The 72,089-nt window shown below is 26.6% G+C and overlaps 4 protein-coding genes across 4 annotated transcripts; 3 read left to right on the plus strand and 1 right to left on the minus strand.

Moving 5' to 3' along the window:
* The first annotated feature begins 20,019 nt into the window (after positions 1–20,019).
* LOC145843983 (E3 ubiquitin-protein ligase Midline-1-like) lies at positions 20,020–37,178 on the plus strand. The gene is made up of 14 exons (XM_082951286.1): positions 20,020–20,298; positions 21,854–22,538; positions 25,108–25,384; positions 26,933–27,052; positions 28,096–28,191; positions 28,661–28,768; positions 29,219–29,370; positions 29,922–30,046; positions 30,333–30,553; positions 31,820–31,952; positions 34,408–34,577; positions 35,122–35,231; positions 36,089–36,168; positions 36,451–37,178. Exons 1-14 carry the CDS (start codon positions 20,283–20,285, stop codon positions 36,633–36,635), a joined length of 2,478 nt encoding a protein of 825 aa, XP_082807412.1. The 5' UTR covers positions 20,020–20,282; the 3' UTR covers positions 36,636–37,178.
* A 7,459-nt stretch (positions 37,179–44,637) lies between these two features.
* Positions 44,638–53,396, minus strand: LOC145844506 (uncharacterized). Its single transcript, XM_082951905.1, has 6 exons — positions 53,261–53,396; positions 52,455–52,620; positions 51,404–51,571; positions 46,127–46,221; positions 45,691–45,778; positions 44,638–44,728 (listed from the first exon to the last, which is right to left on the minus strand). Exons 1-5 carry the CDS (start codon positions 53,312–53,314, stop codon positions 45,698–45,700), a joined length of 564 nt encoding a protein of 187 aa, XP_082808031.1. The 5' UTR covers positions 53,315–53,396; the 3' UTR covers positions 44,638–44,728; positions 45,691–45,697.
* Positions 53,397–56,895: 3,499 nt separating this feature from the next.
* On the plus strand, positions 56,896–58,415 carry LOC145844172 (uncharacterized). The gene is made up of 4 exons (XM_082951541.1): positions 56,896–57,043; positions 57,180–57,310; positions 57,712–57,831; positions 58,274–58,415. The coding sequence occupies exons 1-4, from the start codon at positions 56,995–56,997 to the stop codon at positions 58,289–58,291; spliced, it is 318 nt and encodes a 105-aa protein (XP_082807667.1). The 5' UTR covers positions 56,896–56,994; the 3' UTR covers positions 58,292–58,415.
* A 1,055-nt stretch (positions 58,416–59,470) lies between these two features.
* LOC145844127 (uncharacterized) lies at positions 59,471–62,421 on the plus strand. Its single transcript, XM_082951487.1, has 4 exons — positions 59,471–60,119; positions 60,257–60,387; positions 61,545–61,667; positions 62,280–62,421. The coding sequence occupies exons 1-4, from the start codon at positions 60,071–60,073 to the stop codon at positions 62,355–62,357; spliced, it is 381 nt and encodes a 126-aa protein (XP_082807613.1). The 5' UTR covers positions 59,471–60,070; the 3' UTR covers positions 62,358–62,421.
* The last annotated feature ends 9,668 nt before the right edge of the window (positions 62,422–72,089 follow it).

Below are 72,089 nucleotides of genomic sequence, written 5' to 3' on the forward strand. Positions count from 1 at the left end.
AACAACTATAATAAAGTTTTTATAAGTTTGAGAACAAATTTTTATGATATTTCCTATTAAACTGAACACAAACAGTTTTGAAAAACTAAGACACACATAATTAAAATAAATTAACAAATAGTTCAACATAAATTAACTTTATTGCATTTAAGAACAAAGCACAAAATAAAAGGAATAAATCACCTTAATAAAAATAATTAAGTACTACAATGTTTGAATACATTTAAACAAAATGATTAAAAAATACTAGTCATGTTTAATACAAATTTATATGATTTTAATTAATAAATTATACAGCTTTGATTTAAAAATAAAGTTAATTTATCAGCGAACAACTAAACTAGTGTAAAAATTGTAAGCTTTCTCCTGACATAATACTTAAACAAAACATTTGTACAAATCATTACAAATAAATGTAAGAAAAGCTTTCACGTTAAGTGTTTTCTCAAAAAAAACTAACAACTATATTTATTAGGCTAAAAGCTTTTCTTTTCAACTAGCCACTCGACCCGAATTAAAAATAACGAAGAAGTTTTTCCGATTGACCAAATAAAACCATTTGCGATTGAATCGCACAGCTAGTTGCCAACGATTCCTGCGAACGCCTTGTAAAAGTGAAACAGTCGGTCGTACATGTCCTTGTAAAGCCCGTACGCCCTTTTCGCATCCGGTTCGTCAAAGTCTTCCTTGCAGCTTGAAAGTTGCAAATCTGCACTCGATGAAATCGTCGAGAAGTATCTCTTGAGCGTCATCAAGTGCCAGTTCACTGACCATTTCAATGACATAGTCCTGCATACAGCACATTGTTCTCACTTTTCCTCTCACGAGATCGTAACACCGATTGAAGGACCTCACATCCGCGCGATTGCTGTCCAGCGCCAGTCTTTCGTCATCTTCAAAACGCTTGCCCAGCTCGAGACTCTTCACGAACTGCGGCAAGTCTGTGAGCTTTTCCAATGCTGACTTTTCAACGCTCGGAACCTGAAAGTTGACGTGCTTCTTTAAGTCGTCGAGCAAAGCTTTGAGAGACTGGCAAGTTGAATGTTGGAAAAACAACATCCTCTTGAAGGAGCATCTCTTCTTCCATGCGAGTTGGGGGAGCTAAAAGGTTAAAGAGCTTCTTGTTTTCTTTTTTAAGAAGAAAATATGAAAGTGAATCGTCAGATTTTTCCCAGATTTTCAGTATTGTCGAATATTCCAAACTAGAATTTCTTTCAACATCTTCCCGAAGAGCATGAAAAGTCTCTTTAAGGTTTACTCTTTCTTTCGACATTATTTTTAGCAGAGAATCAAGCATTTCGAACTGGTTTTCAACAGACAGTGTTGATAAATTATTCACACCTTCATAAGGAAGCAGACAAAACAAATATTCCGCTTTCACCAGGTAGATTTTTGTTGGTACACTAGTCATAATCTTGTAAAATCTGTATATAATTTCACATTAAATAAAAACGCTTTAATACAACACTATGATGTTAGCTTTCTACTACCTATTACAAAAGTGTAAAGCTAGTTTTTCTTTTTTGACAATTCAAATAAAATATATTTTTAAAATGCATTAGTAAGTTAAGAACTAAAAGTATGGCCACTTTTTACACAGAGATCTCACTAAAATGAAAAAATCTTAAGAAAAATTTAAATAGGCATTCTAAACGCTTTAAAAAGCTTAACCTTGTTGTTAGACATTAAAAAGCTTAAATTAAACAATTAAAATGAATGCTTAATGACACTTAAAGTAGTTTAGAATAATTTCTACCCTAATCACTGATCGTCTCTTTAAGTAGGTTAACTAAAATAAGTAAAGGCTGATGATTCTTAAGTTATTTTACTTTAAGACAAAACATTTATATATAAATAAACATATACACCTGCTAGATAATTTTCAGATAAAAAGCTTCAAAATAATGTGATGTTTTTAAATACAAACCTTAAAAAACTGACATAGTTTAGTTTTAAAACTAGTTGAATATCATTCTGTTCTCTTAAGGTTTACAGATTTAAATCTAGTACTGAACTTAAAACTGCTTTGTATATTCAGTCTATAAATCTTGGTTTAGGAATGACTAGTGAACATGATCAAAGAATCACTGATAAAACTAATAGCATTTTTCTATTGAATTTGACTACCTTCAGGAGCTAAATTTATTATTAGATATGACTAATGAAATAGCAGTGTTTCTGAATAAAAGCGTTAATACTTATGTATTGTTTGTTTTTAAAAAATTTAGATCTATCTGCAGTCGCAAAATGCTTTGTAGAAGAAAAAAGTAGATAAGTCAAGTTTAATCTTTCTTTTTTTTTGTAATTGATTGGTGTTTTTTGATTATTTGAGTGCTACTAATTATTAAAACAATCTAATTGCCTGTATTAATGTTATTTTATAAGTTTAACCTTGACTTAAGCCTGTTTATAAACAAAATATTTTTTTATGATTAAGTAAGTTGACTAAAACTTGTTTTTTCTATTAATTTAAGAATTAAAAGTAACTGCTTGCAAACAAGTTTGCTTAACACAGTCATTCGTTAGTAAAATGTGTTTATCTGATTCCAGACGTTGAATAAGGAAAACTGAAATGATTTATACGCAGGTCCAAAACCTTTTTGTTGTTTAAATGTTTTTGACAAGTCGAATCTTAAAGTTTTGTGTAGTAAAACAACCATGAAAATATAACTATTCAAGGTTCAATAAAATTGTTTAGATTGAAAAAATAAATAATAAATGGCATTAAATTCTAGTTAACAACAGGCTTCAAAGTATTTTTTTGTAGAGAAAACAAATGCTAGTTTGTTTAAAGAGAAAGTTATAAAACAAATTGTACAACTTTGATTTTTATAATGCTTAAACTAACTAAAGTATTAACGTTTAACTTTTAAATCAAATTTTATTTTGGTCATTAGTTGTTTTATTTAAAATAACTTTTTAACTTTAACTACTCAATCACAAAATATAACCGGCTTTTTAATAACCCTGTTAGTCAGATAAGAACAATCTCACAAGTTAATATCAGATTAAATGTTTGTAAAATTAAATGAGAATTGTAAACTAGAAACTTTTTTTTACTTAGTTTTTTAAACAGTTTTTTAATTGTGCGTTTTCACACATTCTGTTTGAATAATATTTCATCAACAAGTGATTATCTCGTTAAAACTTCTCTAAAATGCTTGAAACAAAAAAAATGACAATTCTATACAACAGCTATTAAACAATGTATGCAAAATTTTTTTGCTTATAACAGGTTTTTTATAGTGAAGTTTATAAAAAAACACCATTGAGGTCTGTGGATGGCATATAAGTCGAAATTAAGTGTCATAAACAATAAATACTAATACTAGTATCTAAAAAATCAAAGCTTAATTGTTTTGATACTTATATAGGTTGTTTTACCCTAAAAAGCTAACATTCTTATATTAACCATACGTTTAAAGTTTGTTTATCTAATAAATTAGACTATTTTTTAAACTGATAATATAACGTTTTAGTTTTGTTCTAACTCAAAACTTTACAATAATTTTGTGTTAAAAGTCTAAAGTCACTGGATCTACTTATTTTAAAAAACAACCTTAAAGCAATTAGTTCCACATAAACGATAATCAGACTAAATTTTATTTTTTTTTATTTTATGATTTAAATAAACTTAGTTTTAGTTAACAAACTAAAAATTTCTAAAATTTTTTACTTTGTTTTCTTAACATTCTTTTACAACTTTTAAAACTTAAAAAAAATATTTCACAATAGTTCTTTTTGTAAAAAAATATAAACATCAATCAAGAAAATTAATAAACTTTTAATAGTGTACTTTTATTGCAATTGCTTATTAACTGAAAAGTTTATTCTGATTTTTGTAAACATTAAAGTTATATGTACCAAAAATCCTTTTCGTATGTACCAAAAACCAAAAAGTTTGTAGTTAAAATAATTTGAAGTATAATATGTATAGCTAAAGTACCTTTCGTTGGTTAAATAAAATTACTTTTTATTAAATTTTACTAAAATTCTTTTTTTAAAATGTATATTAATAGAACTGTTTTATAAGTCATAAATACTGTGCGTCAGTGTATTTGTAGCAATGATAATACAACTTTATCATATTTTTCTTGTTTTTAATAAACCCAAGTACTGTGCTTGCATCTACTTTTAGACATAAAAACTACTAGATTGAATTTGAAAACAGACTAATTTTTAACAGAGCATGAGTTTATTTTTTTATTATTTTAGTTATATTTATTTATAAAAAGTAGTTATTGTTAATACTTTTTTAAGATAGCAAAATTGATAATATTTTATATCTAAAGTTTAGTTTAAAATAAATACAAATGGTCGTATTATTTTTATTTATGTCACAATAAATCTTTGAAATGTCAATCGAAGTTGGAATGTCACCAGAAATTACAACATTTTGTTTTGCTTTGGAAACTTTGATTCCTTTCCGTGATCTGTAAATATTCATAGTTATAAACATCTAATAAAGTTTCTAAAAACACATTAGCTATCAAAGATAAATTGGGTGCACTGTTTTGTACCTGGTAGTAATTAAAAATTTAGAGCGTACTTTATGTGGTTGCGTACTTCTTATAGGCGTACCTTATCGATGTCTTGACTTTTTAAAAAGTATCTCCTTGAAATTTGGACCTTGTAGCAAATGTAAGTAGAATATCAATGTGAAATTTACTAAAAGTTCCTGTAAATATTGTTGAATAATGTGCGTCGATTATTTTGTAGAAAACCGGATTCTTAAACCTCAAAGTTTTATTATACATCAAATACAAGTGTTGAAAGTAAGTTAATGATCTTTTTACAAACTACAGATTAACTTGGTTTTAAAAATAGTAAACATAACTTGTCTAAAGGAACTGATAAAGTATTTTTCAATTAAAACTAGTTTGCAGCACACACCAAGGATAAATCAACAGAGTTCATACTCTTCAGCCTAAATCAAGCCAAACTAATGCTTTTTTTTGAAAAATTGGAGAAAGTCAGTTTTTTTAAATGCTATAAATTTCCGAATGTCAGTTTTCTATAATAATTTGTGTTAGAAAAAAAAAAAATTAAGATTTGAAAATACTCAGGGAAACTCAGGGAAATTTAAGGTTACTGAGGGAAATTGGTTTTACACACGAATCGGGGCACACGCTTTTTAGCATTATTTGCAGGAACTTTTTCTTATTTTATTTGACGTTCTATATATATTTACTACCAGGTCCAAATTTCTTCAATGTCCTTTTTAAAAGTAAAGACATCGGAAAGGTACGCACTTTGAGAGGTACGCATCCGCTTAAGGTACGCGCTAATTTTTTCAATTTTTTTTAAACTATTTATAATTAGTTTTAGATAATTTATTTAAAACTAACAACTTATAAACTTTTTACAGGTGTTATCAGAAACGAAGACAAGCTCTTTAAAGCAAAGATAGAAAACTGTAACTATTAGTGACATTTCAACTACGTTTGATATTTATACTGTATCAAAAGTTTATCGTCAATAAATAAAATTAATTTTTTGAAATATGTATTTGACTAAAACAAAATGGAAACAAAAAATAATAATTAGGTTGAAAATAAGTTTATTAAACCAAAGTTTAATCAAATTTATCGAGAAAATTAGTTTATTTATCAGTAGATAAGAATGCAACCATTTTAAAGAAATGAAACTCTAAAATTTATTAAACTTTAATAAAATATAATAACTTTTTAAGTTTGAACTACAGAACTTTTTTTTGTAAAATAATAAACAACTTGAATTTAATTTTCAAAACTAATTAAGTATAATAAATATACTATATTTTCATAGTAAATATACTACTCGAAGTTTTCGTTTAACTGTGTTTCTTTTTCGTTTGCTTTGTTTGCCGAAATACAAATAAATAAAACAATTTTTATTAGATCGTTCTTATTCAGTTGAGGTTTTAAAAGTAATGAAATAATTTGAAGTCTAATTAGTTCTAAAATATTTAAACACTTTGTCAATAACTAAACCGGCAAATTTCGAAATTATTTTCTTAAATATGATTATTTAGCTAAAGCTTAACTATATACCCTAAAGGTAGAAAGGTTTTGGGGAGATCTTTAGGACCACATAAATGGTCGCGGCAAATGGTTGAAAATAAGACAAAATGTGTTTAAATATTTGTTTTTGAAAAAGCACAAAATAAACAAGTTTCATTTGTTTGTTAATTAAGTGCGGTAAGTCATTCCCATACGAATCTAAAACTCGATAACCAAAAGGTTTGATCTTACACCAGGTCTTAAGACCAAGTTTTTTGAGCGTTTTATATCGTTTGATAAACGTTATTATATAGTATAAGCTTTAGCCGAAATTTTAATCTAAATTAAAAACTAACAGGCAATCTTAAATATACAACTCTTAATTTATTTCAAAAAGAATTATTATTTGTATCAGAAACTTAGCCTCATAAATACTCAAACTTTAAGCTTTTTTGTTTAAAAACAGCTTCTACGATGACTCATACTTGTTTTGGAAACTAAAGGTTATATTTTAAGCGTAAATACTACATTGTATAACTGACTTGACTGAAGCAAAACATAATATTTATTTTAATTTAGTTGAAAAATGTTATAAATTATTAGTTATTGCATAAACTTTTATACTGAAATCTACTTTTCCATTGTTTAAACATGTATAAATATAAAACTATTTAAGCTGCTTTTGTATCAACGCTTTTTATTACTTACGAAAAACCATTTCAGTAATACTAACAACTTAACTATAAAGAAATATCTTAAAATAAACAAAAACGAAAAGTTTTAATAACTTTAACTAATTATTTAATTAAAATACTAAAAACATTATTCTGTTCGTACAAGAATGGCCTCTCGCACTCAACTAGCAATTTAACAAAAGAACGAATTATAAACGATAACCTTTTTACTACTACAAACATTTCACTTTAAGTTAGCTTAAAAATTAGTCTTTTTTCCCGTACGGGAATGACTTACCGCTCTTAATTAACAAATAATGAAACTTATTTATTTTGTGCTTTTTCAAAAACAAATATTTAAACACATTTTGTCTTATTTTCAACCATTTGCCGCAACCATTTATGTGGTCCTTAATATCTTCCCAAAACCTTTCTACCTTTAGGGTATATAGTTAAGCTTTAGCTAAATAATCATATTTAAGAAAATAATTTCGAAATTTGCCGGTTTAGTTATTGACAAAGTGTTTAAATATTTTAGAACTAATTAGACTTCAAATTATTTCATTACTTTTAAAACCTCAATTGAATAAGAACGATCTAATAAAAATTGTTTTATTTATTTGTATTTCGGCAAACAAAGCAAACGAAAAAGAAACACAGTTAAACGAAAACTTCGAGTAGTATATTTACTATGAAAATATAGTATATTTATTATACTTAATTAGTTTTGAAAATTAAATTCAAGTTGTTTATTATTTTACAAAAAAAAGTTCTGTAGTTCAAACTTAAAAAGTTATTATATTTTATTAAAGTTTAATAAATTTTAGAGTTTCATTTCTTTAAAATGGTTGCATTCTTATCTACTGATAAATAAACTAATTTTCTCGATAAATTTGATTAAACTTTGGTTTAATAAACTTATTTTCAACCTAATTATTATTTTTTGTTTCCATTTTGTTTTAGTCAAATACATATTTCAAAAAATTAATTTTATTTATTGACGATAAACTTTTGATACAGTATAAATATCAAACGTAGTTGAAATGTCACTAATAGTTACAGTTTTCTATCTTTGCTTTAAAGAGCTTGTCTTCGTTTCTGATAACACCTGTAAAAAGTTTATAAGTTGTTAGTTTTAAATAAATTATCTAAAACTAATTATAAATAGTTTAAAAAAAATTGAAAAAATTAGCGCGTACCTTAAGCGGATGCGTACCTCTCAAAGTGCGTACCTTTCCGATGTCTTTACTTTTAAAAAGGACATTGAAGAAATTTGGACCTGGTAGTAAATATATATAGAACGTCAAATAAAATAAGAAAAAGTTCCTGCAAATAATGCTAAAAAGCGTGTGCCCCGATTCGTGTGTAAAACCGGGAAATTTTTGGTCACTCAGGGAAGATTTTTTGGCTCAAAGAGTGGCAACCCTGATTAGTGTAAAGGCATAAGGGGGGAGGAATACTTTTTTCAAATTTAGTCTTATTTTTCACATTATCACTAAGCTACTTGTTATTTTTACAGCTTGTTTAAATTCAAAGTAACTTTTAAGATATAAGCGATCAAAGTTAGTGCCATCAATAGGTTATTTATGGTAGGCGCAAACTATAAGAGCAAAAAGAGACTATTTCACTAAAAATCTAAGTCAATCAGTTTTTGAGAAATTGTTTTGAAAATTTATTTTTAATAAATTTTAAGCAATTTATAGGAAACAGATTTTTTAATTTAGGTAAAAAAATTTTAAAAAAGAAAATCAACAATAAATTTTTTTTTTTTCAAATTTTGGTCATAAATTGTTTTTTGATTTTTTTTCTAAAATTCACCTGCTACAAGTTGTTTCTAATAATGAAAACTACTGTTCCTGAAAATTTGAATTAAATTGCTAATAAAATGAAGGAGATGATAGATTTTTAGTAAATTTTCCAAAGTTCTGAGAAGATTAACCTTGAAATTTTTTGATTTCATAGTTGTATTGGAATTTATTTACAAAACTTGTTTTATCTCAAAAGTTAATTGAAATTTTTCTGTTGCATAATAGTATCTTATAGTATATACTCTAAGCTTTGAAAAAGTGTTAATTTTTGTAAAAAAAATGTTGGACGCCCCCTATGCCTTTAAATGCTTAAAAACAACTATTCTATTTTTTAAATTGTTAAGAACTAGTTCTTTGTTTTATAAAAATTAATATATAAGTTATAGCTTGTTAGTATTATTCAGTACAAATGCTTGAAAATTTATAAGATTAATTTTAGAATTTTGTTTTTTTATAGACATAATTTAAAAAAAATTCAATACTTTTAGGTTTTTTAAAAAGAAAAAAAGAAAATGTGCTTTTTTCATAAGCATTCAGTTTTACCTCAAAATTAGAGGGATTTGAAAACACAATAAATTGTAAAACACAATAATATAAGCTTTTCATGTTTTATCATAAACAGGTGTTTATGTTTTTTAAAATATGTATTACTTAAACAATTTGTTTGGTAAAGAGAAGCTTGTTTTAATATTTATGTTTAATTTAAAAATTTTCAAAAAAGTGATAATATTTTTGGTTACTTATTGATAACATAAAGGTAAGTATATTTGTTGGTTAAAGTTAAGTATCATACAAAAGTGTACCAAAGTTGCTGTAGTTAAAGTTTAAAATTGGGTGAGCTAGTTAAAATAAAATTTTGTATTTTTTAACAAATATTTGAAAATAAAATGTTAAATAAGTCTGTAGCAGCTACAGAAAAATTCAAGCAACAAAAACTTTTTTAGTTTTGAAATTTTCCATGGTCCTATCTAATTAAATAAACTGAACAAATGAAAATAGTACTAAAAAGTTCAACTATTAATTGACTATGCAGTTACAGCTAATTATAGGTTATTTTGTTTCATCTGCTTATAAGCCAACTGGGCGCTGACCCACTAAGTTCAGGGGAAATGTCAGTTGAAATCTATCATAGTTGATAAATATCTGTCTGAATTTTCAAAATTTTACATTTGTTTTTTATATAAATTCAGGATAGTTGTTTTCTAGATCTTGAATGAGATTTAGTTGTTCCAGTTTCAATAAACTGATAATTTACATCAAACTTTATTCAAAAACTTGATTTTTCTTTACTTTGAAAAGATCATTTAAATTAAAGTAAAATATTTGAGATTTAAAAAAGGTTAGTACGACTCAGTACAGTTTAAAGTCACTAAGGACAGTTTTTTGTCTCTCAGGGTAGTTTTTTTGACTCAAAAACTTGCATAAAATTACTAGAGTGTTTTAATTAAAATTAAAATTATATACAGATTTTACAAGATTATGACTAGTGTACTAAATGAAATATACCGGGTGAAAGCTGAATATTTGTTTTGTCTGCTTCCTTATGAAGGTGTGAGTAATTTATCAACATTGTCTGTTGAAAACCAGTTCAAGCTGTTTGAATCTTTACAAAAATCAACAAGGAAGGAAAGAAAAAGCCTCGTAGACTCTATTGGTGCTGTTTGGAAGAGTGTTGATACAGAAGCTAGTTTAGAATATTCAACAATGTTTAAAATCTGGGAAAAAATGAACTATTCACATTTGAATTTTCTCTACGGTAAAGAAAATGAAAAGTATTTTAATTTTTTGAAGCAACCAACCTGGGAGAACATAGAAGAGAAGCTCATTTCATTCAAGAGGGGGTTGTTTTTTGAACATTTTATTTGTAAAGGTTTCAAAGCTCTGCTGGACGATTTGAAAAAAGCCACCGAAGTTCAGCTTCCGATCGAACCAAAAAAGCAAGTCTTGGAAAAGCTTTCAGACTTGCCAGGTTTCGTAAAGAGTCTTGAGCTGGGCGAGCATTTTGAAGAAGGCGAAAGACTTGCGTTGGACAGCAATCACGCGGATGAGAGGCCCTTCAATTGGTGTTACAATATTGTGACTGAAAAGGTAGAAACAATGCTCTTTATGCAGAACGATGTCTTTGAAATGGTCAGTGAATTGAGACTTGATAACGCACAAAAGAAAATTCTTAATGATTTTCTTAAAAGCAAAATAGTTATTTACAAACTTCTGGATAATTTTGATGATTCTGATTTAATGAAGGCGTACAAGCTGTACAAAAGCTTGTACGACAAACTGTTTTACTTCTACAAGACATTTGCAGGATTATTTTGCAATTAGCTGTATTTGAATAGTTCAACTGTACATAGTTCATCGAAAAGTTCTTTTTTTGTCACATTTTGGTGGGAAATTGTTAACCTGTTTAAAAGGACAGTCAATGAGATTATAAAGTATTTCTTAATTTTTCTAAAAATAAAACATTTAAGCATGAACGTTTTATTATACGTTTTAGTGTGATAATTGGTATGAATGTTTTTGCAACTTATTATGAGAAAGCTTACAATTTTCACAGTCATTAAGTTGTTAGCTGACAATTGAAGGTTATTTTAAAATCAAAGCTGTAAGTGTATTAGTGGTTAATTAAAATCATGTAATGTTAGTTTAAGTAGTGGTTTTTAATTTATCTTCCAAATTTATATAAATTTCCTTATACATTGTAGTACTTCATTATTTTTACAAAAGAAATTCGTTATTTTCAGTAAATGCTTCGTTGTGGTTTTCAAATATATATTAAAGTTAAACGTGTTTACACCCAATGGTTAGTAGGTAATGTTACTGAACAAAATTATCTATTTTTATAGTTCTAAGTTTTTCAAATTTGCTGGTTTTCAGTATAAGTTAAAATTTGTAGACTTTTTATAAAAGCTTCATTTTAAGTATGGTATTTTTATGTCAAAGTTTTGAGTATTTTATAATTATATGCAGTGTGTTCTAAACAAATAAAAACTTTAATGTTTTTATGACTAGTTTTGTAGATAATACACTAGCTTAATGATATAGTTTCAGTTCTATTTTAACATGAACTTTTTAAAAGTAAACTAAAAAGTGACAAGAAGTAAATTTCAAGTTTGTTTAAAATAATTGATTTAAAGATGGTTTCCCTTATAAAAAAGTTTTAAGTTATGTTGAGCAATTTTTTCTTAGTTAAGTACTTTCAGTAAGTGTTTTATTATTGTAGAAATAAAGTCAATAAAATCTTATAGATCTTAACTTAGTAATTGTTATTTACCTCTTTATAGCATAGTTCAATAATTAGCTTAAACTTTTTTTCAAAAATAGTTTTTTACTTAAAACTTTTGATAGTAAGTAATTAAACGCATTTGTGTTTGAAAAAAATAAATTTTTAATTTTTAATTTTTGTTTGACTATTACAAGTTTATTTAAGTAGTTCTATTTTCACTACTTTTTATCTTTCTACTACTAAGTATTTAGTAAGTTTTCGAGATATAAGTGATTGAGTTCCAGAGTTTGAAAGTTACTTATATATAAGGTGCAGACAAAAACTAAACATTTATTAGTTGAAACTGATCTTTTTTGATTTAAATCAATTCTTATTTAAATTATTCAATTTATTCTTGGGTAGTTGGTACAATTTTTCATTTTTTTTTTTCTAAAGTTTTTTTGGATTGCTTATTAAAACTAAAATTCATTAAAAACTCTTAACTTAAAAATCTTATTTAGATAATATAATTGAAATTCCTAAAAGGAGATGAGTTTATTAACCTTCGAAAAATGAACTTCTATCTAATAGTATTAAGTATAAAGATTGTTTCAGAAATAAAGGATCTTTTAAATAAAAATGGCTATTAAGCATAAATAGATGATTTTTACAATTTCAACATTATAAATTTTATAATCTATTGTCTAACAAAAATTAAATCATTTCAAAGATCATAGTTTTGTTTTTATTAGAAGAGTTATACATTAGCTGAACCCTCAAAAAGAAATTGCATATTGATTTCTGTCGGAACATAACATAATGGAAAATAATTTTGGAAAGTTTATTTCGCTATGTTTTATTACAGCAGGTCGTGTAAGGTTATTTTAGTTGATTGGTCGGACTTAACCCTATCTTGCTCACCATTAAATCGTTAAAATAGGTTTTAATATTACTTGTGATTTTCATTAAACAATTTAAATGTTGAAAAAACAGCAAAATATTTTTAAAATGAACCAACTTTTGTTATAAATAATAGGTTTTTATAACAAAGTTTATAAAAATAAACTTTAAGGTTTGCCGAGGGCAAAACAAAGTTTTTAAAATATTAAATTCTTAAAAATTTGCAAAAATAGAGTAATTATTAACATATTTATATATAAATATATCGTTTTACTCGACAATAAAAAGCAAATTTGTATTATTTCAAAAAATTTATTCAAACTTGCTTATATCATAAATTAGACCAATGGTCTTTAAAGTGTGGCCCAATGCACACTAGTGCATCCAAGATTTAATGTTTTTGGTACGAAATTATATTGGGGTGCATGAATTGTAACTTGAAAAATTTTCAATCTTGTAGGAGAGGGTCATAACTTTTTTAATATCTTTTACGGGGCCTTCTGAAAAAAAAAAGTTTAGGAAACACTGCACTAGATATTACGGTAAATTTGAAACAAGTACCAGATATTCGTATTCACATTGGGGTACACAGAGTTTTTATTTTGATATTTAGGGTGCACAGATTTTAATCAGCTTGAAGACCACTGAACTATACTTAAGTGAAATTCTGAAGCAAGAATATGTATAATTTTTGTTAATTACATAATATACTCTTTTAGTTTTGTTTTAATACAAAGCTTCTCAATTACTGCAACTTCAATTTGAAAATCACTTTTAATGTTTTTATTATCAAAATTTAAGACACCTAACATTTTTTTCTATGTGGTTTTAAGACTTATTAAAAACTTATCAACTTTTAAAAGCTAACTAGTCGCTTTCCTACTTGATTAACCACAAACTTCTAAAAAAACCTTTTTTTGAGCTATTTTTTGTAAAATTAGCACAAAAATTGCTTTTTTTATAAAATACGTTGAACATTCAAAAGTTTTTTTCTGTTCAGCTTGTAACTTGGTTCAGAAAAAAATAAAACTCAGATACAAGTTTGTTTTGAGTTACTAGAAAGTTAGAGACTATTAAAATCATAATGAGTTGAAAAAAGTGTTTATGTAAAATTTAAAACAGTTTTTAAATATTTTAGAGTATATTTAAGTTATAGTTTAATGTTTGAAAGTTCGTTTTTAGTAAATATACACTGAAGTATCGACTTCGCACCTGTATGCTTCAAATACTAAATTAGAACAGATAAATACTTTGACGTAAGAGAGTTGATAAGTTAGTTTAAACTAAGTTGTAGGTTTTCTATTCATAGCTAAAAACTATTATACAACAAAAATAATTAATTAACCTTTTTGTTTCATAGTCATTTTAAGCATTAATAAAACTCTTTGTTGCAATTATTAAAGGTTACTTGATGATTGATGATGTTTTAACGTCTGGTCTTGTTTTTTTTTAAATTAGAAACATGGTTCCTGTTTTAAAAAGTATAAAATAAAAACTTTTTGCTAAACATAACAAAAGTTAGCTGAGTGGAGAATAAAGAATTTTATACTAAAGTTTTGACTTTTGAACAACTAGTATAATTCAAGTACATTTTTTTACTTTAAAATTCTTACCGGAAAGTGAGTATTGATAACATTTTTAATTTTTGTTTGGTCAGTGTAATCCTCATTGATTTTAAAAAGTGCAAAACAAGCTAAATAATTCATTTCATAAACAAAACAATGAAATTATTTTAAAACAAGATCACACATAACTTTTTTTTCAATGTTTTAATTAAAAAATTAAGATCAGTTTTTGAGTATAAAAAATTAATTAGTTTTTTTTTTAATACATTTTTTAATGTATATATAAGTATATGTTCAATTTAAAATTGTAAAAAAAATCATATTTGTTGTGGGTGATACCTTAAAGGTTTATAAAATTTTAAACAGTTAAAATATGTTTAACTCAAGTAAAGTAGAAATGTTTTATTTTTTGCCTTAAGTATTTATTTAAAGGTTTGATAGAAGAAAGTTTTATTATTCTAGCTCAATAGTTTAAAATTTAAAATGATTTTCTAAGTTAAACGTTTTCCTTAATGCAAAGTATCGTGTTTTTATTGCTGTTTTCAATAAGTTTCAAAAAGTTCAAATAGTTTTCAAAAAAGTTTGTTTTGCATAACTTAAAAAAAAGCTATTCTTAAGTTAGTAAAACTTTTAATAAAATATTGTGCCAAATAATAAAAATTTACTATGCAATTTAAGCTTTCTATATTTCATTTTTTTTTCATGTAAAATATGTAAAATTTTTATAAAATTTCTCAGTCTTTAATAAAAACTTGACTACCTTAAAAACATAAATTAAGCAAATACTACTACAACAGCTTTCATTAATCAATAAACTAAAAACCCTAACTGGTTTCAGACTCATCTCAAATTGGGATAATAGTCGCAGCTACCACGACGGCAATCTTCGCAATTCTAGCTGTTGTGTTAACTTCCTGTATATTTTATTCACGATTCGTGAAACCCCGTCAAGACAATCAGTTCAGATCGAACACACAGGAAAATATTTACTCAATGTTTCGACTACCAACTGACGTTTCCAAGCAAAATGTTTATCAGACTGTTGTGTGAATTGAACCTTAAATATTTTACTGTCGCTTAACTATAAGTTTTTAATTCAATACTATTCTTGTATTTTATTTTTCAAATAAAAGCTTAATAAATAAATAAATGTTGATAATAAACTCACTATATTAATATAAAAATAGATGCTAACTAATCATTAAACATTTGAATTAAACTTTTTAACTGAAATTTTTTAGCAACTGAAATGTTTAAGTTATAAAATAAGTATGCAATTTGAAACTTTTGATACTTTATTTTAAACTTTTTCAATGTACAAACTTAAGCTGTTTTTATTAAACTTCAGTTGTAGTATAAAACAGAATTTAAGTGCAAGCAAGCTTTTTATCTATCAGACTAAATGATCTATTTTGACGCTGTCTTATACAATACTGTTACTTAGTCATTAGAATTAGAATGTAAATCACAACATGTTTTTTTTCTGCTGTTGATGTTCTGATCTTATAATTTAAATTGTAACAGAAAAATCTGAATTAGTATGAGGTTTAAGGGGTCAGCTGCAGTAGTACTGCTTGGGAAACTTTTTCACTATTTTATTAAAGCAAACGAAAGACTGTAATAACAGAGTAGTACAAACATTTAAATCCAAATAAGTAAGTACCCATTTTACCAAATTTTTATCTTTACCCACTTTACTCAAACATTTGACAATTAAGACTTTATATTGATTAGTTACTACTTTAAGGTTAACTTAACTTGTTAAACAGAAAATAAGTTTTATCAGTACTGTTAAAGCTGACAGAAGGCTCACGCATGCAAATATAAGCATATCAGGGTTTAGTTTTAGTTTTAGTTAGCTTTTAGCTGCTGTTTATTAAACTTATACCATTTAAGGTACACATAGTTAGGTTTATTTCGTAAGCAGTTTGTAGCTGATAAGCTTTGACAATATTTAAGTACATTAAAGTTTGTTTTTTTATAACTACTTAGGATTAATAAAGTTAGTTTTTTTTTTTTTCAACTCTAAAAACACGGTAAGCACTATAATCTTAAAACAAGCTATTAAAAAATATAATACAGGAAAAAAAAACGATATAATTATTAAACAAACTGTACAACCTTAGATTTTTATCTTCTAAATACATACATAAAAAATATAAATTTTATAGCACTATATTTTATACCAAAGTTAGTTTTTGTCACTAAACAAATTTATTGACATATTTATATACGATAATTGATCAGTTGGGTAAATCTAACTAGTTTTGTAATAGAAATTATTAATCAATTAAGAATAATCACAATTACTTAATATCAGATTAAACATTCATAGTGCTAAATAAGCCTCGTAAACAGAAAAATATTTTACTCGTAAACTTACGTTTACTTATAGAACTTTTTTACAATTTTTAAATAACAAGTAGGTGCATCTGTTTTGTCAGCAATCAATCTTAACAGACGTAACTACATTTACAATCAAAAACACAGTACTGCGAAAGTTGTTATCTTGAAAACTGGACAAACGAGATCTTTGTTGCCAGATAAGATCCCAGCAAGCGTGTGATACTCTGTTAAGATAGTACAATACCAATGTGTTGTTGTAATTTGTTATCTATAAAGAAAAATTTCAACAAATTTAAAATAAATAAACTTTGCTACTGAGCGTATTTCGTTATTTGTGAATTTGATTGATTGTTTTTTATGACAGTATACCAAAAGTTGACTAAAAAATATGTTTGAACTACAGGACGTTATGCAAAATAAAAATATAACTAATAACAGCTTATTATATTTATTTAGAATTATATTAAAGTATACGAATAGTTAATTTTAAACTTTAATATACACTTAACAAACCTTTATCTTATTTTTTGAGTAAAAGTGATATGTGAGGTTATTTAAGTACCAAATAAAATACGTTTTCTTACAAAAAGTTTGATGGTTTTAATAAAAATTTACTCTAGTTCACTAAAAGCTTTATAGCAGGTCCGTCACTTTAAGTTTCAAATGCATTAAAGTAATTAAGACATCTGCTTTATTGTTTTTGTATAAACAATTGTGATAGTACTAGCTAGAAAATCAGATAACAAGCTCTCTGTAGACTGAAACTAGAGTTTTGCTTTAATTACAGTTTATTGAATGACAAAAAAAGCGCTCAAAATATTTGGTTCTAGGACCTGTGCACGAAAAAAACCTTTCGATTATCGCACACCAAATACCTTTTAACGTCTTGTTAAGTTAATTGTAACTAATCAGTGAGTCGTGACAAAAGAAAACTAAACTAATCTACTTATACAGCTAATCACTGTGCAGGGTCATGGCACTAAACTGTTGCGAGCTAAATTTACACTTTATGTTTAATCCATGAACGATTACAACTTTGGTTAAACTAATTTTTATGAAACAAAAGGTGAGTTTGTTAATCGACTTCTCCTTTTAATTTAGAATCACCTACTTTTTGGCGTATACTAAGTGTATTTAAAGTAGTACTTTAATTTAAATTTTTACTTTACCAGTGTCGAACCAATTTAGACACATTTGAGTTTTTATTAATGATTTATGTAAAACCTAAGATAAACTCTCTTATAAAATGTTTTAAATGAAGAAGATTCTACAGTTAATTTTGAAAATTTCAGTTTGTAAAACAATGAAAAGTACATTTTTTTACAAAGTAAAACGTAGTATTTGTAGTTCAACAACTATAATACGTAGTTTACTACATACTTGTGTGTTATTAAAAAGTTATAGTCTTGGTGAAAAACAAAAAAAAATATTTTATATTTAAAAAAAAAATAAAAAACAGATAAAATTCTACAGACAATACATACTAATATAAATATTAACTGCATTGTTAAATTTGTATTAATTATAAAATTGTTTATTTCTTCTGCAATAAGCATAAAACTATTGACTTTGATTTAGTTTAGACATTTCTTCTGCTTTATATGGGAATTATTTGTAAATATTTCTCAATTTCCTTTTGATTAAATTATATTTTATATATTTTTTTTAATGTTTTCTTTGTTTTTGCCGTTATAAACAAAAGCAATTTTTATAAAAACAATTTATTTATTGTTTTTCTAAACTAAGTACTTGTTTACGTCAGAAAAACTAATCAATTAATCGATCACTTAATACACAAATATTTTTGCGAAGACTTATAATTAGCTTTAATAAGTAAGGAAGTTTATCAAAATAACTAAAAAAATCTCTTATAAAGTGTAACGTTTAAAAGAGTATCTAATATAAAGATAATGTAAACATGCTTATGTTTAATTTTTTAAATATAAAGTATAAGGTTTTGATTTAAAACTTTAGGTGTAAAATCAGTAAAATAATATCGCAAATTAAAAAACAAGTTTTACTTACTAACAGTATTAAAATTAAAAATAAATTATTTTTCCTTTACTCAAATTGTAATGTTTTTACGTTGAATTTCAAATATTCTTGTGTATACATAATAGCATAAGTTCATAAAAAAGCTGCGGTAGTTAAACATAAAAACTGTATACAAAAAAACATTTATACTTAAAACAGCAGTTAGCATGAAATGCATAAAATTATCTACAAAATAGTTTCATTACAACAAAATTCGATGGTGTTCCTTAAAAACATCAACGAGCAAGTTTTGATTAACACAAAACTGCTCTTGAACGAGATAAAAATAACTGATTAAGCGCTGGCGTTTTATTTGCCAGCAAACAAACTCTCAAGTTCTCGCGAGTTCTGAACGTTTACGAAATGATTAATTGTCATTCGACAGAGCGAGAGTTGGCAGTTTTTTTGGTAAGTAGAAAAAAGTGTAAGTGAAATAAAAACATATTACAACTTTTCTTTGTTTCTTTTTAAATTCTTAACTATGTTTACAAATCCTAACGAAAGACGCATAATCAGTTTGAAATCAATTTAAAATACTAACTTTAATCAGTTTTTTATACTAGTTATGTGTATTTCAAGCATTTAATTTTTTTTCTTAAACTTAAAAAATGTTTTAACAAAACAGTACAACAAACTATTCTAGCGCATATCTATCAGCATAGCAGCAAGCAAGTCTAAGAAGTGATTAATTGCCGTCCGACTGCGAGACAGGCGAGAATTAGCAGTTTGGTTGATAATAAGAAAAAAGCGTGCGTTCGCTCAAGGCGATGGTCACGCGTGGGCGCGCACGACTGCATTTGTTGATAAACATTCCCCATTCGTAGGTTGAGCGTTGGCCGCGCACAGGTGCTTAGAAATTAGTTTGATGTGTATTAGAACTAATGTGCAATTAGTGTGTACGTTTGTATATATGTTTTGTTTTAGAATAGGTGAAAACTTTGTAGTATGTGTTGCAATTTTAAATTGAGCATTCTTGAAGTTTGGATAGAATTATTAAGACGGCACAGGTGTTTAGCGGTACAATAGTGAGCACGGTAGGTGTTAATATTAACGCTTAGTTAGTGTTTCTATTTTTAGTTGTATGTTACGTTGTGTAAATAGTAGAAACAACGTAATGTTCATACTGAGAATTGATTGATTATTTAACGGTTACAAAAGTAAGGCTTGAAAAATGAAAACCTAATATATATTGAGCTACAACTACAAATGTTAAATTATTTAGTATTTATTTTTTGCGAAAGTTTAGGTCGTATTTTGTGTTATGTAGAAACTTACGTACTTTTTCATTGGCGAGTAATAGGTTTTAAAATGATTTTTGGAGAAAGTTTGCATTTAAAATAAAACTAATACAAACTCAAAGTTATAAATAGCTTTTTATCAACTGTTACTTTTTTAAAATTAACAATCTACTTATCTAATTGTTTGTTTAAGTTTTTAACAACTATGAAAAAAATATAATTTTTTGTTATTACAAAAAAACTTTCTAAAGGTTTTTTTTCCAGACATCTATTAAAATTCTCCATAAGGATTAACAACAACTCAACAACTCAAAACACAAATTTCAAGAACATTTTTACCCCTTTTAAAAATAGCTATTACAGAACAATTGTGACGTCATAAAAGTAAACACACATTCTCTTGAGCTTTTTCAAGTGCCTCTCATGTTTTATTTCAGAAAGCACTGAACGAATTCGTATCTGTCTGGAACTTTAAAAGTCTTGAAAAAATAAAAAAGTTTTCAAAACTTTGTATCAATACTAGAAACGGTTACTATGCACCAAACCTACAGTGAGTTTGAATTATTTATTTTATTTTTATTCCGGGTACAGCTGTAAGACGTTATTGATTTTCATAGTCGTCGTTTTTAAATTATTAAAACAAGTCTTATAGTAGTATTTTCATATTAAACTATTTTTTAAATTAAATAACTTGAATCTAACTTGAAGTTGTGTTGGTATTAATCGAATTCTTTATTTAAGTGTAAATACCTTGAATTGTTATTTTAGTACAAATAGAGAAACTTATGTCTTAAAAAAACTGCAAATAATTTTAGCGTAAAATCAGATAACATTACAAAAGTTAATTTATTTCTTTCAAATTATTTATTTATTTCATTGTCCTACTCTAAAAAAACTACACTTAAAACTTTCAGACTTCTGAATTTAAGTTTTTGCAATTTTTTTTTCTGTTTTCATAAATTCAAACCGCCGAAGTCTTGCAAGATGAGTTTAAACAAACTTTTAAAAAAGTTTAAATCGTATCACAAGTACAAGCAGAGATCGGTTTTATTCAAAAAATTAAATCATCCGTAAACACTATGCTTCGACGGACTTAAATTTATTTATTTATTTTCTGACTTGCTTCAGTTCATACCAGTGCAAGAAGCAAGGCGATGTTATTATTTGGACAAGTTTATAAAACAAATTAAACTTTTTGTCTTAGTCAGCTTTTATCGCTTTAAAAGCTTTTTTTTCAATTCTAAAATTATTTTTTGATATATCGTGGTGTTTGAACTTTAAATTTTAGGCTTTTGAGAATTTAGTGCAAAGTTCACAATCTAAGAAACTTTTGTACAGAGTAAATAAAGGTTTTGTTGTATAAAAGTTTGTTTTTAAGGTCTATCTTGTTTGTATTTATGATTAAAATATACTTAAACTTTGAAAACTCTGTAAATACTTGTCGGACCTTAAAGGAATATAAATACAAAAAATGTGTTTTTCATTAAAATAATATATTCATGTATATATTGTTTAGCATTCTAAACCAGTTTTTATTTAAACAATTTCAACATTTTGTTTATTTTAACAATGTAATGTTTTGTATTATAAAATGTAAAAAAATAAAAGTGAAAGTTTAAAATTGCAACAAATTTAAAACTACTTATTTGACGGCAGTTTTTCAATTTAATATCCTGGTAAACCGCTAATAAACCAATAAAACTTCACAAATCTGATAAAATATATTAGACTTACAAAATATCTTAAAAATTTTAATTTAATAAATCATAACATATCTTAGCAATGTTATAAAAATAACTAAATTTTAAACTTCAATTTAGCCAATTTAGTCGGTTTTTTTTCTTTTACAAGCTATTACGATTAATCACAATAAAAGCTCAATTGTAAACATTTTTAGAATGTTAGATACTCAGCTTTTAGTTTTTTTTACATATTTTGCTTTTAGCTGCTGACACTCAAATTTATTCAATTACAAATCGTGTAGTTTTTTCTATAACAGTTTCAATTGTGTAAAATCTTTACACTTTTATTCAAAATAACTTTTTATATCTTAATATTAATTATTATTATTTAGGAAATAAATATTAATTTTACTTAATATTTAGACGGAAGGAAAACTCAGATGAGTCAGCCAAGCATCTACAAAATTGCTCCCCCGAAAAACCCCTTCATAGCAACCCACCACAACAAACCCTACAATACTTCAACCCTGCCCCCTCACCGCTACGAGGCCGGTTTCCATGACAACAAGCCCCCGCCCCAGATCATCCGGCCCAAGCCCCTGTACCCGCAGAAACTCTCGCCCCTCCCCACCTCCGCCCCCCACAACCGGGACTCCACCAGCGACGGCTCGCTTAGCAACGCAACCCCCTCCTTCGACAGGGGTTCGTCACTAGGGCGCGCCTCGGACACCAACTCTTTTTGCGGCCCGTCGCCGGGCAGCGAGGGCTCAAAAATCCCCGAAAGTGATAATATTTGTTGCAGTTGCCAGGGGGTTATTAACGACGAGCCAGGGGCGCTCTCTCTGCCCTCTTGTGGACATTTTGTTTGCGGGTTGTGCGTCGACAAGATGGTCCCCATGTACGACGGTTGCCATGGCGACGAGGAGAAACTGGCGGTTTTGAGCTGCCCCGCGTGCAATCTACCCTTTTCGCTGGACGTCAGGCAGCACCGCGGCTACAAGGACGGTTATGACGTCACGAGAAAAGACTATGACGTCTCGAGCGGTAACTATGACGTCACAAGCTTGGAACTCAAGAAGGGCTTGGACTTGAACGCCCATAACACTTTGTTAGTTTTTAGTTGAATTGTTTATTTTTTACTGTTTACTGTTAACTTTTAATATGATTGTGATTAGCAAAAGTGAATATATATTTAGACAAATAAATTTGTTTAAAGATATAAAGTTAAATTCACTACTAACTTTAAATTTATAATTTTTGTAAAAATGTGAGTTTTGTCGAAGCTTTTTAGTTTAATGTAGTTTAGTTGATGCATAACTTTTTTTCATAAAATAGTATGTAATGTTTCTTTTGAACTAAAAAAAAGCTGCTGAGGTTTACTATTCATTATAAAGTTAAAACCTTAAAAACAAATCTTACAAATTTTCTAATTTAGTTTCATAATTAACAACTGTTTGATACAACTATACATATATTTAATTAAAGTTGTTTTTCGTTAAAAAAACACCTGACGTATATTTAAATAGTTGATGAAGCCTTTAAAATACCGAAAATAATTACAAAAATGTTAGTTTTGGTTAATGCCTAATTAAAAAGAAACTGGTGTAACTTACATTAAATGAACAATTACCGGGTAATCATTCATTACTAGTTTAATCATTTTCAAAATGTTTGCTGTTTATAATTGACATTTGAGAATACATTATTAGTAAAAATCGTTTTTTTTTTGTAGTTACTGCAAATGTTTGTAGTAAATCAAAATAGATAGAAATAATAGAAGCAAATCAATTTTTCTTCTAAAACGTATGTTTATTTTGTTAAAAAAATAAAGTTTGATGTAAAGCTCACAAAAAAAAGTTGAATATCAGTAAAAAATATTTTTTGAACTTGATTTTTTAGCCACATTTTAATTCAGTTTTATGTCTATAGATTTTAGATAATAGTATGTTATTTTTATCAATTTTAACACATCATTATAGTTTATCATGCAAATTTTCACACAAAATACCAGGTTTAGATTTCGCCAAATAAATTGTTTTCTATTGTATGATTGCACGGTCCGAATTATTCACGACAAAAAAGTATGAACATTTTCTCGTTAAACACTGTACTTAAAAATAAATCGGGAAAAAACTGAACTTTTGCAACATCGTCGCAGTTAAACTTTTTTTTCAGCTAAAAAAACTGACGGGGCTGTTTAGTTTTCAACACAATAACAAAAAAACTATTATTGAAAATTGGTCTTAAATGTATATAAGAAAAACTACACTTTGAAAAATAATATGTTCCTGTTTTAAAATGGTGACGTTTTTGTCTTACTTTTCGACTTAAAAGTTTTGCGTACCACAGCAAAAATTCAAAAATAGAAACTTCGTCTCATCAAACACCGTGCTTAAGTAAAAATCATAAAAAAACACAATCCTTAAAATCTTGCTTACAAACTGTTTCTTCAGTTAAAAGGGTTAAGGGGTTGTTTATTTTTTGGCACAAATGCGTATCATAGCGAAAATCCAAAAATATAAAGATTTTCTCATTAAACAATGTACTTGAAAATGAATAAGTTTAAGTAGAACTTTCGCGTTCAAACTGTTTCTTGAGCTTTTATTCACAAAACCCTTGTTTACACTTTGACACAAAAGTCGCATCACAGCACGCGAATGTTTGTTATTGTAGTTGTCAGCTACAATTTTGTTGCAGAAGTCTGATATAAAAATCCTGAAGTTTCGTGTCTGGCCGGTGCACCCGCTGCGTGGGTGGTCTCGTTTCTCCCTGCTTTGAAGCCGCTCACTTTGCAGATGATTGTTGCAATTGTGAATTATTTTTTGTGAACACTGTTTAATGTGTGTGTGTGTAACATTGTGGCACTTTTTCCTGGTTTAATATTTGTGAGTTTCGTTTGTAAGTGTGAAAGTTATGTGCGACTGTATATGAAAACTTGCTTCTAAGCCGCTTATTTTTGAATAATTGTTGTGATTGTTTGAGTTTTATTTTTTTGTTAAGGTATGCGCTTAACATTCTAGTAGTTCTTTGTTATGTCTTTTTTAAAACCTAAATGTTTAAAACATAAAAATAGAAACTTTGAATATATTGTACAATTATTAGTTATTTGATGTTGCAAGTTTTTAAATTAAAGGTTTAACTCAAAAACTAAGTACGCATAAAGATTTCTAGTTTTATAGTTTTTTTATACGACAAAACTTATCAAATTGATATTAGTTTAAAATATTTAATATCAAGCAAGAAAAACAATCTATCATCGCGGTTGATTGATTAAAATTTTAGTAGTTCTTTGAAGTTGCTAGTTGTTTTTGATGCATGGACTGCACGTTTTATGGCCAAAAATTAATTAAAATGAAATATGTCAGTGCTAATTGCCTTATAAGTTTTTTATTTACATATTGTAAAATTAATTTATTTTGAATTGGGAGCTATTGTTATATCAACTTTGACCTTGAAACTAACTTATATATTTTTACTTATTAATCTTACATAAACGTATAGAGAAATAGTTTTTCTAATTAATCAAATTATTACCCATTACGTTGGTGTATATATACTACAACTTATTATAATCAAACAAAAAAAAGTTATATAAGATTTCAATTTTTTTTTAATACCTGTGAGTTGAATACCAACTGGATTAAAAACATTTCATAAACTCAAAAAAAAAAATTCAGCACCCAATCAGAAGCAAGCATCAACGAGTCCCACCAATCGGAAGCTCACGAGTGCCAGTTTTGCGACGAGGTCGTCACGGCAACGCACCTGTGCCTCACCTGCCGCGTGCTCTACTGCCACCAGTGTCTCAAAACCACCCACCCCAACAAAATCCCCTTCAACCAGCACAAGATGCGCAGGATACGTAACGATGACGTCACGAATGATGTTATGGAAGAACTGACGTCACGAGCGGAAGACAACGTGATGACGTTGAGCTGCTACAATCATGCTGACGTCAGTTTTACTTTTTAGCTAAGTTTTTTAAACGTTTCTATTAAAGTAATTTTTTAAATGTTAATTTTTAATTTTTCCGTTTTAGTTTACTTTAAACAATTTTAAAACTATTTTTTAAAAGTTTGTAAACAGATGAAGTACTGTAAGAAATAATTTGATTATAAAAGGTAAATTTTAAGGTTTAAATATCCTTAAAAATGTGAGATTTTTTCGAAAAACATTAGAATAAAGCTAAAATGAAAGACCGTTTATTTAAAAACATTAGTGAAAGTGTTTTCAATTAACTTTAAATAGTATTAAAAGCTATTAAAATCGTTTAACACAAGCTAAAAGAATTTTTGAAATGCTTTTTACCGCATTACAACTTTGTTTTCTCTAATGAAGTCGAAAATTCCTTTTAACAGAAAAAAAACTTTACAAACCTTTATTCAGTAGGACCGCTGTTGCCTTAACGTAAATAAAAAGCTCAGCACAACAGCACGGAGAGCGCCGCAACACAAAATCAATCAAAGATAGAAATCGTAAATAAACAAGGCTCAACGCGCTTTTAAACGTTGAAAAAAAAATCCGACCCGCCGCGAACTGAACACGTCTCGGTGAAAAAAATCTGCCCGCATTTTAAGTCGAAGCTTGCCCGCATTTCAAGTTGAATTCAATTCGCTCTGCTGCGTGCTTGCTGGGTGAAATTTTGTCGGCATTTGCACAGCTGCGCGCGTGGATGTTTATTGAGAGTTGGTGTGTGCCTAAGTGCAAATTAAATGACTCACCTCTTTGCGACTTGTTCGAATGAGATCTTTTGTAAACAAGGAAAAGGTTTTAGAGAAGCTTTAATTGGTAATTGATTGGTACAGGCTTAATGTTTTAATACTTTCGCAAGCACAAATGTGTACTTAAAAGATAGCTTGAAAGTTATTTAAACAAAAATGTAAAAAGGTTATTATGTTAAACAATGTTTTACACTGTGTGTTCAACTAGTAAGTAAAATTATTTTTTATCTTTTACGACTTTGTTCATTATCAAACATAAATATGTCTACGTAAAAAGTAAAACAATTGTGAATATAAAAATTAAGCATGACACAAAGTAAAACAAGCCTGTTTTAAATTAATACTTAAACTTGTTTTAGTCAAACTCATTGAAAGTCATTTTGTTTTCTTTCATTAGAATAGTTTACTTTTATAATGTTTTGCAAAAGCTTCTAAGTCATCGAGTGCACAAAAAAGTTATTTATTCGTAGCTCGTATAGAATAACAAGATTAAATGAGATATACGTAAATTTAATATTGTAAAATTGTTCCAGCCCTCGCATATCTGCCAATTAAATCTCCATTTGTGCCTGTGTGTGTATTTGCTAATGACATATGTACTTCTTAACGAAAAAATCACCCTATGCTATTTCTTATTTGAAGCAAGTTCACTTTTCACAAATGTGCTTTTATTTAGACATATGATAGTTCTGCATGAACATTTTAGTTAATAAAAATAAGTTTAATCTAGCTTTAAATAAAATGAATTGTTGATTAAAAAGTAAAGTAAAACATAACACAGAAGTCTGCTGAGATTTATTGCACGAAATGTGACCTCATTCTCTGCAAAAATTGTGGACTGTCCCCGAAACACGACGGCCACAAAATGACCAACTTGCAGGAATGGTCCCGAAACAAGAAGGTTATTTTTGTTTCTGAAGTTTATAAACTACCTTTGAAAAGTGTTTTATTAAACATGTTTTACCAAAGTAACACAAAGAAAAACTAAATATTACCTTAGTTATATTTAATAGAAAAAAAATATATATAGCAATTTAAACTTCTTATTGGAAGACTTAGGTTTAAAAGTATTAAACTTACTTGTTTTGTAGTAAAAAAAGAGGTAATTGATTTGTTTGTTTACATAAGAAATTAGTTTTACATATAAGAAAATCTTTAACATGATTAAAACTTAATTAATCTTTTGTGAGTTTTTAGCAACAACAACAACATTTATTAATAATACTTTTTTTAAATAAAAATGTTCTCAACACTTTAAATTAAAAATTCGCCCATTAGTTGACCACGAAAACAGCTTTATACTCGTCAACATTATTTTTAAATAGATCGGCTTGCGTATTTGTATTGTAAACACGCTCATGTTCGCTAAACTAAAACAATTAAAAATCTTTTCACACTCGGTTAGAATTTAACGGTTTGGTTAGAAGAAAGCTTGACAAAACTTATGCGGTTCGTTTTGCATGTGAGAAATCCTTATTGACAAGTGCTAAACATTACAAGCGTCTGTGTGTAAAACAATAATTGATTGATTTAATTTTAATTAAGTTTTGTAAAAACAAACGCTGGTACACAAAAGTCTAAAATTTTAAAAAAATAAACGCAGTTTGTTTTGTACGTATACAATAACTTCATCTGAATACATATTCAAAATAAAGTTAATACTGATAACTACATATTAAAGTTTTTCACTTAAAGAAACAGTTATAGCTGTCTTAAAATTTAAACAACAAACAAAAGTTATTAAGGATTAAGTAATTTTTTTAGTTATCATACATAGTTTTTTTCAAGTTTCTTAAACTAATACTTTCAATTAAACAAAATTGACTGAGGTGAATTTTCATGGTACAACAAACAAGTTTATACTTTCTATAATTTCTTTTGTTGATAACTAAATGTAGCTCTTTTATTTTTAACTTTATACTTTATTTTTAAACAAACTTTCAGACCAGTATTGATAGAAAGATCACAGTTGCTGCAAATTTAAGAAACGACCTCAATAGAATACAGAAAGGATTAAATGATTCCTACAAAAAAGTACAGGTAAAAAATACAATATTATAGTTTAACTCAAGCACTATTTTAATAGTTAAGTTATAAAACTTACAATATTATGAAGTACAATTATTTTATTTTAAGCAGTTATTTTTGTATATGATATACGAAAATGTTGCTTTTATAATTACTATCATTTTAAACTGTCAATCATTTATAAACGATCCATTAAAAGCTGATCAATATGTTTAAAATTAACTTATTAGAAGTAGCACAACTGTAAGTTAGAAGCAGCGAATCTAACTTTAGTCTATGAGAGCATATTGCTTTTACAACATCATTTTTAAAATGCCAATCAATTAAAAACGATCCATTAAAAACTATTATAAACTTAGCTTCGCCTTTTTTAAGTTGCTATTCTTAAATGCATGCTGAAATTTCTCTTTAAAAAACTAGATTTCAGTTTTTGATAACAATTTAAACCGTCAATATGTTAATAAAAATAAAATTTATTTAGGAAACAGCAGAAAACCATGAAAGGAAACTTGAAAAGGAAAGGGAAATTTTGATCGGAATCATCAATGACAAGTTCGATGCGATGAACATGAAAGTTCGAGAAGCTAAGGTGAGATCGACTAAATAAAATAAAATATTTTAAAATTTGGTTAGAAAAAAAAAAAAAATTAAATTAGTATGTAAAATATATAGATAAATTTAGGTAGGTAATTTATAAAACAAAACATTAAAAAAAATATTTCCGATCAAATAAAGTACTGTAAATTATTATTAATATTTGTAATTAAAAAAATCCCAATTTAAAAATGTTTTGGTGGTTTGAATAGTCTCATTTTTTCAATTTACTAAAGTTTTAATTTTCTTATAGACATTTGTAGAAAAGTTCTTTTTTTTAATTAATATATTTACCTGTTTATTAATGTAATACAAAATTACCACTAGTTAAAGTCTAGTAAAACGTTTTAAGTCTAAAGTTATTGTTAGTGTACAACTTCTATCAACTGTTTAAACTACTGTTAAATATTTCAGCACTCGTACAAACATAAACTTTTTTCAACAGGAGTCAAAATTAAACTACCTGTCTGAAGAGGCAGCTTACGTTAGTGATGTTATGGAAAACGTAACAGCTACAATACAACAAACCAAAAGAAAAAACTACCAACTACAACATCAACACATTTCTCCGAATATGAACAAAATGACTTTCAACAAGTTAGTAATACATTTATAGACTTTGTTATGCTACTTTATAGAAACTCTTAAATTCAATAAAGCTTTATGTTTTTATGAGCTCTCTAATTTACATGTAAAAAAAATTAGTCATAGAAAAAACTTTCTCACAGAAACTATTTTTATTTCATAAGTTGTTTTTCATGACTAATTGTTTTTGCAATCAAGCTAAGTAACTAAAATCTGTATTAAGTAAAACTGTTCAACAAACAACAAATTACTTTAGTTCAAAACTAATTTTGATTGTAGTAGATGTCAAACTTAAATGTCAAGTTAACTTTTTCATATAAACTATGTTCATGCATGAATATCTTTAATGAAATTTAAGTTTCATTTGTAAATTTATACTGATGTTTTAAACTCTGTGTAACAAAAATTTGAAGTTTTTTTAGGACATTTAATATTATACTCCAGATTATAAGTTAAAACATACACTTCAACTATAAGTTAAAACATACATTTAAACTATAAGTTAAAACATACAGAAAACAGTTCTAAACTCAATAAAAGTTACTAAAACAATAAACTTTCAGGTTGGACGAATCAATTAAAAAGGCGAATGAAGTGAAAAACACCAAATTCGATATCAGAATCACCAATTTTTTTGTTGACTTCACTCGCGAAAGATCGCTTCTTGAAAACATAAGAATCGTTCAGCGTTGGTTTTTAGCTTATTATCCGAATTAGCTACTTAACAGCATAGCATCAAAAAACTGTATTCTTCTTAGTTTATGATTATTAGAACATTTTTTAAAAACTTTTTACAAGATGAAAAATAACGCATACAGTAAACAACACGGAACCAGGTTATTTTCAAATCCAGCAAAACATAAAAAATTAAAACTATTTCAAATTCAATGACGTATTCAGTAAAAATAAAAATTAAATAAAATATAAAGCTTCACCTTATAGTATAAAGAACAAACATAAGCGTACTGTTTTAGCTCCCCCCTCGCCGAAAATCCAGGAGCATCTGTGCTCTCAGAGCCACGACAAGATCACGTTGCAGTGGAGCGAGTCACATGACACGAGTTTGAACCAATCGCGATCGAGCATCGACAGCAACCAGCCAATGAGGAGCGAGTCTGCGTTGTACGAGGTTCACTACGCCATCGACAGCTCGTTCGCGGTGAATTCCCAGAAGAGAAACCAGAATAACTGGATGGTAAGATCTTTTGCCTTTTGATATTATTACTTCAAGGAAAAGCGGAAGTTTTTGAAATATGCATTTGTATAAGTAAATGGTTAAAGTTGCGTGAATATCACTTCATGTTTGTTTAAATGAAAAAAAAATCAGTTAATTAATTTGTATAAACCATATCAGTAAATGAATAAAGCTATTTGAGATTATTTTTAGTTGTATGTTTCTTATTTGATGTGTACTTTATCTTTAGTTTTGAAGCAGTTATGAATCAAGATCTTTTAATTTTCTATCTTTAATAGTACAGCCTTTTAAGCACGCAAAATTAAGCAGTAACTTTAAAGCACTGTTTTTTTAAATTCGGCAAATTCTATAGTTTAAAGTTTATATATAAAGATTTTTTTATGTACAGCTAATTCCGTATAATTAATTTAGAATAAAGTTTACCATTGTAACTGATTAGGTGTTACCAAACATAAAACTAAAGTCTTATACATTATCTTAATATACACAAGTTTTATATTTTGAGTGTTTATTTCTAATTACGTTTTGTCAAACAATTTGACACATACGTAAACTTTTCATGCAAACTAATAACTTCAAAATATTAAAGCTAATTTTATAAAAACTCAGGTATTGACGAATATCAAAACAAGGAATTACACATTGTTTTCATGTGTAACAATTTTAATTCTTGTTTAATATTTAAACAATTTTACATACAAAAGACACTTTATGTAAATTAATAGCTACGAAGTATCAAAAACTAATTTCATAAAAAACTCAGGTATTACCTAATAAAAATACAAGGAGTATCATAGCTTATTAAGATGTAACAATTTTGCACTATAAATTTTTAATTACAGTTTATTTTGTAATTTCGTGTAATATAAGTTTGAAAATGCAATTTTAAAATATTAAAACTAGTTTTATAAAAACTTAGGTGTTGCCTGATATAAATGCAAGTAACTACAAAGTATGTTTATATGTAGCTTTATATGATACTTTGAATGTTTTATATGAATTTGTATGAATATTTAATGCTAGTAAGTTTTATAGTTTCGTTTCAAGTTTAACGTGTAATTTAAAGATATTGAAGCTAATTTCATAAAAACTCAGGTATTGCCGAAAGAACACGTCTTTTTAAAAGACATAAAAGCTAATAATTACAAAATATATTTATATGTAACAACCTTATACTTTGAATGTTTAGTACTTTGTATATTCGATTTAAACTCAATGAGACAGTTGTAATTTAAAGACGTTGAAGCTGATTTTATGAAAACTCAGATATTGCCGAACATAAAAGCGAGGAATTACACAGTTCACGGATTACAGAGTGGTACGCGGTACCTGTTCGTAGTGAGGGCAATAAACAAGGCAGGGTCCTCATACAGCGACGTCGTCTCAGTAAAAACACTCGGTTTGTCGAAATGTGTTGGTGTTTAAATTTAAATTTAGAAAGTTAAACTTTTATGCTACAAAAAATAAAAAGATAGTTAACTAAATATTGCTTACTTTTTGTTTTAAATAATTTAGTTTGCAAATGATTTAGTTATTTTAAATAAACACTCGAAATTTTAGTTAGAGTTAATCTTTCAAAGTTGGTCACTTTAAAAGTTCTTAATTATTTTACTCACTTTTGCTATTTTATTATATATTTGAGCTTAGCGTTAGAATGGATATACAAAAGTATTAACTAAAAATTTTGTTAGTATCATAAAGGCCTAATTTTTTACTTAATGTCTGAATAAATACAAAGTAACAAAAACTAATTTATTTTTTATTCAGAATAGGGTATCATTATTCAGCTGTGTTTTTACTGGTTTTATTGATTGAAACAACTCATGTAATTCAATACTCATGGCTTATTACTCTAATGCAAATATTCAATAAAGTTTTGGAAGAAGTTTAAGCATAAAATTCCAAACAAACCAAAATCTGAGAAACCGTTGTGAAATGTTTATTAGGCTCCTAACACCTTGTGTACAAACAAAATAACACAGAAAGCTTTGTGTCTGAAATTAAACTTCAGAAGTGGCTTGGCGTTTCCAATAAACAGAAAATGGAAAGCAAATAAAAAGAGTTTGAGGCATGTGAAATTTTTGAAAAGTGTGAAGTTCACTCTTTGTGTTGAATTGACGGTAAATATTTGCTGAGTATGGAACCAGCCTACTACTTAAACAAAATAAATGCACAAAATGTTTGAACAAAATAATCACACGTATGAATGCTTTATTATAATTGATATCAAGTTGTGAAATGCGTCTGGAAGTGTGGTTTCTGAACACGTTGTAAAATTTTTATTCCATTTTTTTTTTGTTTGAGTATAGATTTGTATGTCTAAGTTTTGAACTTAAAAATGAGTAATTGATTTTAAGGTGTTACATAACAAATGTGCTACCTACAAATAGAAAGAACGCTAAACCAAGCATTTTCTATTAATAAGCGTTTAAGTAAAATACTGTTTGTTTATTTATTTTTTACTTTAAAAAGCTAAAGAAAATGTTAAACTTGTTAGTAATCGGAAGTGATTTTATTTCTTAAGCACATTTTTTAGTTTTCAAACTTAGAGTGGCAAAAGTACAAAATAAACAAGGTGAAAAAAATAAAATTTCACCTTAAACTATTTAAACTTAAAAAAGAAAATCTAAAAAATTAAAACACCTTTAACAGAATTTTATTTATAATTATGTAACTTGTTTTAAATCAAACAATTTAAAGTTCTCGACTTAAATGTCTTTAAGGAAACATTATGGAGTCCTATATGCAAGTATAGGAGTGAAACATTGTTTTGTTTGTAATAAACTGTTAAAATAAATATTGAATTTTATTTATAAAAGTTTTGTTTTACCCTAGTCGTAGTTTTAAACAAGAATAAATATTTACTTTTTCGGCCATTTCAAACGGCTTTAGTTTTCGAAAATATTTGCAATGCTAATGCAGGCTATTAAAAACGTTTAGTTTGTTTTAATTCACTGAACCGTTGTTTAAACTTTGCAGTAATATTCTGTTCATATTTTTATATTTATTTACACACCATGATCTTATATGTATATTAAAGTACGATTTTCATTTTGTTTGACAGTTGTGGTCATAGAAATGACTTGTGTGTTTCTTTTAAGTTAATATCGAATTTAATCGATTGTTCTGCTGTTATTGAGCTTAAAATTAGTTTTACACACTTTTAAAATATAAATAGATTATCTCGAAGTAATAAACATTCATCAACTTTAAAATTTTGATAGTCTTGTCCAAATACAATGTTTCTCATTCATCACAAATGTTGAACAGTAGCATGCGGTTGCTAAACTATTTAAAACTTTCTGATAAGTCCTTATGAATAAGAGATTAATTATTTAATCTTGTTTTCTCGAAAAAAGCGTTGAATTACGGTGATTTCTTGCACTAAAAGGTTTAACTTGTTTACGGTTTAAAACAAATATTTTGAATTTTCTACTAACCGTTAACAAAAAAAAAATTATTCTAACCTAACAAGTAGTCATTTTAACTGACTTCAGCAAAGCTGGGACATTTTTACACTCAATAAGCACAAAACTGCTCACCAACTGCAGCAAACATTAGTCCGTGTGATTCGTCCTTGATACGCACCATCAGTCCATGTCTGCGTCGCATGTACAAAATTGTTATGTATCTGAATATCTAATTTTAAAAGTTGCTGAAAACCTTCAACTAGCAGAAAGCACGTTTAGAAACAGTTTTAGAAAAAGTCTGAGAAAGTTCGAAGTCCCCTCTATAGTTTTTGGATGAATAGTCGTAATAGGGGCGAAACCAGGTTTCAGACTGTTTTTTGATGGTAGTGCGGTACAGTCTAATTTTTGCTTTAACCTAAAATTAACTTTGAATGAAAATTTCAGGATCACCGTTTCGGTTCGACCAGAAGTTGTTGAAAAACAGCAAGAAGCTGCGAATAACGAATTACGGGTACACCTGCGTCGTTACGTCATCGCTTAGCAACAAGAATGACGTCACACCTTCATGCATCACCGGAGATGTTTCTATAGAAACCGGGAGACATTACTGGGAGGTAAAATTTTGTTATATCACTTTTTGCAGATGAGGTTTTATTTATACTAATTAAAATAAATTTAGTTTAAGTAGTTTATAAATATATTTCCAAAAAATCTAATACTGTTCAGTGTAAACAACTCATTGTATTTGTCTATAAATGGTTTTTATAGTAAGTTGTTTTAAGTTTTTAGTACAAAGGATACGATAATTTGCCAAGAACTTTTAAAGTCAGTATCTAAAAAAGTATAAAATAAAAAGGAAATCGACTTAAAGATAGCTTTTTCTTTCAATTGAAATTTGATTAAAACTCACAAAAGATATTGTGCACAGTAAATTCAATCTTTTTTACATTACTGTGCGTACTGTGAGAAACATAAAAAAGTAAATTTAATTAAACTTAGAATGATTTTTTTTACTTGTGATTAAGGTAATAAAAATTAAAATAAATCGTCAATACAATAATCTGTACTTTACTTAACTTCTACTAGTATATCAGTTAACATCATACACTTGTAAACTTTCTAAAAATATACTTTATTTTAAATCTCTATGCTTTGCAGGTAGTAGTTTGCCAGTCAACTTTCTATTCGTTAGGGGTCGCATGTATAGAAGATTTTTCTGTCGCTGACCTGACTAAAGGGAGCTTTTTCGAGTCGTGGACTTTGTCGAGGTAAGTTTGAAAAAAAAAAACGAATAAAATATTGTACACGAACATGATTGATTAAAAGAAGTTTTTCTTTTTATCAACTACATATAGCAATATTTTCTTAGTTGAAGTATGGTAATTAGTTCTAAAATTTAAAATACAAAACTGTAATTTTACTAAAAATATTTTTTAACAAAATAAGAAATATTTTAAACTATTTTCGTGCTGAATAACTAAAAGATATGACTACTACGTTAATGTGTTGATTTTTATTTTGAAAATGTTAATAAAAGTACTATTTGAACTAATTTAAACATTTTCTAATATTTTAGAAATTAAGTTTATTTGTTTTAACTATTAAATACAATTCAAGAAAGTAAATTAATTTAAACCTATAGGTAATTTATTAAGTAAAAGAAGCTCACAAAAACAAAATTAAACACTGTTTTTGTTTAATCATAACAATGTAAAAACAACTGGTACTAGTCTCAGCTAACCGCATAAAAAATAACTTGCTTTTTTAAAAACATAATGAATTTTGAGCTGTTTTTATGTTTGAAAATATTGAGTAATTTTTTATACAAGTTTTTATAATTAGTATTATACGCTGTTATTTTTGCTGGTTTTGTTTTTTAATCATTTGCAATCGGATTTTTTGTTTTTGAAATTATGTAAATATTTTTTTAAATACTTGTTCCAGACTTAGTAAGCTAGTTTGTATTGAGAAGTTTTTCATTAATTTGACTTATTACAAAACTTTAGTGTTGACTTTTTAACAAGACTAATTAAACTTATCAAAACTTTATGATGCATAAATGTTACTAATGTATTTAAAATTTGTTTATAAAGCAATAACTTTACATGATCTACATGATCTACAGAAAAATGTCTGTTTGGACGGCAAAAACCAACAAGATTGAGACAATTTTGAATGTTCCGATTCCATTTCCAAAGAAAATAGGTAGAAAACTAATTAACAATTTATCATAATAATACTTACGTTCTATTGTTTTAAACTCAAACACACTTGAACTTAAACTTTGAAAAAAAATTGTTTTTACAGTCTAAGTGTTAAAGTAATACTTTAATTAACACACTATTTTATTAAACATATTACACAAGCTTTTAGAAAAAAATAGTTTTTTTTTTAGTTCAAAACAAAATAAGTTTAAAGTAATCCTTTTTAATTTACAAATAAAATGTATGCTTGTTTTTATAAATAAAATGCAAAATAAATTTACAGGAGTCCTATTTGAATATGAAGCCGGCAGGATATTGTTGTTCGACGGCGCCACTGGTCGCCTCATGCACACTTTCAATGCAGGGAAATTCCCGAGACCGGTACGACCTTTCTTCACAATAAAGAACAAGAGCCTGACGATAAACACCGGAATTTTCGTCCCTGATCATTTGCAGACCAATTTCTGAACTTTGAACTTTATAAAATAAAAAAATTATCAGATGTATTTTTGAATTTATTAAATATGTTTAAAAAAATTACATGCTTGAAAATTCTCCTTATTTTTTAACAACGTAACTTACAAAGACTTGTGTATTTTTTCTATTTTTGTCTCCAAAACGTTTTAAATCAAATATTTTCCATTTTTGGTAATGAAGCAAAAAAAAAAGCTGCAGTTTTTGATCAGAACATTTACAAACTATTCAAACAATTTAAAGCTGTTCACAGTCGTTCGTCAGCATTAGAATTGTTTGAGATACAAACATTAATGAGAGTTGTAAGTTTTTAATAAAAACACATTTGTCTTTAATATTGTGAAGTTGCGGTTGAAACTACGTGAAAATTTTCGTAATTAGTGTCTTTATTCATTTTGATTAATTGAACATAAGTTTTTTAGGCTGCCACTATTTAAATATTTTCAAGTCCTATATTTACAGCTACTTTCTAAAAAATACAATTAATTTTACTTTGTGCCGTTTTTAAATTTTTTAAATATATTTCTTAGACTTATGTATACTACACAATTTTTTTTAGAAAATCAATTTGATTGATTATAATACCATGAGTTTTTATGCTTTTTTAGTATGAGAAAATACTTTAATAAGTCACATGATTTTGATTTGTTTTAACTTAAGCTTTTGTTGAATTAAACGTTTTGTGAAATTTTATGTGAATGAGGGACAGCAATTAAAATATTTTCCCTTTTAATTTATCTTATGTTGCTGCACTTTTTTAGTATATATATATATATATTTTAAAGAAAGTTAAATTATTTCTATAAATGTCATTTATTAATTCCAGTTTTGAAAAAAATCACAAGTTTTTTTTTAATGTGTATTAACTTGTTGTTTTGCTATTGTTAATGGTAGATTTTATTAAACTTATATAAAAACCGTTATAAAATTATTAATTTATGCTATGATTATAAATTAATTTAAAATAATTTATTTCTAACAATTAATGTGCCGAGAAACTTTTTTAAACCTTACAACATAGAGAAAGAGCTTTTATTTTTTTTTTAGCAAACTTAATACAAATGTTTCTTAATACTTTTATAAAACAAACTTTGTTTAAAAAAATATATACTAAACAAGATTTTCTTTACTACTTAAATTTTTAAAAGTGTGATATAAAAGTATTAAAATTAAGAACATGGGTTGGCAAACTACAGTCCGCGAGCCAGATGCGGCCCTAAAAGTAGATTTTTTAAATAGTAATAAGAAAAGTTTTTGTGGTTAAAACTTAAATTAGGTTCGTAGTTTAATAATAAATCGTTACTAGTGCTCTTCTATTGCATTTTTTAATCACATATTTGGTTTGCAAAAATAACTGCAGCTTTTTTCGAGCAGTTCCTAAAGGGTGCGCCTTTACATAAAAGATATTTTATTTTTCATATATAAACGGTAATAAAATAATAAAACTTAATCTCTATCCTTAACTTATTTTAAGATGATTTTGAAGTAATTCTATAAAAAATTTTAGCAATATAGTATCATTAGAGATAATTAGTTCCTAATAGTAGCAATTTTGTTTGTATAAACCAAGTTTTTCGTTTTGTAGCAATATTATTTTATTTAGTTAAAGCTAATAAAAGTATACTAAATGCTTGAAGACCATTGCTTTAAACATAGATTAAATTTATTTTTTTGGAATTAAAAAAAGTTAAGCACCTAAAAAGTAATTTGGTTTTATTGTACAATACAAGTGTTCAATTACGTTTATTAGTACGAACTCAGGTTCACTACCAAAGTGCAGATCTTTAGGTACGATGCTTTGTAACAGTTGTACCGGAATATCTACCCTTAGGAAACTTAATTGAATACCTGCATTACTCTTGCTCACCTTTAGTGTTTGAGCACTGCACATTTTTGTCCAGTCAGAGACTTTTATATACACTGATGATATTTTATCTTTTTGTTACGAATACTCTTATCAAGTAAGAAACTATGACATTCATGCATAAACTTTTATTTAACAAAAAAAAAAGTATTTAGACAAATAGTATCTAAAAACCTTAAAAAAAAATAACTTTAATAGTTTGAATTACAAAATGATGTAAGATGATTTTGTTTATATAAATAAACTGTATTTCTAAGAATAGTCACGTGTAAAAAAGTTTAGTTAAAAAACGCAACTACAAAATATTTATTTTAAAATCCTTGGTAGTAAAAAAAAATTAAACTAATATTTCTAAAATTTAAAGCGTATTAGATAAAAGAAGCAATTTTATTTATAGTATTAAAACAGAAACACTTAATTAAACAAGAAAACTAATATCTGCTTAATTCACACAACAGTCTGATAAATGTTTTGCTTGGAAATGTCAGTTGGTAGTCGAAAGCTTGAGTAAATATTTTCCTGTGTGTTCGATCTGAACTGATTGTCTTGACGGGGTTTCACAAATCGTGAATAAAATATACAGGAAGTTAACACAACAGCTAGAATTGCGAAGATTGCCGTCGTGGTAGCTGCGACTATTATCCCAATTTGAGATGAGTCTGAAACCATCTTAGGATTTTGATATATTAAATTAAGTTATGACTTATTGATAAAGCTGTTTCAAAAGTATCAGTTTAAAATTTATTTTCGTGGTAGTCATTTTTAAATAACAAAAGAATGTAATTATTTATTTTTTTTGCATGTACTACTCGTCATTAAAAGTACCTACTTTTTACACTTTCGTAACTTTATGGGATATTACTTTAACACTACCAACTAAATTCTTTAAAGCTTTAAAAACAATGAAAATTTTAGGGTTTGGCACTGTTTTTAAGCAAAATTTTATTAAGTAAAATTTACTTTCATCGTTGACAAAAATACTTAGTTGAAAAATAATTTAGAACGCTAGTTTAAATACTTAGTTTATGTATTTTACAAAATTATTAGTCAAAATGTTGTTTATAAACATAAAACTGGTGACTAAAAATTATAAAAACTTGTTTAAAATAACTTTGAAATAAAACTATGTAAGAAAAACTAAATAAAAACGAAAAAGTTGAATTTTAGCTGATTGCAAATAAATTTTAACTTTTTAACATTTACTTAACCTTAAAGGTGTGCCTCACGACATATCCGCTACTTTTTACAACTTTAAGCTAGAAATGTATCAATATATACATAAAAAAAAAACTATTAAAGCAAAATCTAAACCAAGAATAACTAACATTTTATACTCAATGACTACTCTTAAATAAAAGGATTGTAGGACAAATAATGTGTGATCTTGTTTTTAAAATAGTTTCATTGTTTTGTTTATGAAATGCTGTTTAGTTTATTTTGCACAATTCAAATCCAATGAACCAAGAATTTACACTGACCAAACACAAACAGAAAAAATACAATCAATATTCACTTTTCAATAAGAATTTTTAGGAAAAATACACACAATACCATAACAAAAAAGTAATGGAAAAACAAATTATTTAACGAGCGAAATTTACTTTTACTATACATATTATAGTTTAAATTATTTTAAAATTAACTTTTAGTTATTTGTTTTTTTTTAAGATGGTTTAAAACTTCTAAAACAATGACAAAAAAAATTAGTTTGATTTTTATAAATTTTTATTGATTAATTGAAACTAAGTTTACTTAAATTCTAAAATACTAAAAAAATAGTTTAACTATTGCATAGTGTAATTTATTGCTTTAAAGTTTTTTTTTTAATGATATAGAATCATTAAATTTTTTATTATAACTCAAAGATTTCAACAACTTTTAACAAAATTAAAACAACAAAGTTAATTCTGATCAAGTTTTCAATAACTAACTATTTTTTAACTAATTTTAGAACTTCTTTATTGATATATTTCAATTTGTTTTGTAAACTTTTAAATTAAAATAAGTTGGCAAACATTTGTTTTTAATGTTTATTCTATCATAAAAAAACAAACCCTAAAACAACGAATAAATAACTTTAGTATCATTTATAAAATTTTAAGTTTTAACAAATGTTTTTGTCAACTTATGTTAATATAAATTTGAAAACCTAAGTTAATCAAATAAAAACTATATCTTGTTTTGTTGTTTGCTTACCCCTGAACTAACAAACTGAAGAGATAAATTCTAAAAAGAATACAAAAAAGCAAGTTTTGGTACCAATTAAGAGAAAGAGCTGAAAAAATCTAATTTTAGAACTTGGTAGTAAATCAAGTAGAAAAGCGATTAGTAAACTTTTGAAAGCTGATGAGTTTCTAATTAGTCTTAAAACCACATAGATGGCAAAATTACTATAAGTGACTTGTATTTATAAAAAAGATTTAAATTAGTTATCTTTTAAGTTAAAACTGCAGTTTTGTGAAGTTTTGTTTTACAAACAAAACAAAAAGGTTATAATATCCGTTAAAAATATTATCTTTTATGCTATTAACTGCTCTAGAGTTTAAAAACTTAACAAAAATGTAGTCTAATTATTACATAAATATAATTTAAGCATGTGGTTAAACAATAATTTTAGTTTTCTAGACTGTAAAACCATCTTTTATTATTGATTTATTGTTTTTGAAACTTATTTTTAGACTTATATGCCAATTGCATCCCTCAACAGCATACTTTTATAAACTTTGTTAATTAAAACCTAATATTAACAATTAAGTAACTTTTGTGTACTTTCTTTAATAGTTATTGTATCAAAATAACAAGTATATAAGTAAAAAAAAAATTAGTTTAAAAATCTCATTTAGTTTTAAAAACATTTAATCTGGTATTAACTTGCTGTGATTAATCTATTTGATTAATAGGGTGATTAAAAAGCCGGTTAATATTTTATGATTGATCAGTTAATGTTAGATAGTTTTGTTAAATAACACAACTAATGACCAAAATGAATTTTGATTTGAAAGTTAAACGTTATTTTTTTAGTTAGTTTAAGGATTTAGATTATTAAAATCTAAAGTTGTACAAAATGTTTTATAGCTTTCTCGTCAAAAAAACTAGTTTTTATTTTCTCTACAAAAAAACTGAAGTCTGTTCTTTAACTAGCTATGCTTTTAATTATTTTTTCAATCGAAATAATTTTATTGAACCTTGTTTAGTTATTTTTTTCATGGTTGTTAGGACATCGCAAAACTTTAAGATTCGACTTGTCAAACAAATTTAAACAACAAAAAGGTTTTGGACCTGCGTATAAATCATTTCAGTTTTCCTTATTCAAAGTCTGAAATCAGATATACTTACTTTACTAACGAATGACTGTGTTAAGCAAACATGTTTGCAAGCAGTTACTTTTATTTCTTACATTAATAGAAAAAACAAGTTTTAGTCAAGTTACTAATTGATAAACAAATATTTTGTTTATAAACGGGGTTGAGTCAAGGTTTTGCAGATAGGGCTAGTTTTTGTTTTGTTGTAAATCAAGTCTGTCTATGGTTGTTGATTATTTCTAAAACTATTGACTCAACAGTTACCATAGTTTGTGGTTTATAAGTTGTGAGAACTAGGTTTTGATTAAATACTGCATTGAAGTTGTTTTTGTTTTTTATGAAGCGTTAAAATCTTTGATGCATTGATTTAATAAAATAAATTTAAATGGCTCTAACTTAAATCAGAATACAAACAAAGGATTTAAGAAGATTAAAATTAACAGCTCAAGTATCTAAAGTACGTGCTCACAAAATGATTACTGTATTAAGTTCAACTAAAAACAATTTATTTAAGATAATCCTGTGTATCATTAACATTGTTAACTTAAAAAAGTCGATAGCGCTTAAGTGACACTCCGTGCTATGCAAATGTGACACTGTGTTAAAGTACGCTCCGTACTAAAATTATACTGTGCTAAAGTGTCATTCCGTGCTAAAGTGTAATTCTAAACAAAAGCTTCACTACGTGTTACAGTGTCACTTTGTGCTAAAGTGTAAACCTATGCTAAAGTGTCACTATGTGCTATAGTGTCACTCCGTGCTTAAGTTTCGCTGTTAAATTCTGACCAACGTATTTATTTTTTCAGTCTGAAATACTTACTTTGGTCTTTTTTGAAACATATAAAAGCTATAAATGAATCTTAATAATCGAATTCAGCGTTTTTGTAATATTTTTGAACAAATAATAACAAACAAGTCAATTAATAAGACCAGCTTAATGGAGATAAAGTTTTACAATTTGTACTAAATTTTACCTTATTATACGTTTTTCTTGTACACAATTATCTTAAGAAAAAACTATATAAAACTTAAAGAAGGTTGAGATACTAAAGTTTGTAATTTAGTTTAATGGGGAAGATATAAGGTAAAAGTTGTAAATTAGTAAAATAGTTCGAACGAAAACCTAAAATTACATAAACAAAAACTATGAACTCTTTCTTTTGATAATTTATACGACAACTTAAAAATAATAAGTTTGAAACAAAACACTAAACGATTCTTTATTGTTCAAATACATCTTTAAAGCACAAATGTACAACATGTAGCTATTAACTTTTTAATTTGCAGTTTTTAATGCTGACATATGGCTTAAGCTAGGATGGTCATATCACGGTCTTGTTTTAGTTTTAGTCGGCATTTCTGCTTGTTTTAATTTGTCATTTGCATCATCGAATTGAAGGTAGCATACAAGGCACCAATGTCTGACTGTTTAGTAGAGGGTTTCCTAAAGTGGGCCATAAGCTGCAAAGGGGGCAATGAGGTCATAATTTGAAACTTGCATTAGATAAACTGCAGTTGATGATAAAGCAAAATAGGAAAAACTAAAAAAGAACTTAGGAATTTTTGATTGTTGTTTCTGAGTAATCTTGTCGGAGGGGGCCAAAACTTTTTCAATTATTTTTAAGGGAACCTTTTGATAAAAAAGTTTGAGAAACTCTGGTTTAGCAAGTCATTTCTATCAAAATTCAGCTTTGAACATCCCATCCGAACCTTGAAGTTTGCATTTTTTGTGATGTACCTCATTGAATTTACGTCATAAATTATGTCTAAACATTTAAAAACTTAAATATAAAGTATAAGCAACGGCGAACTTCGGCTCTTGAACTATACTTAAGGGAACACAGTTTATTTAGAAGCTCATTTTGGTGAGTTTTCACGTGTGCTTAATATTCAAAAACAAATAGTATCTACTTAGTTTTTAAATAATTCTCAAAACGTGCAGGATTTTCTACCAAAGCCAGTTCGTAAATTTCGATAGGCTAACGATTCTAAGACTTTTATAGTAAAAATTCAGGAAATGCCTTTAAACTGTATTTAAGCGGTGTACGACTCCTTAACCGAAAGGTTCTTCGTGTATTAGGCCTTAAGACCAAATACTTTGAGCGCTTTTTTGTCGTTCAAATACAAATATGTTGAAATAAAGAAATATTTACTTCAGTTGCAATATCTGTACTTTGTTGGCGAAAGTATTTTAGCTAAAAAAAAATTCAAACACAAGTTTATGATTTATAAAACGTTTTAAAAATTTTATTCCAGAAAATATAAATTTTTCAATTCTTATAGTTTACTTTTTTGTGTTAACTGTTCTATACATTGAAGAAAGTTTCAGAATAACAGAGGAAAAAATTTTTCAATGAATTACAATGCGTTTAAAATAAACAAAAACATTATTTGAAGTTTAATGTTTACTAAAACTTTTGTATTTTAAAAATAAACTTATTTAAACAAAATTTTTAATTCAAATTTTATAATTCTACTATTAAACATCATTGTATATATAGTATCGAACTTTTTCTGCTAATCTAGTTTTTATTTAATAAATATATAATTGCATCAAAATTCACAAAAACACAGTGTAATATCAAAATAAAAACATTATGATATATTGTATATGGTGTTTAAAGAAATGAATATAAAAAACAGTAAATGATCACATTAAAACTAATAAGGTTACTTTAAATGTAGGTAAATAGTATTGGGCCAGCACAAAAAAAGTATAAAATAAAAATTTTTCGGATAAAATTAACATTTTGCTGTTATAGTCAAATCTTATTACAATTGCAAAAAAATGTTGCAATACAAAATAAATTAAGTTTAAATTAAAAATAAACGCAAACAGTTCTTAAAATTACCAAAAACTAAATAAAGTGAAACTGTTATTAATTACTATTTCTGCGTAGAGCTTCAAAACTCTTCTTTTTCTGAAAAAAAACACAATTTTCAAAAATTAATATTTAGATAAAAAATTATTAAGAAAACAAAATAAACATTTAAGATGCTTTTTTATGACAATTTATTTAATTATAAAACTACAAATAATTGCTTTAAGAAATTGATAAGTTTTAAAAGACTTAACATTAAAAACTATATCAGTAGTCTTTAATTTAAAAGCACTATTATTTTCCTAGCAGTTAAATAATATTCTTTAAGCACTAATAATAAAAAATAAGATATTTTTAAATGGTAAAACCAGAAATAAGACATTAATGAGTATTTACTAAAAATTATCATTTTAATTTTTATACAGATCTAAAAAATATGAAAAAAAAAGTTTTGAGTTAATGGTACACGAATTACTTAAAAACTTAAAAGTAATAAAAAAATATTATAAAAAATGCAATAATTGTTTAAACCATATTATGTAATGAAAGTTATAAAACATTTGAACAGTTTTAAAACAAATTTGCATATCACTACAATCGTTAAAACTAGAAACTTTTCCTTAGTATACTAACTAGTTATTTTTTTAATTTGTTATTTATGTAAAATTTTATTAAGCTTTGTAAAGTAAAAAAAAAAAGCTATATTTAAAGTTTAAAGAAAAAACAGTTTTTAGACTATATAAATTTCAACACTTAAACTATAGAGCTCTACACATTTTAAATTTTGTAAAATGTTCTTTAGGTAATATAGCCTTAAAATAGTTTATTTCATAACAAGTCAAACAAAAGTTATAAGGGTTTACAAAGTAAATCAAAACTATCTGATAACATTTTATTTTTAAAGAACAGAACTAATTTCAAAAGTTAGGTTTCTACTTTGTTTTTAAAACTCACATACCATATATTGACCCTCTTACTTTGATGATTTTGACTCAAGAACTTATATATACAACGTTAACTAAATCAATTTGTTTCTACTTTATTTCAAATTGAAAACTCACATATTTATCATCTATTAATTCTGATATTTTGCATCAGTTGCATCAGGTAAACACTTGTTGTTGTCAGGTCTTTCAAATCTTCTTCCATCTAAAAAAAAATAATTTTAAAGTAACAAAACTGATGGTAAAACAAAGAAACATTTAAAATCTTCTTTCTTAAGTTTAGAGATTTTTAATTGTCTTACTGACTTTGAACTTCATCATGAAAGTTGATTTTTATCTACCAATAAATCTACATTTTAAATTATGTAAGCACTTATTTTTTTTAAATCACAATAAAATAACAACAAATGAGTTTATATTTAAGATATTTAATAAGCTTTTAAATAAAAATCTTCAAGTTTTTTTTTTGAAATAAATTTGAATAAAAGCTCAGTATACTTCATTAAAATAAGATTACAATTATTTAAAATAGTCATAACATAAAACTATTTACCTCCATAATTTTATTTTCTACTTGGCTGCCTTCCTTTCCAAGTAGAAATAGTTTGTACAGTTGCTTGCAAATTTCACAAACTAGAACATCTTCACCTATTTAAAATAAGTCATCGTAAATTTGATTGAAAAACTTAATTAAATGTTTGTACTGAAAGCATTTATTTTTTGAAACTCATTGGGAAGTTTTACAAAAAACCTATTTTGTTGTTAAGGTATTAACTGTTAAAAACATTGCTCTTGTAGTTTATACTTTAGGCTTTATATTAAGATTAAATATGAATCTTTGTAAAATTATTTTTAGACCCTATTAGTATTATGACTTTAAAATTGCTTCAAACATAATTCACTTTTTTTTTTATAAAACTACAACTTATTGTTTTTATTATTATTGTAAGTTTATTGTCAAACGAAGGACCCAGGCATCAAAACCTAGGCCACTTATACAGAAAGACAACAACAAAAAGACAAAAATGAACCATAATTGTACATTAAAAATGAAAAAAAAACTGAGTTTAACTAATTAAAGTTTAAAAATTAACATAAAAACACAAAAATTATAACACAAAATTTATAATTCCGGTGCTTCCGAAAAGAGAACAACAATATCCTACTTCAACTTCACCCGAACAAATGGTTTCACTCCAAAACTGGTTTCACTTTCATTCGAATGACTGGCTTCACATTATTTGAACAACTGGTTCAGCCTTCATTTGAGTAACTGGTTTAACTTTTATTCATACAACTTGTTTCACTTTTATTCGTATAACTAGAACCGCTTTTATCTGAACAACGTTTTTCACTTTTGTTAGGAGAGCCTGCTTCATATTTACTTTCAAATCTTTAATACTCAGATAACTCAGCGTTTGTTGGACTTTCGTAGTAGCTGATAAATGTTGAGAACACTGACTATAAACAAAACTTAAGAACCCAAGGCCCCAAGAACTTTAAGAGGCCAATAAACTATGTATTAAGGAACATGTTTTGTTATACACAGAGGAAAGGCGCCGCTAATAAAATAAAGCTATAGGTTAAACCAAATTAGACAAATACAACCAGTGGTTAATGAAGAAATAACAACAAAAAAAAATTACTTATGAATTTTGCTGACAAAATATTTACTTGAATCAAACTTTTTTAACCTTAACCGAAAATGCTCAACTTTTTTACAAGAAACTAATTCGTTTGGAAGCTTGTTCCATAATTCAACTGAACGATAAAAAAAAGAATTATGCCAAACATTATTATTGAAATTATGTCTGCATGTAAATTTTCTGTTGTTACCTCTCAGTAAATAAGTACATTTATGAGGTTCAAAAATAGACTGTAAATTAGTTGTAGTTTCACTATTAATCAGTTTGAAAAAAGTAATTAAGTCAAACTCAATTCTTCTATACTCTAAAGACTTAATACCAAGTTTTGAGAGTCTATCAAAATAAGATGTGTATGAGATGTTGCAACGGTTGAAGACTATTCTTGTATATTTTCTTTGAATGGATTCAAGATGGTTAATATCTTTCTTCAAGTATGGAGACCAAATTGGTGTGTTGTATTCTAACTTAGGACGAATGTAAACAAGATAAATTTTTTTTAGAATGTTTATATCTGTAGATTTAAAACTCTTTAAAACTTGAAAAGAAATAGTTGATGCAATTTGATAAACGTAATTGATATGGTGGTTCCATTTTAGGTTTTCAGCAATAAAAATTCCCAGATCTTTAAACAATTTAGTTGAAGGTAACCTTATGTTGTTTATTCTAAATTCAGAAGTGATACTAGATGTATTTTTTTGAATGTTTAGAACCTGAAATTTACTAGGATTTAAAACTAGTTTTCTTTCTTTTAGCCAATAATAAATTTTATCCAAAGATTTTTGTAGAATTGTGTTAGAATGGCTAAACATTTTTGTATCGTCTGCAAACAGATTTATGTTGCTATCAACATCTACTTCTAAAGCTATATCATTGATATAAATTATAAATAAAAGTGGGCCAATAACCCCTCCTTGAGGAATTCCACTGAAAACAGGTAAAGACTCTGAAAAAGTGTTACCAATAACTACTTTTTGGGTTCTGTTTTCAAGAAACTCTTTAAACCAGCTAACTAAAATTTTATGAATTTTGTATTGAGTTAAAGTCTTTATTAGTTTAAAATGGGATACAGAGTCAAAAGCCTTTTGAATGTATGTGTAAATAACTTTAGTTGACTTATTGCTTAGAAATGAAACCAACCATGAGTGTAAGCAATTCAACAGTTGATAACTAGATGATCGATTAGGTAGAAAACCAAACTGTTTATGTGAAATTAGGCTTATTTAAAAAAAGGTGATCAAGTATTTTTAGAGAAATTATATGTTCGAAAATTCTACAAAAACTGCTTGTCAAAGAAATGGGTCTGTAGTTTAAAGGGTTGTACTTACTACCTTTTTTGTGCACTGGTATGACATATGAGACTTTCCACTGGTTTGGTACAGAGGATGTAGCTAGTGAACAATTAAAAATTAGTGAAATTGGAAGAATTAGGGAATAAATAGTACGTTTAATAAAATATGAAGGAATGTTTTCAGGCGTTCTGATTATTTTATCTTTTAAATGATTAACAGACTTAATTATTTCATCATTGCTTATGAAGAAGTTTTTCATTTTCAAACACTTTTTACTAACAAGTTTAAAATTTTTGTCATCAAAATCTTTAATAAATACCTTTTGAAAGGATCTGTCAAAAAAAGAGGCTTTATCAAGTTCTGATATTATTGGAAAATTATTTTCATTAATTAATACAGGTAAAGAAGGTGTTAACTTGAGCCTTGATTTTACATAGCTGTAGAATTTTTTTGAGTTTGTGTTTTGGCAAAAACGTTTTTCATGTTCTATGTTGAACACTTTCACTGCTTTTTCATATTTTATTTGATATAGTTTTGTATTTTTGTATCATCTGCTTATTTAACTTACATTGTTTGTAGAGTTTTAGTTTTTCTCTTAACAGCTTTTTTATATCAGAAGGATATGTTTTCGTTTTTCTGTCTTATTTAATCAAAGGCACAAATTGTTTGATTGATTAGTTTATTGTTTTGATAAATTTATCATAAAACATTTGTAGATATTTTGAGTTGTTAAAAAGAACTTTCCAATTTATTTCTGATAAAAATTTATTAATATTCTCAAAATTTGCTCTACGAAAATCTGGATAGAGTGATTTAGGAGATGGTTTTTTACTTTTGTGAACACTTATCCCAAACAAAATAACATTGTGATCATTTATATTTGTTAAAGGTGAATCAACCAAATGAAACTTAACTCTATCTAATGCCATATAATTACAAAGCAGTAAATCGAGGATATTACCGTTCTTATGGGTAGGTGAGTCAATAAGTTGTGTAAGGAGATTATCTGAACAAAATTTAATAAAACATTTGTGACAGTCATTGTAGGTTGTGCTTGGGATATTCCAGTCTATATTTGGCAAATTAAAGTCACCTAAAATGTAAAAAGGAGACTGTTTTGGAATAAGGTTTCTGGTTAAGTCGATCATGTTTGAAACAACAGCTAGGGATTTAGAGGAACTTGGAGGGATGTAGACACATAAAAATCTCATTTTGAGTCCTTTAAGAATCAAATCAAAACATAAAAATTCAAAACCATCAGATGAAACAAAATTAGTTTTTACTTCAATTAATTTTAAAAAGTTTTTAAATATAATAGCAACGCCTCCTCCCCTGCCTATTCTGTCATTACTGATTATATTATACCCTAGAGGACAAAAATTTAAATCAATAAAATTTGAATTTAACCATGTTTCAGTTAAAAAAAATAAATCTAAATTTTGTGTACACATATAACATTCAATGAAGCTTATCTTGTTTAAAATAGATCTTATATTAGTATATGAAACATTTAAAAATAAATCTCTACTAGAGGTTAAACTATTAGAAAAAACAGTGCCTGAGGCCTTAGTATTAGAACCATTAAAGATTAAACTAGATGATTTAAGGTGCATGTCAGTGTTAAAGCTTGACTTATTAGGCCCAGAGATCCTCGGCGTTAAACCGAAAGGGCAGTTGAGTACTTTCAACTATTTTGTTTTGTTTTATAACGTATCTTATGTTCAAATTTTTACTTTCAGCTTCTGCTTGTTTTTGTTTTAGTTCAAATCTCAATTTTCTAAAATGTTCCATCTCTGATTTTGTTCGATCAATATTAATGCAGATACTAAGTTGTTTTCCCAGATGCTGTATTTTAAGGTTTCTTAGACTCAATATTCGTTTTCTACTAGATTGTGTCAGTAGCTTCAAAATTATTGGTCTCGTTTTATTGCAGTTGTATTTACCAATACGGTATAATGTATTTAATTCAGTTTCAGCTATCTTGTTGGAACCTAGAGAACTTTGTATTTTATTCAGGTCATTTTTTGCATTTTCTACCGTATAAACTGATGTATTGCTAATGTTTTCGGGAATATTAAATACTATGACATTTAAAGCTTTTTTTCTTTCAATTTCCTTTCAGTTTCAGCATTTATTTGATGTGTTACTAGTGACAATTTACTGTCAATGTTACTGATAAAGTCTGGTTGTTTTTGAAAGGAGTTTGTTGATGCTTCTGCATACATTGAAAGTTTCTTTTCAAAATTATCAAACTTTTTGCAGAACTCTGTTTTAAATTTCATAAAACTTTCATTTAGTGAACTGATTTTGTGATCAAGAGACTTTTCTGTAGTTTGTTTCTTGTAGACCTCCTCATGAGTTTTTTGTGTATTCTGGATACTGATTTCAAGTTCCTTGATTTTAGTTTCATACTGACTTTTCAAGTTATGGATTTCTTTTTCCATTGACTGAAATTTTGCATCATTTTTTCTTCCTAGTAGTAGCAAACTTTCCTTTGTTGCTTTACTAACTTTGCAGTTTTCAATGATACTTTTTATTTCCAATTCAGACATATTAATTTACTTAAATATAACCTTTCTTTTATTGAGAATAACCTTGAATATAACCTTTCTTTTATTGAGTTTTGTATAGTTTAGTTTGCATATTTTATAACAGTCTCTTACTTTAAAAACACAATTTGGGTAGACATTTTAACAATAACTAAACTATACACTAATTGATTGTGAAACAAAACTAAAAAACCAAAGTTTTGAAGAAACACATTTAAATATTCAATATGCCTTGTTTCGAATAAAAAATAATAATGACAGTAAGTATAGTACGGACATAGATAAGTTACAAATTTTATTAAACCTAAACTATACATTGCTTGTTTGTAAATAAATGTTAAGAAACCTTGCGCGTTTCTTGTTTGCCTCCACCTTTTGAGGCACTCAACATGCACGTACTTAGAACTACCCTGGCAAGCGCAAGCACTGACTAGCTGGTTGCTTATTGAGTCGTCGCTACACTGGCATATTCTGCATATCAACTCATCTGGACTAATAGACGTGTTGTTTGTGTCTGAAAATAAATATGAAGTATTGCTTTGTTTTATTGAAAGATTGTATTAAATGAAAAACTTTTATAAGAAAGCTCTATTTAATATAATTTTATTAAAATAGTTATCAATAATTTTCAAAAATTTAAATAAAAAGTTATGTTACAGTATATATCAAATACATAGCAAGTTAAACATTAAATTAGTTTACAAATATTTAACCTCTCGCTACAGCACAAAGTTTACAAAGTTAATAATGAATGTAGTTATAAAGGTAACCTAAAATATAAATGTACTGTTATATTGTTTTACTAAGTAAATTACAACAAGCTTTTTAGTTTAAATAAAATCTAAAAGTTTTAAAGCACTTCAACATTTACCAAAATTAGTTTGAAACTCTTTTTAACTTTTTATATAAAATTTTTAGAATTACTATGATGCTTAAGTTGAAATTCATTGTGTACAGTAAAAGTGTTTAAAAATTAAGTCACAAACTACAGTTAGTTTTGTTTAAAACAGCTAAGTGAGAAGTAGCTAGCTTATTCCAAAACAATAGTTTTCAGTTACAAAGTATTTTCTACAACCTAATGTAAGGTAACTTGTGGAAAGAGCTATCTAAAAACAAAATTAGACAATATGATGTAAAATATACTTTTCAAAAAGATTTAAAATTTATTAAAAGTTGTTAAGCTTACTGCTATAGCTATTGCTACATTATTGAAACATGTAATAAAATAATATCTTTTGTGAAAGTGGCACTTATTAACTTTAAAATTTGAAAATTTATGTTTTTATAAATTTGTTTATTCAAATTTTGAACTCTTTTAAAATGGCTTTGGGAATACTTGTGTCAAAAAAGAATAAAACTTAATAGAAAAAAACCTAAATAGAAAAATGATAACAAACCTTTGATTTTAGTTTGAAAAGTATTTTTGTCTTTATTTTGAGAAGTTTTGTTGTGTCTTTCTTTAAAGCTTATCAATGGTTTTGAAAAGTCATTCTTCCAAGATGACTGCAAACAGCTTTTGTACAGTTTTTCTTCTTTTATTTTACAGAATTTTTGAAAGTTTACCTAGATTATATTTCTAACATATTATACAGTCTATGTATTTTCAAAAAATGACTTTACACATTTTTATTTAAGCTTTAAAATCTTATAGTGTGTAGCAACTTAGATATACAAAATTATAATATTTTTGAATTAAATAAACTGGTATTAATTAATTTTTTTTTTGTAAGTTTAGGTTCATATGTAAAACTTGAAAATTGAGAGTTTAAGGAAAAATATAAAGCAATAACTATTTTGAGTTAAAACAAAATAAAGTCACTGTCAACTAGCTTAAACACCTAAAGGTATCAAATTGATAACAAAAGGACTTAATAAAAACACAATTGTAAAAAAACAAGAAAAATTTTAAGTTGAAAGTATCCAGCAATTTGGGAAAATATCAAAATTGCTCAAATTTTGCAAAAAAAAAACACATAAGCCTGGAACAACAGAGTTTTATTTCAAAAAGTTATTATATTATAACAGTAGCTTTTAATATTAAAAAGATAATTTTGTTCAATCTAGATTGTAACTTTTTTTTGTTTATGTGTCAACCTATGGGCTTCAATCTTGCAACATCCAGCTCAGAAAGTTTTAAAATCAGTCATTGGGACCCCTTACACCATCAGGCAATACATTTGTAAGTAAAACAAAAAATACTCACTTGTGAACTGATTGTACTTCCTTTTTTGCCATTGATTGCTTTGTTTCTTCTCATAGCTATATTACACAGTTAGTTTCTAATGTATTTTTATTTCATATTTGTATCATAATGTTGCTTTCACAAATGCTGCACTTTTAGAAGCATTTAGTTTCCAGGGTTTTGAGGATGAAAGGCTGTTTAGTTGTTTACGAAAAAGCCAAAAACTAACTTCAAAATGAGGGTCGACTGCAGTTATAAGGTTTTGGAATTTCTTTTATTAATAAAATACGAGGGTTACTTGGCTCGAATAGCTTTTTTTGCAACTTTTAAAAAACTTCCAAGCTTTAGATCTAATTATTTTCTTTATCTTTAAAGCTAACCTGGAACTTTTTTTTTCTAAAGAATGTTCTTTTTATTTGCTTTTCACTATAATTTATATCGAATTGGGGTTTGACTTAAGTAGAGTGGCCAATTTAAAAACTTAACGTATTTTTCAATTTTTTATTTATTTTAGTTTTTTTCCAAAAATAAAATAACATTTTTTTTTTAATTACTTTATAAACTAAGTTTGTTATTAATAATTTTTTTTCCTTAGTTTTTCTAAAAGATATCCCTTAACAAAATTTTCCGAAATATTCAAGTTTTTTATGGATTTACTGCAATTATATAGTACTTTTGAATTTTTTTAATACTCTTATTCAACTAAGTTTTATATTAAAAAAATATTTTTTTCGGCAAATTTTACATAAGTTCGTACTATGAGTGCTATAAACTTGCTATGAGTGCTCAACTGCTATGAACTTCATAGCACCTGAGCAAGAAATCCCTCGAATAATGTAAAATATGTTTACATTATTGCAATTGTGAATTTATGTAAAACTTGCATAGGTTACATAGAAAAAAAATCGGAAAAAATATTTCCGTACCGTAATATAAAACTTTGTTAAGTAAGAATATTATTTTTTCATTTTCAAAAGTTTTATTTAATTGCATTGAAGCCTTGATAATAAATTTGAATGTTTTGGAAAATTTTACTAGGGAATATCTTATAAAAAAAAAAAAAAGAAAAAAAATCTCATAAACAAACTTAGTTTAATAAACAACTTAAAAATAATCCCATTTCATTTTTAGACAAAAGTTAAAAAAAGTAAAAAAATTGAATTTTTTTTTAAATTTTTAAAGGGGTCCCACTACTAAAGTAAAGCCTCAATTCGATGGAAATTATTGTGAAAAGCAAACTAAAAGAACATTCTTTAGAATAAAAAAAAAAGTTTGTAGTTAGCTTTAAAGATAAGAAAATTAATTAAATCTAAATTTTAAACATTTTTCAAAATTTCAAAAAAAGCTATTCGAGCCAGAGTTACCCTCGTTCATAAAGTTATGCGGTAAAGTTATAATAAAGTAGTTAAAGTATAAGCTGGTTCTTTGATAAAGACTCTCTTCCGCCGTATCAGGTATCTTCTGAAGAATTATTTTATTCAGAGCTGTTATTGAGTTGATTTTTATATGTGTAATTTCTTTGATCAAAATTTTCAAGGACTAAGCAACAAAAGTTGCTGTGTCTAAGTACAAGACAATAAAAATAAAGCTGAACCACCTAGAAATAATTTTATAGTGGTAATTAAAAAAAAAAATGTTTTTCAAGGTTGTATATTGTTGCACAAAAGTATTAGCGCTCTGCTGGTTTATTCTTTTAAATACAAAACAAAATTGTCGAAAAAATATTTAAGTGAGTAAAAATTTCAAAAAACATTTTACAAAACAGCATACTTGTCCATGTTTACGTTTGAAATCAAGTTCTATGTGAAAGCTATCAAGTTTGACTTGACTGAACAAATCGCAGTAGTTTTTATAAATAAACGGAATAAGTCACCTTACCAACTAAGCGGCTGATAACATGTTCCCGAGCTACGTGGTATCTTAGAACCTGTTGAATTGCCGCAATTGAAGGAGGTTATTTATTATTTGCTTTTTAATCGTGTGGTCCAAGTTTGTGAGAATTGTGGCACTCTAAAGAGTACAGAAAACAAATTCTTATAAATGTCTAGCTACCTTTTTAGTAAAATTGTATAAAAAATGTTTCAAAGTAATATTAGATTCTTTTCTAAGAAACATTGGTTGGAAAACAAAAGGAAAACTATCCTTTCTTTGGTTGAAGCTATCATGGCAGGCACAATTACAACTCACAAGAAATAACTTTATACCATTTTAAAAGATGAACGCTGAATAGAAAATCAGAAAACTGCATTTCAAAATCGATGCAATGTCAAATCTGCCTGGAGGTAAAAAAAAATCATCATTACAACAAAATGCTGCAATGTTACGAAGACTTGTGTTTACAAAAAATAAAATTTTTGAGCACAGAAAAAACACCACTTAAAAAAATCAAACATTTTTGTGGCGCGTCGGCTGCAGATTTAAGGTCGCTTTTGGTTAGCTAACATTTTACTCATTTTTATATTAATTGATAGTAAATTAAACTCTTTTTTTTTCGGTTTATTTTCTATGTAAGGTGGGTTAGGGATAAGGGTTAAATAAATGTTCCTGATATACTGCTGCATTATAACTTTACCTCATTTGCATAATTTTATGAATAAAAATATTTTCAAAACCTTACATCTGCAGCCGACCTTTTCGTGGTTAAAAGTATCGTTTAAAAAGCCTCAAGTGTAATAAAAACTTTATATAAAGGTAAAACAATTTGTTATACTTTCAGTAATCAGTATTTACAACTTTGAAAAAAATTCTACAAACTTTGAAACCGGAGCTTTTACTCATTAAACAATTTCAAGGTTAATTAATAGCTTTAACAACCATAAAAAAATTTTAATCAGGAAGCTTAGTTTAGAAAACAATTTCTAAGTTAGATTTTAAAAACTTGGTAAAAAGACATTTTAAATTTTTAATTACAATACTTTATCAACAAGTTTTCATTTTTCAGTGCATTGTCAAAACTTCTGACAGGTGTAAAATAACTCCAATTTTCTGTCCTGGACATGAGTTTAAACTGTATCCTGTTGTATGACTCGATAACATGCTATAAAATATACAATAAATGCTATATATAAATAGTTTGAAAATTATTTACTACTTTTTTAAGTAGTTTAATTACTAAAAAAATATTTTTATTTGAAACAAGTTACTTTATTCATAATTCTTAACTTATTTTACTTAGTACATCAGTATATCACTTTACGAAATTAAAGATTTTTTTGTAGTTATTTTAATAGATTAAAATCTAAAACAAAACGTGTGCATAGCGAAAGTCAAGTATTGCAAATAAAAATTAATAATCTAAAACGTCGAAAACAAAGTTTTACCAAGTTAAAAAAACTAAAATAAATAAAAATTAAACATCGTTTTTAAAGTACTTGGTGGTTGTTTAAGCTTTACACTAGCCACAAAATCGTCTACAAGTGAAAGTCCCGTATTCGCATTTTATAGAAAATCTATTTAAGCTGTAAATACAACTTAATACTTAAAGTATGATAAATCGTTTTATTTTATTTTTTATTTAATTGTGGCTGCATCAACGGTAATTTCAACCACAGAAACATGTTATTGGCGAAACTGAAGCATTTAATTGTGCACATGACTTGACACGTTCTTATAAATGTAATATTTCGTAAAATAGCTTCTTTTCGTTGTAATGATGAGGTCTTTTTATAACCTCCAGGCAAGTTTTACACTGCAACAAATGTTAAAGGCAGTTTTTTGAACAATTATTTTCATTTGCACTCATTTCATAAGAAGACATGAAGCTAGTTTTTGTACTTGTGGTAGCTATAACAGCTCTAAGCGAAGGTTTGTTGTTTTAGTAAACATTAAGTAAAAACTCTTTAATTGGTAGATAATATACTTTGAAATCATTTCTTTGAAAAAACAATAAAAACTTATCGACGAGGCATTATACTAACAATTATTATTTTTTTACTTCTAGGATGTCACAATTCTCACAGACCACACGGTCAGGGACCGAGCAGTGTGGGACCTCCTTCGATCGGGACAGTTTATGAGGTTCTCAGGTCTCACGGAGTTCAGGAGCATATCATCAACTGCGTGGTTAAAAAGGCGAGTTACTTCGGTTGTTCGAACCCCAATGCTTATAAATAACTTACTTTTTTAATTTAAGTGTCATAAAAGATGCATACCAGTTTACTTTACATCTTAAACCAGTCAAGTTTTTGAAAACAGTTTTTAAGAATCGCGGTCATTATACGTTAGGTTTTGGGACAACTTTGTTTGATATTATCACTCATAACTTCACTTGTACAATGCTTATGTTCAGCAATATACAAGCTTGAAAAACCGTAGTTTTCAGTTGTGACGTCATAAGCGTTTCTAAAATATTCTGCTGTATTTTTATACATAGTAAAGATATACCTAAAATGCAGCACATTTTTAAATTTAAAAAGTTTATACCCTATAAAAAACTGAAGAGACGAAAAATCTTATAAACAAACTAATAACAGCTCGGACAGCAAGGATCTAATGGAGGATACCTGATGAGGCGGAAGAGATTCTTGTTTAGAGAATCAATTGAAAGAAGTCATTGTCCAGGAGAGTGGTCGAACGTGTGCAACTATGTTGAGGTATGTTTATAAAATATTGATATTTTTATTAATGTTATGTTTAAAGAAAAAAAAAAATTTTCGCAAGTTATCAGCTTTAGTTTACAGAAAATATTGTTTCATGGTTTTGAAACGAACTGTTTTAAACTAATTGTTTAAATTTTAAAGATAATTAGCTAAAAAATTGTTTAAGAAATGCGGGTATAAGTAGTGATCTGGTTTATTTTAGACTAGCTTAATAAGTTAGAATAAAAAAACAGTTAAAGTATCATATTTATTCAGTCAATTTTTTTACAGTTTGCCACAAAAAAGTATTTGTGTTGTATTATAGTACTTATTTTTCTTTATATCATTAACTATTTCAATATTTTAAATCAACTACATAATTTTTAAAACGATTTAATGATGCAAAAAATAAACTTTTGAAATTTAGAATTTTACATAAAAAATCATTTTTGTGTAGATTTGTCTATCGGAGTAATAGTAAACATCCGGAATTTAAAGATGCTGATCTGGAAGAAATGTTGGAACCATACTAAACAACAATCCAAAACATATATCTAAAAATTTTTGTTATTTGAAGCAATAAACTATATCTAGTTGTATTTGATCTTTTTTACATAATTAAACAAGTTGACTTAAATAAGATTTTTTTTTACTGTTAATATGCTTTTTTTTAAATAAAGTTAGCTAGTTCTTAAATATAAAAAACTTCATATGTTTATTATATTATGTATTAAGACAATATTAATTCTAAAGGTGAATAAAACTTCTATTTCTTATCTTAACATTACTTTAATAGGAAGTTTATTAGCTAAAAAACAAACAATGCTTTTTTTAATTAATCTGAAATTTTAGACAATCTATTCTTTTCGTTAAAATAAATATACTTGGTTAAATAGTATAAAAGTTATACTTTCAGTGTTGAATCAAATACTTATCATATAAAAATATTATTTGAAATAAAAACGAACTGGTTTAAATGCTATAAGCTTTGATAACTTTTTTTTTCGGAAACAGAAAAACATCGTTAGTTTTTATAAGCTAGTTAAAGTTTAAATTATTACTTTTAAAGTAGTAGTTTTGTATCTAAATGTGGTTCGTGTTTTAACTTGCTAAAATACCTTTCAAACGGTGCTCAATTTAAATGTGGTAATAAAAATTTAGTTTGAGGCTTCTAGTTTTTGTAATATTATAAGTTACGGAGTAAAAACCGTACATATATTTGTACGGTTTTTATACATGTAGAAAGAGTATTATGTTTTGTAGGAACAAATAAATTGTAAATATTTTTCAAAGGATTTACTTAAAATAACCTTTACTGTTAAAAAAAGTGTTTGAAAAGAAACGTTAATTTAAAGTTGTAATTAGCATTTTTTTTCTGTATCTTATAAGTTTAAAAAATTATTTTTTGCTTGGAAAATATAAAAACACATTTTAGATTTGTGCTTAAACTTTATGCAAACATCTAAATACTCATAAAATGTTGCTTTTATCAAACAACAAACAGTCAATAAACACTACACTCTTTTTAGATATATTTTTTAAAAGTTTAATTGTTATACACTTGCTAGAAATTTTAGTTATGCACATTTTGTATATAAATCATTTGAAACTTTTTTTATTACTTTTCAATGCATTTTACTTACTAAAAATTATTCCATATTTGAAACAAGTTACTTTGTTCATAATTATAAACTAATTCTAGATAAATCAGTTTATCATATAACAAAACTTTTAAATGTTTTTGTAATTTTTTTATTAAATTATAATCTAAAACAAAAAGTGTGCATAGTGAAGCTCAGTATTGCGAATAAAGTTTTAAAACCTTGAAAACAAAGTTTTTGAAACAAAGTTAGAAAAAAAATAAACAAAAAGTATTTGGTGGGTGTTTAAACTAACAACCACTAACCTTAAAGTTGTCTATAAGTGAAAGTCCCGTATTCACAGTCCATAGAAAGTTTGTTTAAGCTGTAAATACACTTGATTACTAAAAGTATGACAAATCGTTTTATTTTCTACTATTTTTAAGCATTTGTGGCTGTTTCAACGATACATTTAACCACAGAAACATTTATCAGTGAAAGTGAAGTATTTAATTGTATACGTGACTTGACAACTTTAATAAACACAACTCTTCATAATATTGCTTCTTTTCGTTGTAATGATGACGTTTTTTTATAACCTCCAGGCAATTACTGTAATGCAATGAGTTTTAAAGGCAGTATTCATTTCATTTGCTTTTAGATTTCAAAGAGACATGAAGCTAGTTTTTCTACTTGTGGTAGCTATAACAGCTCTAAGCGAAGGTTTGTTGTTTTAGTAAACATTAAGTAACAATTCTTTAATTGGTAGATAATATACTTTAAAATAATTTTTTTGAAATAACAATAAAAACTTATCGACGAGGCATTTCACTAACCATTTTTATTTTTTTTATTTCTAGGATGTCACAATTCTCACAGACCACACGGTCAGGGACCGGATAATGTGGGACCTCCTTCGATCGGGACAGTTTATGAGGTGCTAAGGTCTCACGGAGTTTGGGAGCATATCATCAGCTGCGTGGTTAAGAAGGCGAGTTGTTTCGGTTGTTCGAACCCCAATGCTTATTGAAAACTTTCTTTTTAAAATTTAGTGTCATAATGGGTAGCGGTCAAATTTTCTTGACCGTATAAAATTGCATAAGGGGACAAAATTGCACGAGGGCACTAAATTGCACGAAAACACTTTTGCACGAGGGCACTAAATTGCACAAAGAAAAAAATTGAACGAAGACAATTTAGCACTAAGGGTCACTTTTTCACGAGCAGACAATTTTGTATGGAGACGTTTTTGCACGGATTGAATTAAAAAAAAATTTTTTTTAATTATTCTGTTTATTTAATTATTTTAAATAATTTCTTATTTTAATTTACTATTACTGTTACCCCTAACTCTTACCTTCGCTCGGTAACTTATTATTATTTTTTTAATTTTTTTACTTTTTATTTTTATTTTTTACTATCACTGTTACCCCTAACGCTTACCCTCGGTCGGTAGCTTTTTTTATCAATTAATTTATTTTTGTTTGTTTATTCTGTTTTTATATAATAAGATTTTTATTAGTTATTTTTTTCTACCATTGTTACCCCTAACCCTTACCCTCGGTCAGTTACTTTTTTTTTCTGTTTTTTGTTTATTAATTTATCTTTTTTTTTCTGTTTTTTGTTATATACATTTTTTTTCTGTTTTTTTCTCTCGTGCAAAAATGACCCTCTGTGCAAAATTGACCTTTGGTGCAAAATTGTCTTCGTGAAGTTTTGTCTTCGTGCAATTTAGTCCCCTCGTGCAATTTAGTAACCTCGTGCAATTTTGCCTTCGTTCAATTTAAACTCGTTCCCGTCATAATAGGTGCATATTAATTCACACATGTAAGTTTACATCGTACACCGGTGAAGTTTTTAAAAACAGCTTTTGAGAATTGCGGTCACCAAACGTTAGGTTTTGGGACAACTTTGATAAATATTAATAGTCATAAATTCACTTGTATAACGCTTGTGTTCAGCAACATACAAGCTTGAAAAACCATAGCTTTAAGTTGTTAAGTCACAATCGTTTCTAAATTGTTCTGATGTATTTTTTACAAACATTACATAAAAAATATACCTAAGATGTAGCACGATTAAATTTAAGGAGTTTAGACCCTATAAATAATTGCAATGATGAAAATCATATAAAGAAACTAATAACAGCTCGGAAGACAAAAGTCTAACATAGACTTACATACAATGAGGCGGAAGAGATTCTTGTTCAGAGATACAATTGAAGAAAGTCATTGCAAGGGAGATTGGTGGAACGTGTGTAATTACGTTGAGGTATGTTTAAAAAATAGTAATATTTTTTATTAATGTTATGTTTATGGTAAAAAGATTTTTTCGCAAGTTATCAGCTTTATTTCACAGAAAATATCGTTTCATGGTTTTGAAACGAATTGTTTCAAACTAATTGTATAAAGTTATTAAGATAGATAGCTAAAAAATAGTTCTAGGAATGCGGGAAAAAGTTGATGAACTGGTTTGTTTTAGACTAGCTAAATAAGTTGAAATAAAAATATACTTAAAGTATCATATTCATTCAGTCAATTTTTTTTACAATTCGCCAAAAAAGCATATTTTGTTGTAGTTGAGTACTTAATTTTTATACTTATCATAAACTACTTTGATATAAAACTTTCAAGTCATAAAAAGTATTACTAAAACTATTAAAAGCTAATTAACAACTTAATGTTAGAAAAAAGGAAGAAAAAACCGTTTTAGTGTTCGTAAGTATAAGATCTTATTTAAAACATCTAAAAATAGGTTGTAATTATTCTGAATACTTTAATTATTTTATTACTTCAATTAACTACATAAATTCAAAACGATTTAATGATACAAATAATATATTTTTATAAATAAGATTTTTACATTAAACATCTTTTTGTGTAGATTTGTCGATCAGAGTTCAATAGAAAACATCCAGAATTTAAAAATGCTGAACTGGAAGAAATGTTGGAACCATACTAAACAATATTGAAAAATGCTTTTGAAATACTTGTTGTTATTTGAAGCAATAAACTATATCTAGTTGTATCTGTTCTTTTTTACGTAATCAAACTAGTTGACTTGAACTTGATTTTTTTTATTGTTTATATGCTTTTTTTAAATAAAGTTAGCTAGTTCTTAAATATAAAAAAACTTTATATTTTTATTATATTATGTATTAAGACAATAGTAATTCTAAAGGAGAATAAAACTTTTAATTCTTATCTTAACATTACTTTAATAGGAAGTTTATTAGCTAAAAAACAAACAATGCTTTTTTTAATTAATCTGAAACTTTATATAATCTATTCTTTTTGTTAAAATAAATATATTTGGTTAAATAGTATAAAAGTTATACTTTTAGTGTTGAATCAAATACTTATCATATAAAAATATTATTTGAAATAAAAACGAACTGATTTAAATGCTATAAGCTTTGCTAAATTTCTTTTTCGGAAACAAAAAACATCGTTAGCTTTTATAAGTTAATTAAAGTTTGAATTATTACTTTTGAAGTAGTATTTTTGTATCTAAATGTGGTTCGTGTTTTAACTTGCTAAAATACCTTTCAAACGGTGCTCAATTTAAACGTGGTAACAAAAACTTAGTTTAAGGTTTCTAGCTTTTGTAATATTATAAGTTCATTTTAACTTGTTTACGTTTTTTTTTGTTTTTTGAATTTAGACGAACTTGCTGATTAAGCTTTAAATTTTAAAATATTCATTACTCACATTAAATGCTACTTAAAACCGAAAATAAGACAAGCTTTAATATCCTATTACGTGTAACTGAGTAACATTACTAGTTTCTGTATAACAAATATATTTAAGAACAACAATATTATTTTATATTCATATATTTTTTAAACTGTTAGAAACATCTAAACAAAAAATAAGTTCCAAATTGGTAAGTCTTAAACTGTCGTATAAAAGATGCATTGTATTACATTAAAATATTCCTTTAAATAAACTTATCAGTTCTAATAGTAAAAAAAATAATGTTTTACTGTTAACTTAGCTAATAAAAACAAAACAGTTAAAAAACACTAACATGTGTTACTATAGAGCAGGGTTTCCCAAAGTGGGCGATATCGCCCCCCTGGGGGCGATTTTAGTAAGTTGGGGGGCGAATTTTAGTGAAGGGGCGAAAGGGGGGGGGGGGGGGGCGATTTTATAATTTTGGGCAGTCATAAAATTTTCACTTTCTTTATTGTTAATTTACATATTTTAGTTGCTATGAAATATTTGACCTTAAGGTAAAACTTTAACAAAACAAGTCTATTTTGTTTACGTAAAGTATAGATTTCATTCTGAACATGTAGATAAGAATGTAGAGTTTTTCAGAAAACGTCGAGTATGAAAACAAAACTGTAAAATGAAAACATGTTCAAAAAATCTACACAAAGTATTGCATATGGACAATTAGCTTCTTATTATCTGTCTCTCATAGTTGCTAAAAAAGGACTGTCTCACATCATTCGAGATAAAACGTTTATTCCTGTCTTAAAAACAGCTCTGGAAAAAGTCATTCATCATAAAAACACCAGTAATGTTTTACGCTCTCTTCCTTTAAGCAACAGCACTGTGTAAAGTCGTATAGATGAAATGTCAGAATGTGATGAACAAAAGTTAGTTCGAATGATCGGCAATAATTTTTTCGATGCTGGTTGACTAGTCCACTTTGCCGAAAAATAAATGTATTTTTCTTGTTTTCGTACGTTTCATAGTCGGTGATTCCAACTAATGGAAACGCATAGCAAGGTTTGTGTTTGAAAAACTAAAAAATATTTGAAGTAAATAAAATACCTTCAAAACATTATAAAGAAATTGCAACAGATGGTGCTCCGTCTATGATAGGAAAGTATCGTGATTTAATCACATAACACAAAGAGTTAAACCCTGATATATTTACTATTATATGCGATATACATCGCCAACATTTAGTTGCAAAAAAATTGAGCGTCCGTTCAAATGACTCCTTAAACTTTGTGATAAAAGCTGTCAACAAAATAAAAAGGCATGCTTTACAATGTTGTCTGTTTAAACAGTTGTGCAATGACAATTATGAGGTTTTTATAAGTTGATAATGCATACGGAAGTGAGATTGTTATCAAAAGGAAACTGCCTAGAAAGTTTTTGGCTGTTTTTAATTCAGTTATTGTTTTGTTTTTCTGAAAAGGATAAGGTATTGGCAGACAATCTTGTTAAAAGAAAAATAGACATTGCTTACATGTAAGACTTATATGGTAAGATCAACAATCTGAACTAAACTTTACAAAGCAAAAACTTGAATCTTGTAAAAGTCAAAAGTAAGATAACCAGTTTCAGAAACCAACTTGAATTGTATAAAAAAAAATCAAAAATAATCAGTATTTACAGTTTGCAAGTTTGGAAACTTCAAACTTCAAATAAGTGAAGGTGAAATAAAAGTATTTTCATCTCATCTGGAACAGCTTAATTGTGATATTGATAAACGGTTTACTGATATTTTTCAATTAAGTTATGGATCCCTTCGAAGTAGATCTTTTTGAAGTAAACGTTGACTTACAGGAAACTTTCTCAGAATTACAAACTGACCTTGAACTTAAAGTAAATTTTTCTAAAGATCGATATGAAATCTTTCGGACTCAACAAAAACTAAGGCAAAAGTATCAAATCATTTAGGAGGAAGTTAGTTTGTTGTTTATAGCTTTTACTTCTAGCTGTGTTCTTGAGAAAGCTTTTAATTCAGTTATAAACATCTTGAGCAAAAGATATAATCTAGATATTTGTAAAGAAGGTGATTTGAGGCTTTATTTGACTGATTTAAAACCAGATATAAAACAACTTGCAAGCAGTAATGAAGCTCATTCTTTGCATTAGATTAGACTTCAGTTGCAGACATTATTTTCTGTAAGGTCTTCAATTTTAGTTGATTTTTAAGAAAATTTATTATTTAAGCTGATTTGTATTGTATTTAAGTATTATTTTTATAATAACAATTTTATTAAGTTATTTATTCTACAACACGTTTGCTTAATGCCTAATGAACATTAATTACGGTAGACTTCCTCTTGAGTTCGCACTTTTTACCAAAAAAAAATTGCACATTTATAATTTCTTAAATTTAACTTAAATAAAGTATATAACTAACTAAGTACTAATAAAACAAAAATTGCATTATAATTAATAGCTTATATAATTCAATCTTTTTTAATGAATGTTTATTTTATATTTTAGTGGATTTTACGTTTATTCATAATATTATTGCATTTTAACATATTGAAATTTGCCATTTTGTAAAAAAAATAATAATGCATTTTTGAGTTTGCACTTTTTGATTTTGTTCAAAGTGTAAATTCAAGCGGAAGTCTACTGTATTTATTGAGTGATTTATGTTTTAAAGTTATTAACAGTTATGTGTTGGCTTGTTTAATTTTGTATTTATATTTGTCGTTTTACATTACACTAAAAGTTTTTATAGCATAGTGAGTAAAATTTTTGTTTAAAAGATATTTATTTGACAGATTTTTGTTATTATTTGTTTAATCTATAAAAGTAAAAAAAAATTTTTTATTTATTTAGACAAAGGCAACGACGTTTCACTCCTAAGGGATCTTCAGGCCTGCAAAATAAAAATAAGACCATGGATAACTAAATAAAATAATGCAAAACAATATGATCAAAAAAAAAAAACAAATCATTTTGTCAATATAACATTATTACTAAATAATTAAATTGAAAAAATAAAAAACCTAAATAAAAATTAAAATTAGGAGTATAAACTTTAAATAGTAGTCTTTATATTTACAATTAATGATATGCTTTATACAAATTTAGATGTAGTTTATAACACAAAGCAAAATACTTGAGGAATACTCCTTGCATTTTGATTTAATAAGGTTAATAATGTAGCTTAACATTTTAACTAGTTACATAAAATAACTGAAAATTTTTATTTTATGCAGATATGTCGATCGGAATTTGATCGGAACCAAGAACATGCAGAATTAAAACATCAAGAATTGAAAAATACAGAGTTTAATCATCAAGAATTTAAACATTATATAGAATTGACAAATGCAGAGTTGAAACATCAAGTATTTAAACATGAAAAATTGAAAATTGCAGAATTGAAAAATGCAGAATTGAAACATCAAGAATTGAAAGATGCAGAGTTGAAACATCAAGAATTGAAACATCAATAATTTAAAAATGCAGAGTTGAAACATATAGAATTGAAAAATGCAGAATTGAAACATCAAGAATTAAAATATGCTGATCACGGAGAGATTTTTGAGAGAATTCGGAACAAATATCTAGATTTAACTAGATCTGAAAATATGTTGGAACCATACTAAACAGTATTCAAAATTTAGTTTTGAAATGTTTGCTGTTGTTAAAAGCAATAAACTATATCTAGTCGTATTTGATTATTTTACGCAGTCAAACGGGTTGACTGAGATATGAAAAATAAAATTTTTACTGTTAATATACTCATTATTTATTGTCCTGGACATGACGTTAAACTTTTTTGGTGTACGACAGGGGCGTATCTAGACTTTTTAAAAGGGGGTTCACAATTTTTTTCAATTCTTAATTTGCAACTTAAACACGCATTTCTTAGGTATGCACTGCCAGTTAAGTACGCAATGTTTAGCCGAAAAACTCTGTTTTTAAAACGTTTTTTTTTCTGCTATAAAAAAAGCATATAAGTAGTAATAGAAAAATATTATTTTTTTCATTTATTATACAGTATTAAATGTAGATAAATTAAAATTAAAAAACCAGGAAAAAAGTTATAAACTTACAAGTTGTATATCAAAATTATTCAAATCTGTTATTTAAAACAATAATATTACAAACATAACTAACTTGTTCTATAAAAAATTAACTTTTTTATCAGGAAACAATATTATAAAATAGTTAAAAATTGAATAAATTTTCATAAATAGAATTTCCAATTTGAATTAAATGTTACTATAGATGGTGTTCTTACAAATTTTTCTTTTAATTTTTAAACTCGTTACATTTATATATCTATTTATAATAAAAATATTTTTTCAAGATATTTAATCTTTAAAAATTGAAATTTCACTAAAAAAATGTTTAGACTCATAAAATTAAACTAAAATATATTTATAAAAATTTACTTTAGTTTTAATTATTTTATAATATTGTTTCCTGATAATTTTCTTTTTTAGAGTAAGTTAGTTATGTATGTAATATTTTTGTTTTAAATAACAGATATGAATTTTGATGTACAACTTGTAAGTTCATAACATTTAAATAAAACTTAAAGAGAATTTCAATTTTGATTTAAATGTAAGTATAGATGGAGTTCTAAATAAAATTTCTTTAAATTTTAGACTCTTTAAATTTACTTATCTATTCATAATAATTTTTTTTAAAGTAATTTAATCAATAAAAATTGAAATTTCACAAAAAAAATGTTTAGACTTATACAATTAAATGAAAAAATCTTAAAACTTTATTTAAATGTTTGCCTGATGGTGCAGGGATTCTAATGATGGTTTTGAAATCTTATTGAGTTGGAAATTTCAAAAAATCAAGAATTAACTTTATCGCTAATAGATATAAAAAAATAAAAAAACTTAAATAAAAATGTTAGAATACCAATAAATCATAGAAGAATAAATTGCTAGGTGGTGTAGTTGTCTAAAAATGATTCTAAGAACTCTCCGAATTAAACTTTTAAAAGTTTAAACCCAGGTGGTTGGCACATAAACAAATAATATAAATGTTAAAGTATAAACACAACATTATTATATAACAATACAAAAGCTTCACACAACATTATTATATACAATACACTAAGTAAAATAAAACTTTAGTGATAATATTGGACATTTTAGTAAACACTAAGTAAAAACTCTTTAATTGGTAGATAATATACTTTGAAACCATTTCTTTGAAATAACAATAAAAACTTATCGACGAGGCATTATACTAACAGTTATTATTTTTTTACTTCTAGGATGTCACAATTCTCACAGACCCAGACCACACGGTCAAACACCAGGACCAGACAATGTGAGACCGAGCAATGTGGGACCAGGCAATGTGGGATCTCCTTCGATCGGGACAGTTTATGAGGTGCTCAGGTCTCACGGAGTTCAGGGACACATCATCAGCTGCGTGGTTAAGAAGGCGAGTTATTTCGGTTGTTCGAACCCTGATTCTTATTGATTCTATTCTAACTTAAGTGTCATAAAAGATGCATACCAATTTACTTTACATCGTAAACCAGTCAAGTTTTTGAAAACAGTTTTTGAGAATCGCAGTCATTATACGTTAGGTTTTGGGCCAACTTTGTTTGATATTATCAATCATAACTTTACTAGTACAATGATTATGTTCAGCAATATACAAGCTTGAAAAACCGTAGTTTTCAGTTGTGACGTCACAAGCGTTTCTAGATTGTTCTGCTGTATTTTTTACAAAGATTACATAAAAAATGTACCTAAGATGCAGCACGTTTAAATTTAAGATTTTAAATTTAAGACCCTTTAAACAACTGAAAAGTCTTATAAAGAAACTAATAACAGCTCGGAAAACAAAAGACTTACATTCATACTTGATGAGGCGTAAGAGATACTTGTTTAGAAATTCGATTGAAAGAAATCATTGTCAAGGAGAGTGGTTGAACGTGTGCAATTATGTGGAGGTATGTTTAAAAAATAGTAATATTTTTTATTTATGTTATGTTTATGGTAAAAAGATTTTTTTAAACTAAAACTCTTAAAAGCTAATTAACAACTTAATGTTAGAAAAAAGGAAGAAAAAACTGTTTTAGTGTTCGTAAGTATAAGATCTTATTTAAAACATCTAAAAATAGGTTGTAATTATTCTGAATACTTTAATTACATACTTTATTACTTCAATTAACTACAATAATTCAAAACGATATAATGATACAAATAATATATTTTTATAAATAAGATTTTTACATTTAAAATCTTTTTGTGTAGATTTGTCGATCAGAGTTCAATAGAAAACAACCAGAATTTAAAAATGCTGAACTGGAAGAAATGTTGGAACCATACTAAACAATATTGAAAAATGCTTTTGAAATACTTGTTGTTATTTGAAGCAATAAACTATATTTAGTTGTATCTGATCTTTTTTACGTAATCAAACTAGTTGACTTGAACTTGTTTTTTTTACTGTTTATATACTTGTTTATAATAAGGTTAGCTAGTTCTTAAATATAAAAAAAACTTTATATTTTTATTATATTATGTATTAAGACAATAGTAATTCTAAAGGAGAATAAAACTTTTAATTCTTATCTTAACATTACTTTAATAGGAAGTTTATTAGCTAAAAAAACAAACAATGCTTTTCTTAATTAATCTGAAATTTAAGATAATCTATTCTTTTTGTTAAAATAAATATATTTGGTTTAATAGTATAAAAGTTATACTTTTAGTGTTGAATCAAACACATATCATATAAAGTAAAGTTTTTGTATTTGTGGTAACTATAACAGCTCTAAGCGAAGGTTTGTTGTTTCTGTAAACATTAAGTAACAATTCTTTAATTGGTAGATAATATACTTTGAAATCATTTATTTGAAATAACAATAAAAACTTATCGACGAGGCATTATACTAACAATTATTATTTTTTTACTTCTAGGATGTCACAATTCTCACAGACCCGGACCACACGGTCAAAGACCAGGACCGAGCAATGTGGGACCGAGCAATGTGGGACCAGGCAATGTGGGACCTCCTTCGATCGGGACAGTTTATGAGGTGCTCAGGTCTCACGGAGTTCGGGACACATCATCAGCTGCGTGGTTAAGAAGGCGAGTTGTTTCGGTTGTTCGAACCCCAATGCTTTTTGAAAACTTTCTTTTCTAATTTCAGTGTCATAATAGATGCATACCAATTTACTTTACATCGTACACCAATCAAAATTTTAAATACAATTTTTGAGAATCGCGGTCATTATACGTTAGGTTTTGGGACAACTTTGTTTGATATTATCAATCATAACTTTACTAGTACAATGCTTATGTTCAGCAATATACAAGCTTGAAAAACCGTAGTTTTCAGTTGTGACGTCACAAGCGTTTCTAAAATATTCTGCTGTATTTGTATACATAGTAAAAAATATACCTAAGATGCAGCACATTTTTAAAGATATTATATTTTAAAATGTGTTGTTTCATTATAGATGCCATATTTAAAATTAGCCATTGAAAAAGCTGACCAGCGAGATACCCAGGTTTCAAAGTTGGTTATTTCTTAATCTAAGGCAGGGTGGTCACTTCACATGGAAACCTGTAATTTGAAGATTTAGGCAAAAAAAACCTTAAAAAACCTGGAATTTATCAATTTTCACATGTTCATTTAACAAAGTTCGATTTGACTGAAAAAATCTATCATAAAAGTTTAGATTTTAGTAATCATCAAAACGTCTTTTATTTAAAATTATATTTAAAGTAGCCATATATCTTTTCAATGTTTTTATATTATTTAACACAGTTTCTTACCTTAAACTTGACTTTAAACTAAAAATAGACCCAAAAATAGGTACTTTTAAAACCTGGAAGAAATTTGAAAACTCTGGAAAAAAAAGTGAAAAAACGAGTGGCAATCCTGTAAAGATTAAAAGTATGTTCATTACACACATAATAGATTTAATTTCTTGTTTTAGTTGAATATATATATTTTTTGCAATGCATAAAAAGTTTAATAGCAATTTTTATTTAGTCAGATAATATTTTTCTCTCTTGTAGTTTTATTTTTTTGAGTACAAGTTTTTTTGAAAAAAATATTTGTGATATTTTTGTGATAAACAATATGTTAAATTTAAAAAGCTGTAGGAGTTAAAGTAGAAAACGTTGGAGATATTGGATGGAGACATATAGAGGATGTGGGTAGTGTGGTAGTGGATCACTACCAATCGTATTTGCAACGAAGTGGTGATATAAAAACACTGAATGTGACTTCTACAGGTTTAAAAATGATATGTTTTGTTATGTAAAGTTTGTTTTATTTAATTATATTATAGAATATTAAAAAAAAAAAGGTTTTTTGTTTGTTTTTTAGAACAACTTAAACTAACTTTCTGTTGTCATCATAGCAAGTATTTATTATTATTTTGTAGTACATAAAAATATGAATAGTATATATTTTTTTTTAATTTTATAACAATTTGTTTCTTATCTAATCTAATTTCATAATTTTAGATATTGAAATTATTCGTGTTTCCTGTTTTTTTTAATGGTTGTTTTCAATTAAAGTCTATGAAATAAATTAACTTAACATTTTTATAAGTCTGTTTTAAATTTGCATAATGCTGAAGCTAGGAGTATATAATTTGTTTAATATGAAAATAAGTTAACAATATACTTCATTAAAAGTTTTAAAAGTATGTTTGAAATTATTATTTTAGTTTTACTATAGACTCAACACCAAGCAACAAAATGGAAGATTTTGAAAAAACAATATCAAACTGGAACTTGCTGCTAAAAAAATCAACAGATTTTGATTCATCGGGCCAACTGGTTGAAGCTGAGATGGAATATAAAATGTCAGTTTATTAACAATTTTGATATTTTATAAAGTAAAAGTTTGTACATAACTATTTGTAAAGTTTTATATACTTTATTCATATTCAAATTTTTCATTCTATTTGTCATTTAGAAATAAAACATGTTTTCACTGTATATTAGTTTTAAATTAGCTGTAAAGTAAAAGATT

Source organism: Thalia democratica, chromosome 9, assembly GCF_965202585.1.
Source record: "Thalia democratica chromosome 9, ktThaDemo2.hap1.1, whole genome shotgun sequence".
In the NCBI taxonomy this organism is placed as follows: Eukaryota; Metazoa; Chordata; class Thaliacea; order Salpida; family Salpidae; genus Thalia; species Thalia democratica.

Excerpts from the sequence above, each read along its gene's own strand:
- LOC145844506 (XM_082951905.1), bottom strand. The coding sequence starts at position 53,314 with ATGAGAAGAAACAAAGCAATCAATGGCAAAAAAGGAAGTACAATCAGT. Across the intron at positions 52,621-53,260 it reads GAAGTACAATCAGTTCACAA|GTAAACTTTCAAAAATTCTG; the intron begins GTGAGTATTTTT and ends AATATAATCTAG. Across the intron at positions 51,572-52,454 it reads TTTTCAAACTAAAATCAAAG|ACACAAACAACACGTCTATT; the intron begins GTTTGTTATCAT and ends ATTTATTTTCAG.
- LOC145843983 (XM_082951286.1), top strand. Across the intron at positions 35,232-36,088 it reads GAGTCGTGGACTTTGTCGAG|AAAAATGTCTGTTTGGACGG; the intron begins GTAAGTTTGAAA and ends CATGATCTACAG. Across the intron at positions 36,169-36,450 it reads TCCATTTCCAAAGAAAATAG|GAGTCCTATTTGAATATGAA; the intron begins GTAGAAAACTAA and ends ATAAATTTACAG.
- LOC145844172 (XM_082951541.1), top strand. The coding sequence starts at position 56,995 with ATGAAGCTAGTTTTTGTACTTGTGGTAGCTATAACAGCTCTAAGCGAA. Across the intron at positions 57,044-57,179 it reads TATAACAGCTCTAAGCGAAG|GATGTCACAATTCTCACAGA; the intron begins GTTTGTTGTTTT and ends TTTTACTTCTAG. Across the intron at positions 57,311-57,711 it reads TCAACTGCGTGGTTAAAAAG|CTCGGACAGCAAGGATCTAA; the intron begins GCGAGTTACTTC and ends AACTAATAACAG.
- LOC145844127 (XM_082951487.1), top strand. The coding sequence starts at position 60,071 with ATGAAGCTAGTTTTTCTACTTGTGGTAGCTATAACAGCTCTAAGCGAA. Across the intron at positions 60,388-61,544 it reads TCAGCTGCGTGGTTAAGAAG|CTCGGAAGACAAAAGTCTAA; the intron begins GCGAGTTGTTTC and ends AACTAATAACAG. Across the intron at positions 61,668-62,279 it reads ACGTGTGTAATTACGTTGAG|ATTTGTCGATCAGAGTTCAA; the intron begins GTATGTTTAAAA and ends CTTTTTGTGTAG.